This window comes from Pogoniulus pusillus, chromosome 36 (genome assembly GCF_015220805.1).
Source record: "Pogoniulus pusillus isolate bPogPus1 chromosome 36, bPogPus1.pri, whole genome shotgun sequence".
In the NCBI taxonomy this organism is placed as follows: Eukaryota; Metazoa; Chordata; class Aves; order Piciformes; family Lybiidae; genus Pogoniulus; species Pogoniulus pusillus.
This window is the reverse complement of record NC_087299.1, coordinates 830,180-899,006: the sequence shown is the minus strand read 5'-3', so window position 1 is coordinate 899,006 and position 68,827 is coordinate 830,180. Positions and strand designations below refer to the sequence as shown.

Sequence of the window (68,827 nt, the reverse complement as noted above, 5' to 3'; positions counted from 1 at the left end):
TGCTGCTTGTCCTGTGGCAGGGCACAAGTGAGCAGAGGCTGCCCCTGTCCCTTCCTGACTCCCAGCCCTCAGCTGTTTAGATCACCCAGTAGATCCCTGTCCCACTTGAACTGGGGAGCCCAGAACTGGATGCAGTATTCCAGGTGGGGCCTCAGCAGGGCAGAGCAGAGAGGGAGGACCTCTCTGCATCAGTGTCAGCATTAACCTTCGCTCCATAATGCATCAAAGAACAAAACCCCAAACCCCCAAACAACAGAACAACAAATAAACCAAGAAGTTTAAATTCAGTGAAGCTCCTGAGGTGCCATCAAGCCCAACGGTTCAGCTCCTTTGTGTGGAGTGCTGAGCATTGTGACAGTGACACTGGCAGCTCTGCCACTCGCCTGCTGCGCTCCCATCCCAGCTGCTGCCTGGCTGACACTGTACAGCAGCACAGGGATAGTGAGGAGGAAAGGGTGGGGAAGCAGGCACCTGACAAAGCCCCAACCCAGCTGTTAGGGAAGGAGCTCTCCTGTGGCACTGTCAGGAGAAAGCTCTTCCTCCTGCTGCAGCTCTGTGCTGCAGCCTTGGGCCCAGATGTGAGCATGGTGAGGTCTCTGCCAGCGCTGCCTGAAGGCCGGAGGGAGGTCTCCAGCCAAGAGCAGCTGCAAGGTCTCCAACCACTCACACCACATGTCTCTGGCTTGCTTTTCAAGCAAAGAGGCTGAACCTGGCTTGCAGAAGGGAAGGCACATTGGCAGAGTTGGGTCTGACTCCAGGGAGGTTTGTGAGATCACTACCAAGATGCTGGGTACTGAAGTGGGGACCAGTCAGGAACTCTTTGCCATGCTGTGAGATGAGGAGCATTGTTCAGATCTACTGCAGGGCTCTCCCTTCCGCACAAAGAAGTCCTTGTGCAGCATGAAAGACAAGCCCCAGGTTAGTGGAAGAGTCCTCACCTACCTGTAGCTCCTGTACCTGTCGTGCACGTTCAAGCCCCAGTGTTTCAGGAACCCTCCTACTGGTTCTAGGCTGGGCTGATCCTACCTGCCCCCTGGAGTGACAGAAACCCCTGTGTGTGGAGAGATCCCTGCTAGCAGGACATGGACTGATAAACATGAGCACCCGTGCTGGGAGGTGTCCTTGAGTCCCTCTTGGACTTAAGACACCCCGCAGTGGGTGGCACCCCCCACATGCAGCTGCAGGGGGTGGAGTGCCAGCTGCAAGGGGGCAGGGTCAGCCAGCCACAGGCAGCTGATGCTGCAGGACTGTAACCTATCTGTACCACATGCAATACCCTGGGCCCAGCTGCACTTCCCACGTGTACCGACCCTGCCCTGGGCTAGCTGTGGTGCCTCTTCCGAGGGCGCGGCTGCAGCAGGGGCTGAGGGGCAGAGCATCCCTCTGACCGCACTGCTGACCCAGGAGCCGCTCACCGCGGGCGCAGCGCCGGCACCTGCGGCCGGCAACCTCCCACCCGTGCACTGCAGCGTTCCCTGCACTAGGGCAGGGTGGTTGATGCTTTGTAAATCCAGATCTTGGAGAGGAGCCCTCGAAGGGCAGCAGTGCCTCACCTCCTTGGTGAGCTGGCCCAGGGCTGCAGAGGTCTGCTCCTAAAAGCCACCCTGAGCCTCCCGTGGTGCAGTCTGCAGCTGTTGTCCTTTCTCCTACTCCAGACACTTAATTTTCCTCTCTCCTCCTCACAGCTGTCCACCAAGCAGCCTCAGATGCCAGTAAATCAGTCCTTCTGCTCTATCCTCACCTGATTTGGTAGCCTATGGCTGGGGCAGGGGCACTCTGTGCTGAGTTAAGAGCACTCTGTGCTGAGTTAAGAGCTGGCTGGAGGGCAGGGCCCAGAGAGTGGTGGTGAACGGTGCCACATCCAGCTGGCAGCTGGCACCAGTGGTGTGCCCCAGGGAGCAGTGCTGGGCACAGTTGTCTTGGTTCTAATTTAAGTTTCCCAGACTGAAGTAGAGTTGCTGGCAGCAATTGCCCAATCGGGCAGGTAGCCAAGGGGAGTGTTAGCCGCAGCTGGACACGCCAGGCGCATCTCGGAGTCCTTCCATCCGGCTCCCTCTTGTGCTCATTTCGGCCTCCTGCTGCCTTCTCTCTCCCCTGTTCTTTGCCATTAGCCTTTGCTCGCAGGGTGCTGCCGCAGCAGGCCATCAGATCCAGGAGCTGATGTGGAGCTGGCAGGGAATGGAATGTGCCTGCCCATCTCCAGCAGGAGGTCCCCTCCTTGGAGGAGAAACTGTCAGCTAAATGGAAGCAGACAGAGCAGCTCCCGGGAAGAGCTGGCAGCAAACCTGATAATTGGGCTCTGGAAAGGAAGGGCTGCCAGGGAGGTCTGGCATCTGCCTGAGAGCAATTACTGCCACACCAGGAGTGAGCAGGATGGGGACAGTCCCCTCCCTGCCTCCCTCATGCTTCTGTGGCACTCTGCAATGCAGAACCTGTGACACAGAGAACAGCAAGGGGAAGAGAGAGCAGTGCAGAAGCTGGGAGGGGTGGACCCTCTGAGGAGGACTGTGAGGCTGAGGGCAAAGGGAGGCTGTGTGAGAACCCTGGAGATGCACAGCTTCCCTTCTGAGGTGGACAGTAGCTCCCTCAGGGGTCAGTGCTGGCACCAGTGCTGTTGGACATCTTTGTCAGTGCCATGGGCAGAGGAATCGCCTGCAGCCTCAGCAAGTCTGCAGGTGGCACCAAGCTGTGTGGCACAGGTGACTTGCTAGAGGGCAGGGATCCATCCAGAGCAACCTGCACAGGCTGCAGAGCTGTGCCCAGGCCAACCTCATGGCATTCAACAAGGCCAAGGGTAAGGTCCTGCACCTGGGTGGGTGCAGTCCCAAGCACAGCTCCAGGCTGGGTGGGGAATGGCTGAGAGCAGCCCTGAGGGTCTGGGGTGGTGAAAACCTCAGCCTGAGCTTGCAGTGTGAGTGCAGCCCAGACACAACCCTGTGCTGGGCTACAGCAAGAGCAGTGTGGGCACAGGGCAAGGGAGGGGATTCTGCCCCTTGGCTCTGCTCTCCTCAGACCCCACCTGCAGTCCTGGGGGCAGCTCTGCAGCCCCCAGCACAAGCAGCACATGGAAGTATTGGAGCCAGTGCAGAGGAGGCCACCAAGATGCTGAGAGGGCTGCAGCAGCTCTGCTCTGAGCACAGGCTGAGAGAGTTGGGGCTGTGCAGCCTGGAGAGGAGAAGGCTTGGAGGAGAGCTTGGAGTGGCCTTGCAGGATCTGCAGGGGGCTGCAGGAGGGCTGGGGAGGGACTATTGAGAAGGTCTGGGAATGGCAGGAGGAGGAGGAGGAATGGGTTGGAAGTGGCAGAGGGGAAACTGGAACTGGATGTTAGGTTTGCAGGGAGGGTGGTGAGAGACTGGCACAGGTTTCCCAGGGAGGTTGTGAAGCTCAGAAGCACAGGATGGGATCTTAGATCTTTGATCACATTGGATCAAAAGAACCTCCCTGGAGGTGTTCAGCTCCAGTCTGGATGAGGCCTTGAGTGACCCGTTCTAGTGGGAGGTGTCCCTGCCTATGGCAGGGGTTGGAGCTGGCTGAGCTGTGAGCTCCCTTCCAACCTAAACCCTTCTGTGACTCTAGGAATTCCTTCCTGGGTTCCTTCCATCGCAGCAGCAGCAGGCAGCAGAACTGTGCTGTGCAAATCTGTCTCTCTCTGGCTGGCTGTGGGATGCATGCTCAGAGCAATCAGTGGCCAAACACTCTGAAGACAGCTGGCAGGTGTCCAGTTTTGTACCCCTCTGTTCAAGTGGGACAGGAATCTACTGGAGAGTCTAAAGGGGATGACAGTGACTTGGGCATCTCTGCTGTGAGGAGAGGCTGAGAGCCCTGCGGCTGCTTAGTCTGGAGAGGAGAAGGCTGAGCAGGGACCTGGTCTATGTCTATAAATATCTGAGGGGTGGGGGGCAAAGGAAGGTGCCCTCTTTATGGTGGTGCCCTGTGCCAGGACAAGGAACAATGGGTACAGGCTGCAACCCAGGAAGTTCCACCCCAATATGAGGAGAAACTTCTTTGGTGTAAGTGCTACAGAGCCTGGAGCAGGCTGCCCAGAGAGGCTGTGGAGTCTCCTGCTCTGGAGACTTTCAATCCCCACCTGGATGTGTTCCTGTGTGGCCTGCCCTGGGTGCCCCTGCTCTGGCTGGGGATTGGACTGGATGAGCTCTGGAGGTGCCTGCCAACCCCTGACACCCTGTGAGTCTGTGACTTTGTGTTTGTGGTAGGCTTCTCCTTAGAGCAGCCTTAGAGCACCTGGAGGCAGCTCCAGGAGAGCTGGGGAGGGACTTCTGACAAGGGCTGGGAGTGCCAGGAAGAGGAACAATGGCTTAGAGCTGGGAGAGGGGAGACTGAGGGTGGAGATGAGGAAGAAACTGTTGAGAGTGAGGGTGGGGAGAGACTGGCACAGGCTGCCCAGGGAGGCTGGGGATGTGCCCAACCTGGAGGTGTTCAAGGCCAGGCTGGGTGAGGCCTTGAGCAAGCTGCACTGGTGGGAGGTGTCCCTGCCCATGGCAGGGAGGTGGAACTGGAGGAGCTTTGAGGTCCCTTCCAACCCAACCCAGTCTATGGATGGATGAAGTTGAGAGAAAATGAGTGGCTAATGTGAGCTTTGGAGACAGGCTCCAGTGCAGGCTCTGGGAGCACAGAAGGGCAGGGGAGTGCTGTGTGTGCAGCAGCAGCAGCAGACAGCCCAGCCTGAGAAGTGAGTGCTGGGCATGGATGGGACAGGAGCTGCCCGAGAGCAGCAGTGGCAGCTGTGCAGAGGAGCTGAAGAACTGCACTGAACCTGGGAAGGACTGAGAAATGTGAGAGGAAATGCAGGGCAGGGAGCAGGCAAACAGCTGGGGAGGTGAGCAAGCTGCTTGCTCCCAGCTGGGCCACGTTAGATGGGCACTGGATGAAAGACTAAGCACCTGAGCTTGCCTTGTTCTGCTCTCTGGGTGTGCTGCTGCTTGCTCAGCCAGCACGAGCCAGCTGCTCAGCTCTGCTGCTCTGCACATCCCAGCACCTCCAGCCCTTCTGGATCAGAGCCTTCTTTGCTTCTTCTTGCTCACGACCCTCAAACAGAACAGGATTGGTTTATTTGTCTCTGCTTAGGGGGAATCCCTTCCTGCTCAGAAGTGTCAGGTGGTGAAGCTCCCTGAGAAGTGCTTCCCTCCTCTCCTCCATGAATGCAGTTTTGCCAGCTGGAGCTAGTGACAGGGTCTGAAGCTAGAGGCATCTTCCACTCGCTGTCAGCCTGAGCAGCTCCTCCTTCCCGAGGCTAACCCAGGCTCTTCTACTGCAGCTGCACTGCGTCCTTCCCAGGACGAAGCCACTGCCAGCCTGGTTCAGTGCTGGGGACAGAGCAACGCATCAGTGCCAACAGCAGCTGGTCCATTCCTGCACTTTGGTGGCCACATGGAGTGCTGCCACCCCCAGCACTTCTCTCCAGGGCGTTCCTTACCTCTGCCTGCCTCTGGGGAAGAGAGAAGAACCTGTCCCCAGCACGGTGCTGAGAGCTGCATTGATCCCAGGCTGCTCACTCACAGCCATGCCACTGCTTTGTCCTCCCCACGGTTATCACAGTGCTCTGACAGCTGCCTCCTCTGTCTCTCAGGGGCACCTGCCTCTGAAGAAGCCAAACAGAGGAGGGTATGAAGATACCCAGCTCAGTGCAGACATCACAGGAACAGTGGAAGGTAAAAATGATACATAAAATGTGTAAGGAAGCAAGAGAGGAGAGAGGAATCTGCAGTGGCTCTTGAGGATGGGGAGATCCTGCATGGCAGTGACAGCAGCTTGGAGAGGGACCTGGGGCTGCTGCTTGGCACTCACTGCACAGAGGCAGCAGTGCCCAGCTGGCCAAGCAGGCCCCTGGCATGGTGGCTTGGGCCAGAAGCAGGGTGGGCAGCAGGGCCAGGAGGTGCCCATCCCCTGTGCTCAGCACTGGGCAGGCCACAGCTCGAGTGCTGTGCTCAGCTCTGGCCCTCACTGCAGGAAGGACACTGAGGGGCTGCAGCCTGTGCAGAGCAGGGCAGCGAGGCTGGAGCAGGGCCTGGAGCAGCTGGGGCTGAGGAGGGGCTGAGGGGGATGGGGGGGTGCAGGTGCAGCAGAGGAGGCTGAGGGAGACCTCCTTGCTCTCTGCAGCTGCCTGCAGGGAGGTTGGGGCGAGGAGGGGGCAGCCTCTGCTGCTTGGTGCCAAGGGGCAGGAGCAGAGGGAATGGTTCCAGGCTGCCCCAGGGGAGGCTCAGGCTGGATGCCAGGAAATATTTCTGCCCTGGGAGGGTTCTCAGACACTGGAATGGGCTGCCCAGGGCAGTGCTGCAGTCCCCACCCCTGGGGGTGTTCAGCACTGTGTGGGCCTGGGGCTTAGGGCCATGGCTGAATGGGGACCCTGCAGTGCTGGGTGGGCCTGGGGGAGCTTGGGGCTCTCTGCCAGCCAGGTCTGGGCTGGGCTGCTCTAAAGCCCTGGCTCTCAGCACTGTGCAGGTGACAGGTCTCTCTCCAAGCTGCAGCTTCCCAAGCACACATGCCCAGGTCTGGAGCTCCCCATGGGGTTGCTGTCACCCAGGGGCAGGACCTGGCCCTTGGCCTTGCTGAGCCTCACCCAATGAGTCTTGGCCCATGGCTCTGCCCTGTCCAGACCCCACTGCAAAGCTTCCCTAGCCCCTGGCAGATGGGCACAGCCACCCAGCTCGGTGCCACCTGCAGACTCACTGTGTGACCTACCTGGTGAGCTAAGGCAGGAGCTGTCCTTGCTGGTACTGTTCTGCTGTGATGTCTGCAAGGGTGAACCCCGCAGGGCCCCTCCCAGGTCAGCCCCATAGCTCTGACAGCTGTGCTCAGCTGGGCTGCACAGGTGCCTGATGGAGATCTTCTCATCTGGGCACAGTGGCAAAGAGTTTCTGGCATCTGTTTCCCTTGTGACTGCTGATCTGCAGCTCAAAGCCAAGTCAAGAGGCCTCAGGTGCTTTTCAGGCAGAAGTGAAGGGAGAAGAAAGGATTCTGCTTGCAAACTCCTGGCCTCTGCATTTGGAACCACACAGAACCTATCCAGAGTGGGAGTCTTGCCCAGAGATGTGTTGAAGCTTCTCTGCTAACTGTGAAGGACTTAAGCATGTGTTGGTGTTCAATTCATGTGTGAAAAGGAGACAGAGATTGACTTTGTCTTCCCTCTCTTAAAGGGACACATACTGGAACAGCTCTTAGGAGCCCCTGCAGAACTGCAAAGGCCTAAGCACAGGCTGGGTGACAAGGACCTCAGTGCCTGTCTGAGGAGAAAAACAGAGAGCCTGGAGCCAGTGCTTAGTGACCTTCCAGATTCTGACCCCAAGACCCAGCCCTTGCCAGCCTGGCTTCAGCCCTGCTCTCTGAGTCCTCCTCCAGGGGTGGCTGCAGCAGCCAGGCACAGCAGCGCCCAGGAGGAGGCTCTGCAACAGAGGCACCCAGCAGAGAGCAGAGCCACACGGCCCGGGGCGAGGAGGGGAGGAAGAAATGGAGCACGTTGGGGTTAGGGTTAGCTGCTGTAACCGGGGGTCAGTGCTGCTCCCTGGGGTCACTGCTGCTCTCTGGGGTCAGTGCTGTTCCCTGGGGTCAATGCTGTTCTTTGGGGTCAGTGCTGCTCCCTGGGGTCAGTGCTGCTCCCTGGGGTCACTGCTGCTCCCTGGGGTCAGTGCTGCTCCCTGGGGTCAGTGCTGCTCTCTGGGGTCAGTGCTGCTCCCTGGGGTCACTGCTGCTCCCTGGGGTCAGTGCTGCTCCCTGGGGTCAGTGCTGCTCCCTGGGGTCACTGCTGCTCCCTGGGGTCAGTGCTGCTCCCTGGGGTCAGTGCTGCTCTCTGGGGTCACTGCTGCTCTCTGGGGTCAGTGCTGCTCCCTGGGGTCAGTGCTGCTCTCTGGGGTCACTGCTGCTCTCTGGGGTCAGTGCTGCTCCCTGGGGTCAGTGCTGCTCCCTGGGGTCAGTGCTGCTCCCTGGGGTCACTGCTGCTCTCTGGGGTCAGTGCTGCTCCCTGGGGTCAGTGCTGTTCTTTGGGGTCAGTGCTGCTCCCTGGGGTCACTGCTGCTCCCTGGGGTCACTGCTGCTCCCTGGGGTTAGTGCTGCTCCCTGGGGCCAGTGCTGTTCCCTGGGGTCACTGCTGCTCTCTGGGGTCACTGCTGCTCCCTGGGGTCACTGCTGCTCTCTGGGGTCACTGCTGCTCCCTAGGGTCAGTGCTGCTCCCTGGGGTCAGTGCTGCTCCCTGGGGTCACTGCTGCTCCCTAGGGTCAGTGCTGCTCCCTGGGGTCAGTGCTGCTCCCTGGGGTCAGTGCTGCTCCCTGGGGTCAGTGCTGCTCCCTAGGGTCAGTGCTGCTCCCTGGGGTCAGTGCTGCTCCCTGGGGTCAGTGCTGCTCTCTGGGGTCACTGCTGCTCCCTGGGGTCAGTGCTGCTCCCTGGGGTCAGTGCTGCTCCCTGGGGTCAGTGCTGCTCCCTGGGGTCAATGCTGTTCCCTAGGGCCAGTGCTGCTCCCTGGGGTCACTGCTGCTCCCTGGGGTCAGTGCTGCTCCCTGGGGTCACTGCTGCTCCCTGGGGTCACTGCTGCTCCCTGGGGTCAGTGCTGCTCCCTGGGGTCACTGCTGCTCCCTGGGGTCACTGCTGCTCCCTGGGGTCAGTGCTGTTCCCTAGGGTCAGTGCTGCTCCCTGGGGTCAATGCTGTTCCCTAGGGCCAGTGCTGCTCCCTGGGGTCACTGCTGCTCCCTGGGGTCACTGCTGCTCCCTGGGGTCACTGCTGCTCTCTGGGGTTAGTGCTGCTCCCTGGGGCCAGTGCTGCTCCCTGGGGTCACTGCTGCTCCCTGGGGTCACTGCTGCTCCCTGGGGTCAGTGCTGCTCCCTGGGGTCAGTGCTGCTCCCTGGGGTCAGTGCTGCTCCCTAGGGTCAGTGCTGCTCCCTGGGGTCAGTGCTGCTCCCTGGGGTCAGTGCTGCTCCCTGGGGTCAGTGCTGCTCCCTAGGGTCAGTGCTGCTCCCTGGGGTCAGTGCTGCTCTCTGGGGTCACTGCTGCTCCCTGGGGTCAGTGCTGCTCCCTGGGGTCAGTGCTGTTCCCTGGGGTCAGTGCTGCTCCCTGGGGTCAGTGCTGCTCCCTGGGGTCAGTGCTGTTCCCTGGGGTCAGTGCTGCTCCCTGGGGTCAGTGCTGTTCCCTGGGGTCAGTGCTGTTGTCAAAACATAGGCTGAAGGTTGAAACTTGATGTCCTCCTCTCTGGAGCTCCTATTCCAGAAGGTGGAGTTCTAAAAGGGAAGGAGTCTTAACCAATGTTCTCTTCCCATGGGACCAGGACAAACATCACCGTGTTGGGCTGTGGGCCTGCTAAGCAGGGAGCTGCAGGTCTGCAGGGGGTGTGGATGCAACAAGCAGGGATTGTATCCTCACCTGGCAGGCAGACTGAGAAGAGATTTCTCTTGTGCCTGGAGAGCTGCTGGGATAGGAAGGATTGGGTCTGCCTCAGCCAGGCAGAGGATGGGGATTCATCGAATGTGATTAGGGACTGGAGGGCACCTCCAGGGGTCACAGAGCCCAAGCTCCCTGCCAAAGCAGGACCACCCAGGGCAGGTCACACAGGAACACATCCAGATGAGTCTTGAAACCTCCAGAGAGAGAGACTCCACCACTCTGGCAGAAGTGTCTCCTCATGTTGAGGCAGAACCTCCTGTGTTCTAGCTCCTCCCCACTGCTCCCTGTCCTAACTCTGGGCACCACCAAAGGGCCTGGCACCTTCCTCTTGGCACCCCCCCCTGCAGAGTCATCAACCTGTTCTAGCTATCTGCTTTACAGCTGAGGTGAATCCCCTGCAGTGGTGGAGTGTGGAACCTCTCAGAGCAGAAAAGAGCTGCAAGGGGCTGGCTCAGACCTGGCTGGCTGTGTTTGCCAGGCTGATGCCATTCTCAGCAGCCCAGAGCCCCTGGACTTGCAGATAAAATCCAGCTTCCAGGGACACCATATCCTGGGGTGCATCAGGAGGAGTGCAGCCAGCAGATGAGAGGGGAATCACAGAACCATTTCAGTTGGAAAGCATCCTCAAGTTCAGCTGTTGACCTGAGAGCACCATGGCCACTAAAGCATGTCCCAGAGTACCATGGCCACCTGTTTCCTGAAACATCTCCAGGGATGGGCTCTCCACCACCTCCCTGGGCAGCCTGTACCAGTCCTTGACCACTCTGGCAGCAAAGAATTTTTTCCTAATCTCCAACCTAGGCCTCCCATGGCACAGTTTCAGGTCATTTCCTCTCCTTCTACCACCTGAGACTAGGCAGCAGAGCCCAACCCCCATCTGGCTCCAGCCTCCTGGCAGGGAGCTCTAGAGAGCAATGAACTCTGCCCTCAGCCTCCTCTTCTCCAGACCAGATACCTCCAGCTCCCTCAGCTGCCCCTCCCCAGCCCTGTTCTCCAGACCCTTCCCCAGCTTCCTTGCCCTTCTCTGGACCAGCTCCAGCTCCTCAATGTCCTTCCTGGAGCGAGGGCCCCAAAACTGAACCCAGTATCTGAGATGTGTCCTCACCAGTGCCCAGTACCAGGGCATGATCACTACCCTGGTCCTGCTGGTCACACTATTCCTGCTCCAAGCAAGGATGTTGGTGCCCTTCTTGGCCAGCTGGGCACACACTGGCTCCCCTTCAGCTGCCTGTCAGTCAACACCCCCAGGTCCTTTTTGCCGAGCAACTTTCCAGCCTCTCTGCCTCCAGCCTGGGGTTTGCTTTGGGTCATTGTGGCCCAAGTGCAGCACCCAGCAGTCAGGGTAGCTAAACCTCACAGAACTGACCTTGGCACATTGCTCCAGCCTGGCCAAGTGCAGAGCCCTTCTACCTTCAACACTTTGGTGTCGCCTGCAAACTTACTGAGGGTGCTCAACCCCCACATCCACAACCAACCACTGATGAAGGTGTTGAAGAGAACTGGCCCCAGCACTGAGCCCTGGGGCACACCACTGGTGAGCAGCTGCCAGCTGGAGCTATCTCCATTCCCCACCTCTCTGGGCCCTGCCATCAGGCAGTGTTTCACCCAGTGGAGCACCCACCCAAGCTATGAGCAGCCAGTTCCTCAGCAGGGTGCTGTGGGGGTGTGCTGGTTTGAGGCCAATTGGACTATTTTAATGAGAGCAATTAGATGACAGGCTGTGAGAAGGAAACAAAGCTGATGTCTGCTTCACTCACAGGCTTGCTGAGATGTACAAGAGCAAGGACACTGATGCAGATAAGACAGTTCTGGCTGTAGGAGTTGGTGTCTGTGGTTTCTCCCTGGGCTTCTGCTGCTCTGCTTGGATCTGTCTATCCCAACCAATCCTTCTGCTTCTAGCCCCCCTTGCCCATCCTTCCAGCTCACCTTGCACTTAAGGCAGACTCTGGGATAAGGGTGGGGGGTGGAAAGAAGTTGGAAGGGCTGTTGGGAGCCCCTCCTGGGGGCTCTGGTTTCTGGGAGGGGAGCTGTGTTTCTGTGTTACCTTTAACCTGTCCATTTCTGCCAGCAGCTGTAAATGTTTGTGTCTGTTGTGTGTACATCTGCTTGTAAGTTGTTCTAGGCTGTAAATGTAGCTTCATTCTGCACCTCCAGCCAGCTGAGCCTAGGCTGGGTGTTTCCATAGGATGGGTAACTCCCAAAGCATCACAGGGGAGGCAGTGTCAAATGATGTACTGAAGTCCAGATGGCACCCTCAGCCTTTGTGTGACCACTGCTGGCAGAGAAATCCCTGGGGTCAAGACACAATCATATTTCTGTCTACCCTTTCCACCCACACTTTCCTTGCTGTGACCCAGGAAGGGAAGGGGTCCCCAGCCCCTGGTACCAGCCCCAGCAGGGCCTGGTACCAGGCTGGTGTTAGCACACAATGCTTTTGGCAGACCTAGGTGAAAAATCTTCTTCATGGCAGATGGCTCCCTAAGAGCCTTGCAAACACTCCTAGACTAAAGAAGGACACAGGGAATCCTCAGTTCTTTGGTGATCATCAGACAGACAATGCAGAGTGAAGGCTTCAATCAGTGGCACCCAAACACCATTCCCCCAGCACATTCCCACCTCTTTCCTCTTCCCTCTGCAGGCACCTGCAGTTCCTGGCTGGCCTGTTCTGCACCACCAGGGACTGCAAGCCCTAAAATTCATTTCAGAGTCATAGAATCAACCAGGTTGGAAGAGAGCTCCAAGTTCAGCCAGCCCAACCTAGCACCCAGCCCTGGCCAACCAACCAGACCATGGCACTAAGTGCCCCAGCCAGGCTTGGCTGCAACACCTCCAGGCACGGCCACTCCACCACCTCCCTGGGCAGCCCATTCCAGTGCCAATCACTCTCTCTGACAACAACTTCCTCCTAACATCCAGTCTCAACCTGCCCTGCCACAGCTTCAGGCTGTGTCCCCTTCTTCTGTTGCTGGCTGCCTGGCAGCAGAGCCCAACCCCATCTGGCTGCAGCCTCCCTGCAGGCAGCTGCAGGCAGCAACGAACTCTGCCCTGAGCCTCCTCTGCTGCAGGCTGCACCCCCCCAGCTCCCTCAGCCTCTCCTCACAGGGCTGTGCTCCAGGCCCCTCCCCAGCCTTGCTGCCCTTCTCCAAACACCTTCCAGCACCTCAACATCTCTCCTGAATTGAGTGGTCCAGAACTGGACACAGTAACTTGACCCACACGAAGTGGGATGTGGTGGAGTTATCGGGCAAAGGAGTCATCTGCCACCATCTTTCCCTCTCAGACGGTGTTCACAAAGCCAGGCAGACAGGAGGGTGTGGTAGGGCAGAGGTCTGGAGCCAGCAGGGCGGCAGGGTGGCAGGAGCAGGGGGCACAGCTAGGTGTAGAAGACAGGCTTGCGGAGCACCCGCACCACGCTGTAGGTGTTCAGCCCTGGCGCGTCGAAGCCGGGAGACAAACCCTTGCGGTCGAAGGGGTAGAAGTTGAAGAGTTGCCCGTTCTGGGTCTCCAGGGAGATGGAGGCAGAGCCCAGGTGCAGGACGCAGGGGAACTCCTTGTCGAAAACCACTTGGAACACACGGTCCTCCAGGTGGTGCAGCTTGATCGTCCGGAACTTCTCAGGGATCAGCTCCTCCACGTGAGGCCCAAACTGCTGCATGATCAGCACCCCCCTGGGGCCAACCTTGATCTCGTAGAAGGTCAGGTTGGAGTAGGTGTAGTAGCCAACATAGGGGCTGGGGCTCGGAGGAGGAAGCAAGCTCTTCTCTGCCTCTCTGAACGCCGTCTCCATGGCAGGGATGAGATACTCGTAGGTCTGAGCCACAATATCTGCCCCCTGGGGCCTGGGCCCTGCCATCAGCACGATGAAGCTGAGGCGGAGCTTGGGGATGAGAGAGAAGGTAGCTGCGTAGCCGTCGAGGTCCCCGTCCTTCCTGACGACGTCGTAGCCCCGCTGCTCGTTGACCTCCCAGGGCGTGCCGGTCTTGTTGGCGAAGTACTCGGTGGAGCACTTGAGCAGTGGGGTCAGCATCGTCTTCACCGTGTCGGGCTCCAGCAGGCGCCGGTGGTAGGTGCCCAGGAGCACCATGGCGAGCTTGGCGAGGTCAGCAGCTGTGGAGTACATCTGGCCAGAAGGCCTGTACCAGCCCAGGTCATAGAGGGGCGCCGGCTGCTGGCTGCCGTAGAAGCCCACAGCCATCTGGGCACGGATGGGGGGGCTGATGTCAAAGCCTGTGTCCTCCATGCCCAGGCGGTCCAGGATGTTCTCTGAGACCCAGCGCTGGTACTGCCCCTCGGCTGCATGCTCAGCCAGGACGTGTGCCAGCAGGGAGAAGGCCAAGTTGCTGTAGTGGCATCTGAAAAGGAGGAGGAGCACACCTGGGTCAGCTTTACTCAGTGGGGGCAGGACTGTGCAAAAGAAGGGGCTGGGGTCCCTGCTGTGGGGAGGGGGAATTAGCAGTCTCTGTCAGGAGGCTAAAGAGAGAGGAGAGAGGGAGGAGGGACAGGGAGAAAAAGAAGCATTGCTGCTTGGGGTTTGTTAAGTCAAGAAAGAGAATCATGAATTCATGCACTGCTGGGGGCAGCTCTGCAGCCCCCAGCACAAGCAGCACATGGAAGTGTTGGAGCCAGCCCAGAGGAGGCCACCAAGATGCTGAGAGGGCTGCAGCAGCTCTGCTCTGAGCACAGGCTGAGAGAGTTGGGGCTGTGCAGCCTGGAGAGGAGAAGGCTTGGAGGAGAGCTTGGAGTGGCCTTGCAGGATCTGCAGGGGGCTGCAGGAGGGCTGGGGAGGGACTATTGAGAAGGTCTGGGAATGGCAGGAGGAGGAGGAATGGGTTTGGAGTGGCAGAGGGGAGATTGAAAGTGGATGTGAGGAAGAAGTTGTTTGCAGGGAGGGTGGTGAGAGACTGGCACAGGTTGCCAGGGAGGTTGTGGAGCACAGAATCACAGAATGGGATCTTAGATCTTCAATCACATTCTTCAGTTCTGTCATCTACAACCTCCCTGGACGTGTTCAGGACCAGGCTGGGTGAGGCCTTGAGTAACCTGCTCTAGAGGGAGGTGTCCCTGCCTATGGCAGGGGTTGGAGCTGGCTGAACTTTGAGCTCACTTCCAACCTAAACCCTTCTGTGATTCTATGATTCTAAAGAATTGTCTGGGCTGGAAGGGAGCTCCAAAGCTCATCCACTCCAACCCCTGCACTCAGCAGGCACATCCTGCACTAGAGCAGGTTGCCCACAGCCCTGTCCAGCCTCACCTTGAACATCTCCAGGGATGGCCCCAGCCACCTCCCTGGGCACTCTGCTGCAGTGTTCCAGCAGCCTCCTGCTGCAGAACTTGTTCCTCACATCCAATCTCAATCTGCTCTGCTCCACTTTGCAGCCATTGTCCCTGCTGCTGTCCCTGCAGCCCTTTGCACACAGTCCCTCTGCAGCCTGCTTGTAGCCCCTGCAGGTCCTGGCAGGCTGCTGTTAGGTCTCCCTGGAGCCTTCTCTTCTCCAGGCTGAACACCCCCAGCCCCCTCAGCCTGTCCTCACAGTAGAGCTGCTCCAAGCCCTGATTTGTTTCATGGCCTCCTTTGGATCCTCTCCCATCAGGTCCAGATCCTTCCTGTGTTGAGGGCTCCAGAGCTGGCCCCAGCCCTGCAGGGGAGGTCTCCCAGAGCAGAGCAGAGCAGAGGGGCAGGATCCCCTCTCTCCATCTCTGGCCCAAGCTGCCCTTGGCCTTGTATGCTGCAAGTTCACGCAGCCTGCTCCTGTCCAGCTTCTCCCCCACCAGCACCCCAAGCCCTCTGCTAAAGTTTCTTCTTACAGCAGCATTAGTAGAGCTGTTGAACTCCAGGTAGAGCACGAGAGATGGAGATGGAAAACTGAGCTGCCAAAGCCATTCAAAGCCTGCATCTCCTGACTGATTGTTATGGTTCACCAGAGAACAGATCCACTCCTTTCAGGAGCTGAGTCACAGGTGCTTACCTCAAAGGTCTCCAAATCCCAGGTAAGCTGCTTTGGAGATCTAATGTGGGATAATCACTTCAACACTTAAGCTACCTTAGGGCACTAAAAGCTCTTAAACAGCACTGAGAGGGCTACAGAGCAGCACCCAGCAACCTTCAACCAGCAAAGATCCCTGAGTGCTTCAGTCCTGCATATCCATCAGGTGGTTTTCAAGTCTCTCTGCTTGAAGGAAGTTCAAAGCCATGAATGGGGAAGTGCTTCTCAAAGGCATTTCCAGCCTGCCTGCTCTGGGTGTTTGGTGCTTGTGTGCAGCCACTCAATTCTCTAGGGCCTGTTGACATCAGTTTAGTGTCACTTCGACCCTTTCCAGCCCATTCAGCTGAATGAGATCATGGTCAGAGAGTCATGGAATGGGTTGGCTTGGAAAGGGGCTTAAAGATGATCCAGAAGGGCTGGAGGTGCTGGGATGTGCAGAGCAGCAGAGCTGAGCAGCTGGCTCGTGCTGGCTGAGCAAGCAGCAGCACACCCAGAGAGCAGAACAAGGCAAGCTCAGGTGCTTAGTCTTTCATCCAGTGCCCATCTAACGTGGCCCAGCTGGGAGCAAGCAGCTTGCTCACCTCCCCAGCTGTTTGCCTGCTCCCTGCCCTGCATTTCCTCTCACATTTCTCAGTCCTTCCCAGGTTCAGTGCAGTTCTTCAGCTCCTCTGCACAGCTGCCACTGCTGCTCTCGGGCAGCTCCTGTCCCATCCATGCCCAGCACTCACTTCTCAGGCTGGGCTGTCTGCTGCTGCTGCTGCACACACAGCACTCCCCTGCCCTTCTGTGCTCCCAGAGCCTGCACTGGAGCCTGTCTCCAAAGCTCACATTAGCCACTCATTTTCTCTCAACTTCATCCATCCATAGACTGGGTTGGGTTGGAAGGGACCTCAAAGCTCCTCCAGTTCCACCTCCCTGCCATGGGCAGGGACACCTCCCACCAGTGCAGCTTGCTCAAGGCCTCACCCAGCCTGGCCTTGAACACCTCCAGGTTGGGCACATCCCCAGCCTCCCTGGGCAGCCTGTGCCAGTCTCTCCCCACCCTCACTCTCAACAGTTTCTTCCTCATCTCCACCCTCAGTCTCCCCTCTCCCAGCTCTAAGCCATTGTTCCTCATCCTATCACTACCAGCCCTAATCAAAAGTCTCTTCCCAGCTTTCTTGCAGCCCATTACAGGCATTGGAAGGTCTCCCCAGAGCCTTCTCTTCTCCAGATGTGGTTTCCATATATATTTCTCTCCCAAGAATATATTCTGCATCTATTTTTTTAGCCTGCAAGGGAGCTGAATTTCAACATGCCCAGAGCAATGAGTTAGAAATGAATAATGATGTATCAGTGAAGAGGAATTTCCTTTAGGCAGAAACATCTGTTAGCTGTGAAGTGTAGCCAAGGACCACAGGACCACAGAAGGTTAACAGTGGGAAGTGTCCTCCAGAGATCACCCAGTCCCCCCTTGCTGCCAGAGCAGGGGCACCCAGGGCAGGGCACACAGGGACACAGCCTGGTTGGCTTTCAAAGTCTCCAGAGCAGGAAGCTCCACAGCCTCTCTGGGCCCTGCTCCAGGGCTCTGCCACCCTCACAGCACAGAAGTTTCTCCTCATGTTGAGGCAGAACCTGCTCCTTGTCCTGTCACCAGTGCCACTGAACAGAGCCTGGCCCCTGCCTCTGCCCCCCAGCCCTCAGCTATTGGTAGGCATTGCTCAGATCTCTCTCAGCCTTCTCCTCTTCAGACTAACCAGTCCCAGACCTCTCAGCTTTTCTTCACAGCAGAGATGTTCATCCTCATAGCTCTCTGCTGGACTCTCTGTATCAGATCTCTGTCTCTTGAACTCTGAGAGCCCAAAACTGGCCACAGCATTCCAGGCATGGCCTCAGCAGGGCAGTCTGGAGACAGATTTAAACTCAAGTGTAAGGAGCTGATGCACTCTGGGTGGATGTCTGATGGAGTCTCCATCCCTGGAAGGCTATGGCACTTTGGGACATGGTTTCACAGCCATGGTGGTCTCAGTTTGGCAGCTGGATGTGATGGTCTTAGAGTGCTTTTCCAACCAGAACCACCCCAGGATCTCAGTGGTAAGCATAATACAAACACCAGTGAAGGTGGATGCATTAAATTCTGAAGATCCTCTAGGGAAGATCTACTTGAAACTCTTGCAGGACGTGGGACAAGGCCAAAGCAAGGCTGCCATGAGCAGAGCACTGAGCAGAGTTTAAGCCATGGGGAACCATCAGCACTCAAGGGCAAACTAATTTTAAAGGCAATTTTGTTCTTTAAAACCTTCACAGGCTGAGGTCTGCCTGAGTGCTTCCCCTCCCCTGCTGCCTGCTGCTGAGCATTTGCAGCTCAGCCAAGGGAGTTTTTAGCAGGCTCTGGAGGCTGGCTTGGAGCTGTGGCAATCACAACAGACAGAGCACCATCAGCCTGAGGGACTTAAACCACCTTAAACCAACAGGGCCACAAGAGTGGTCTGGGGGCTGGAGAACCTCCTCTGTGGGGACAGGCTGGGAGAGTTGGGGCTGTTCAGCCTGCAGAAGGCAAGGCTGCAGGGAGGCCTTAGAGCAGTCTCCTGTGCCTGAAGGGAGCTGGGGAGGGACTTCTTGCAAGGGCCTGTGGTGACAGGGCAAGGGGTGATGGTTTGAAACTCAAGCAGGACAGATTTAAGTTGTACATCAGGAGGAGGCTCTGCACAGTGAGGGTTGTGCAGAGAGGCAGTGGTGGAAGCTGAGGCAGAGGAAGTTTCATTGAAACATGAGGAGGAATTTTTGCCCTGTGAGGGTGCCAGAGCCTGGCACAGGCTGCCCAGGGGGGCTGTGGAGCCTCCCTCTCTGGCGATATTAAACAGCCATCTGGATGTGTTCCTGTGTGCTCTGCTCTGGGTGATCCTGCTCTGGCAGGGGTTGGACTGGAGGAGCTTTGGAGGTCCCTTCCAGCCCCTGGCACTCTGTGGTCCTGTGTGAAGTGCTGGAACAGGTTATGCAGAGGTGTGGCTGAGGCCCCATCCCTGCAGACATTCATGATCAAACTTGATGTGACCCTGAGCAACCTGATCTAGTCGAGGATGTCCCTGCTTACTGCAGGAGGGTTGGACAAGATGACCTTTGAGGGACCCTTCCAACCTGATGCACTCTGTGATTCCTTTCACTTCTGAAAGTCTTTCACAGTTTAAGGCTCACTGGACCAAGCTACAGCAGAGGAATTTGCCTCATCTGTGCCTCTCATTCAGGCTTCAGACACATGAGAACCTTCTCACAGCTCTAGCAGTCAGTCTTTCCAGCCTGGGACAAGTGCACAGACAGAGGCATGAAGCTCCCTCAGGAAAGGCTCTCTTCTTTCCATTGGCCATGGAGCTGGAGCTGGTGTGACTGCAGGACACAAGCCCAGTGCCTAGAGCTGTGTGCATCACAGGGATAGCAGAGTGTACCATATCTGCCCTGGTCACTCATGGAAACATATCACAGCTGACCTGGTTCCTGGGTCAGCAACCAAGACATCATCTTTCAGGAGAGCCAAAGCATCCTGTGTGCTGCCCTTCCACAGCAAGGTTGTAGATCGCAGCCTCCTGGGCAGACCTGCGCCAGAGAGAAGAGAAGTTAACCACCTGAGACAGGTCATGGTCCTGAGCAAGAGGCCAGAGCCAGTGCCAAAATGGGGGGAGGGAGGGGAAGATTCAGCCATGTGCTGTAGACACGCAGCAGATGTGCTGCAAGGCTGATCTGCTCCAGGTGATGCTGCTCTAGGAGGGGGTTGGACCAGATCACAGAACCATAGAATGGGTTAGGTTGGAAGGGAGCTCAAAGCTCAGCCAGCTCCAACCCCCAGCCATAGGCAGGGACACCTCCCACGAGAACAGGTTGCTCAGGGCCTTATCCAACCTGGCCTTGAACAGCCTCCAGGGAGGCTGTGGATGACAGAATTACCAAATGTGATTGAAGATCAAAGATCCCATCCTGTGCTTCTGTGCTCCACAGCCTCCCTGGGCAGCCTGTGCCAGTCTCTCCCCACCCTCACTCGCAAGGATTTCTTCCTCATCTCCACTCTCACTCTCCCCTCTCCCAGCCCATAGCCTTTGTCCCTCATCCTGTCACTCCCAGCCCGTGTCAGAAGTCTCTCCCCAGCTCTCCTGCAGCACCCTTCAGGCACTGGCAGGCTGCTGTTAGGTCTCCCTGGAGCCTTCTCTTCTCCAGCCTGAACACCCTCAGCTCCCTCAGCCAGTCCTGGTAGCAGAGCTGCTCCAACCCCTGATCATTGTTGTGGCTTCCTCAGGACCCTCTCCAACAGATCTTTTATGATCCTCACAGGTCCCTTCTAACCTCTATCATTTTGCCATCCTCTGATTCTGTGACCTCTTCATTCTGTGCTGCAGGACTCAGTATCATAGAATCACAAACACATACACTAAACCAGGTTGGCAGAGAGCTCCAAGCTCATCCAGCCCAACCTAGCACCCAGCCCTGCCCAACCAACCAGACCATGGCACTCAGTGCCCCAGCCAGGCTTGGCTGCAACACCTCCAGGCACACAGACTCCACCACCTCCCTGGGCAGCCCATTCCAGTGCCAATCACTCTCTCTGACAACAACTTCCTAACAACATCCAGCCTGAACCTGCCCTGCCACAGCCTCAGGCTGTGTCCCCTTGTTCTATCCCTGGCAGCAGAGCCCAACCCCACCTGGCTACAGCCTCCCTGCAGGCAGCTGCAGACAGCAATGAGCTCTGCCCTGAGCCTCCTCTGCTGCAGGCTGCACCCCCCCAGCTCCCTCAGCCTCTCCTCACAGGGCTGTGCTCCAGGCCCCTCCCCAGCCTTGCTGCCCTTCTCTCAACACCTTCCAGCACCTCAACATCTCTCTTGAATTGAGGAGCCCAGAACTGGACACAGCACTGCAGGGGTGGCCTGAGCAGTGCTGAGCACAGGGGCACAAGAACCTCCCTTGTCCTGCTGCCCACACTGCTCCTGAGCCAGCCCAGGATGCCATTGGCCTTCTTGGCCACCTGGGCACTGCTGCCTCCTCTGCAGCTCCTCTCTCCCAGCACCCCCAGCTCCCTCTCAGCCTCTCTGTCCCCAGCCTGTAGTGCTTCATGGACTCCTGAATCGAGGCAGTGTAAGCCCTGCTCTGGGACCAGTTCCACATTGCAGTAGAAATACCTTAATTAAATTAATGATTAAAAATACCTCACCTCCTCAGGTGCCTTTTGGAAGAGAAGGACACAGAGGATCTGTGTTTCCATGCCACTGTGTGCCCTTGGCCACAAATGAGTGCATCAGCCTCTTTGAGCAGCATTTTGTTCTCCACTCCTCCCTGCAGAGGGCTTCAACTTCCCTGAACCATTCCAGGCTTGGCCTAAAGTGTATCTACCTCCCCAGCCCCTCTCCCCTCTCTTCCTTTCCTTTCCTTTCCTTTCCTTTCCTTTCCTTTCCTTTCCTTTCCTTTCCTTTCCTTTCCTTTCCTTTCCTTTCCTTTCCTTTCCTTTCCTTTCCTTTCCTTTCCTTTCCTTTCCTTTCCTTTCCTTTCCTTTCCTTTCCTTTCCTTTCCTTTCCTTTCCTTTCCTTTCCTTTCCTTTCCTTTCCTTTCCTTTCCTTTCCTTTCCTTTCCTTTCCTTTCCTTTCCTTTCCTTTCCTTTCCTTTCCTTTCCTTTCCTTTCCTTTCCTTTCCTTTCCTTTCCTTTCCTTTCCTTTCCTTTCCTTTCCTTTCCTTTCCTTTCCTTTCCTTTCCTTTCCTTTCCTTTCCTTTCCTTTCCTTTCCTTTCCTTTCCTTTCCTTTCCTTTCCTTTCCTTTCCTTTCCTTTCCTTTCCTTTCCTTTCCTTTCCTTTCCTTTCCTTTCCTTTCCTTTCCTTTCCTTTCCTTTCCTTTCCTTTCCTTTCCTTTCCTTTCCTTTCCTTTCCTTTCCTTTCCTTTCCTTTCCTTTCCTTTCCTTTCCTTTCCTTTCCTTTCCTCTCCTTTCCTCTCCTCTCCTCTCCTCTCCTCTCCTCTCCTCTCCTCTCCTCTCCTCTCCTCTCCTCTCCTCTCCTCTCCTCTCCTCTCCTCTCCTCTCCTCTCCTCTCCTCTCCTCTCCTCTCCTCTCCTCTCCTCTCCTCTCCTCTCCTCTCCTCTCCTCTCCTCTCCTCTCCTCTCCTCTCCTCTCCTCTCCTCTCCTCTCCTCTCCTCTCCTCTCCTCTCCTCTCCTCTCCTCTCCTCTCCTCTCCTCTCCTCTCCTCTCCTCTCCTCTCCTCTCCTCTCCTCTCCTCTCCTCTCCTCTCCTCTCCTCTCCTCTCCTCTCCTCTCCTCTCCTCTCCTCTCCCCTCTCCTCTCCTCTCCTCTCCTCTCCTCTCCTCTCCTCTCCTCTCCTCTCCTCTCCTCTCCTCTCCTCTCCTCTCCTCTCCTCTCCTCTCCTCTCCTCTCCTCTCCTCTCCTCTCCTCTCCTCTCCTCTCCTCTCCTCTCCTCTCCTCTCCTCTCCTCTCCTCTCCTCTCCAGCAGCACTGATTCAGGCTTTCTGTGCTGATTTGAGGCTAATTGGAATATTTTAATGAGAAAACTTAGGTTATAGGCTGTGAAAAGAAAGCAGTGCTGCTGTCTGCTTCACTCATGGGCTCGCTGAGAAGTACCAAACCAAGAACACAAACATTTAAGCCACTGTGAGCCTCTGTCTGTCAGTGTCTGTGCTTTTGCCCCTGTGTAACCCAACTAATTCTCTTTCTAACCTCCCTTGCTGATCCTGCAAACTCACCTGGCACACAAGACAAACCCTGGGATAAGGTAGAGGGGTGGAAAGAAGGTGGCAGAGTGTTTGGGACCCCATCCTGGGGATGCTGGTTTCTGGGAGGGGAGTTGTGTTTCTGTACTGCCTTTAGCCTGTGTCTGCCTGTGTGAAGCTGTCAATGTTGTAGCTATCTGCTCGTGCTGAGCTGTGGCTGCAAAGCCTCATGCCCTAACTTCCAGCCAGCTGAGTCTAGTCTGGGTGAGTTCACAAGAGCAGGGGCTGGGGAACTCCCAAACCTTCACACGAGTGTAGGAAGATGGAAGTTAGTTCTGGGACCCTAGGGAGGTTGACCTTCATTGCATTTCTAATCCCACACCTCAGAATATGCATTCCCTAAAATCTCCTCACAGGACCACAGAGTTGTTTAGTTGGAAGAGACCTTTAGGCTGACTGAGTCCAGCTCTTAGCTCACCACTGCCTGTGTCCCTCACACCACATCCCCGTGGCTTTCAGCCAGGAGCTCCTTTGCACAGATCTGTGGCTTGCCAAGGCCAGAACCTGGACTACATCTGGAATGAAAACCTCATTGCTGTCTACAGCTGGCCTTGATTTAGAGGCTGGAAGGAAATCAGGGAGGGGCCATGCCAGGAAATGTTCTCCAACCATCTGCTTGGTGAGCCTGTGCCTCACCACGGCAGGCTCTGCTGGGGCAGCAGCACCTGCTTGGCTCAGCTGGCCTGACCTGGGGGCTTGGACCTGAACAGAAGCCCTTTCCCTGCTGCCAGTCCGTGGTGATCTGTGCAGCTGAGTGACCAGGTAAGAGGAGCCCTGAGCACCTTGAGCAGACAAAAGGCTCCTTCATCACACCAGAGGAAGCACTGCGCTGCTGGGAGCCTCCCAGCAGCACCACAGCAGCTGTGCAGCCTCCTGAGGGTCATTAGAAATGAGAGCCCCGAGGCTGTGTGAGCACAGCAGAAGCTCCACAGCCATTGATTCCTACCTCGTGGGCTGCTAATTGATGTGACAAGCATGCTGTTAATAATTTACAGGAGCCTCTCATGCTGTCAGTCACAGGGATTTGGAAATCAGAGCCTTAACAAGCTGGAGCTTCCCTCCAGCAATGTCCCCATCGAGTGCTGAGGAGGAAAATCTTTGGAGCCCCTTTTGTAACAGCGAGGAAGAGCACAGCTAATGAGAGGAGCTCAGAGAGCAGCTTCCCCTGGGGGCACTGAGCTGAAAACCCTCTACAGAACGTCAGGCAGTGGCTTTGGTCCTGGCGCTAAAGCAGAGCCTCTTCCCCTTTGGCAGCCAGGGAAGGTAAGGCCACCTCAGCAGGCATTTCATCTCCAGCAGGGCTTGAAACTGTGCTTGTCCTGCTGCTAGACTGTCCGGGGGCAGGTCTGTTGGTGTGCCCTGGCAGTGTGGGGTTCTGGGCCCCCTCCTAGAGCAGTAAAGACACAGGAGTGTGAAAGGTGCAAACCTCACAGCAGCAGCAGATGGCTGCACACAGAACTGGCTGGGCTGGAAGGGACCTGTGCTGGTCACTGGCACAGTCCAGCTGGGGGCCTGTAACCACCACAGGCCCTCAGGGGTCGGTACTGGGCCCAGTATTATTCAGTGTAATCATTAATGACCTGGAGGGGGGCACAGAGAGCACTGTCAGCAAGTTTGCTGACCACAGCTGGCTGCAGTGGCTGCCACAGCAGGAGCCTGTGCTGCTCTCCAGAGAGACTTGGGCAGGCAGAGCTGGGCAGGGAGAAATGGAGTTCAGCAGGGGTGAGGGTAGAGTCTGGCACCTGGGAAAGAACAGCCCCAGGCATCAGGACAGGCTGGGGACTGAGCTGCTGGAGAGCAGTGAAGGGGAGAAGGACTTGGGAGTGCTGGTGGCTGGCAGGATGGCCAGGAGCCAGCAGTGTGCTCTGGTGGCCAGGAGGGCCAATGCCATCCTGGGGTGGATTGGAAGGGCTGTGGTGAGTAGGTCGAGAGAGGTTCTCCTGCTCCTCTACTCTGCCCTGGTGAGGCCACATCTGGAGTACTGTGTCCAGTTCTGGGCCCCCAGCTCAAGAAGCACAGGGAGCTGCTTGAGAGAGTCCAGCACAGAGCCACAAAGATGATGAAGGAAGTTGAACATCTTCCCTGTGAGGACAGCCTGAGGGAGCCAGGGCTGGGAGCTTGGAGAGGAGACTGAGAGGTGACCTCAGCAATGGTTATCAATATGTGCAGCTGAGTGCCAGGAGGCTGGGGCCAGGCTCTGCTGGGTGGTGCCCAGCACCAGCACAAGGGGCAGGGGTGGAAGCTGAGGCACAGGAGGTTCCATGTGAACCTGAGGAAGAATTCTTTCCCTGTGAGGGTGACAGAGCCCTGGCACAGGCTGCCCAGAGGGGTTGTGGAGTCTCCCTCTCTGGACATATTGCAGACCTGCCTGGATCTGTTCCTGTGTGCTCTGCTCTGGGTGATCCTGCTCTGGCAGGGGTTGGACCAGATGAGCTTTCAAGGTCCCTTCCAGCCCCTGACATTCTATGATTCCATGACCTCCAGAGGTCTAACTCCCCTGCACTCAGCAGGGACATTCTCCACTAGATCAGGTTGCCCAGAGCCCTGTCCAGCCTCACTTAGAATATCTCCAGGGATGGGGCCTCAGCCAACTGTAGGGGCAACCTATTCCACTTGCTCTATGACCTGGCACCCTCTTGAGGAGTGCTTCCTCCAGGTGTTTCTAAGGGCACACCTCACAGGGCTGCAGGGAACTGCAGCAGGGCTGGGAGCTGCAGCTCCAGCACACACTGCTCCTGCAAGGAGCTAAGAGGGCAGCTTTATCTGCTCCTGAGAGGCAGAGGGGACCACTCTAGTGCCTCTGGGGACATCATCAAGTTGGCTGAAACAAGACCTTGCCTGCAGGGAGAGAGGCTGGGCAGGGTTGTGCACACACAGCTTTGTCTCTGCCTCCTGCTGCCTCTGGCCTTTTCTGGTTGGCTGTTTGCTTCCAGATTTCAGCTACATCATCCTTGTGGGGATCCCTTTGTCTGATTTTGGCTTGCCTGGGGAGATGCTGCACTCTCTGCTGAGCTGCTGCAGCCTGCCTAGGTGCTGCTCTGACCTCAGGTCCTAGTTTTAGGGCATCTATTCCAGCCTGGAGCAATGCAGGTGATGCAGAGTTTGATCAAATGCCTCAGCAGTTTCCCTGGCCATGAAGTTCTGCTGGAATCCCAGAGTCAAGCATTAGGAGCTTTCTTTCTGAGAAAGGTTCAAGTTCTCCTGAGTCCTGGGAGCACCTAGGGGCTTAGTGACAGAGTTACTCAATGAGGAAGGTAGCAGCAGATTAGTAGTCCTCTGCCAGCAAGTCCAAAGCTATTCATAGCTCAGGAATCCCAGATCAGGAGCTGCACTGGCAGCTAACTTTAGCTCAGTGACCAAGGTCTATCTGTTCAAAGCAGTTTGGTGCCACTCTGACCCTCAGAGCTGCATCCTGGAAAAACTGGAGTGTTTAGGGCTGGAGGACAAAAGCCTCTTGTGCCCTTGGGGCCATGCTGCTGTGTTCAGAGAAATGGACATTTCCCTACTGGGAATAACAGGAGGAGGAAGTTTTGCCCTGTGAGGGTGACAGAGCCTGGCACAGGCTGCCCAGGGGGGCTGTGGAATCTCCCTCTCTGCAGATAGTCACAACCTGCCTGGATGCATTCCTCTGTGATCTGGTATAGGAGATCCTGCTCTGGCAGGGGTTGGAATGGATGAGCTTTGGAGGTCCCTTCCAGCCCCTGGCATTCTGTGAGTCAGTGATAATGATGCCCCAGTGCAGCCTGGGGCCTTCCCTAGCAGCTGGCCTGGACAAGAGCTTCCTTTTAGAATCATAGACTCATAGAATCAAGCAGGTTGGAAGAGAGCTTCAAGTTTCTCCAGCCCAGCCTAGCACCCAGCCCTGCCCAACCAGACCATGGCACTAAGTGCCCCAGACAGGCTTGGCTTCAACACCTCCAGGCACACAGACTCCACCATCTCCCTGGGCAGCCCATTCCAATGCCAATCACTCTCTCTGACAACAACTTCCTAACAACATCCAGCCTCAGCCTGCCCTGGCACAGCTTGAGGCTGTGTCCCCTTCTTCTGTCCCTGGCTGCCTGGCAGCAGAGCCCAACCCCACCTGGCTACAGCCTCCCTGCAGGCAGCTGCAGGCAGCAGTGAGCTCTGCCCTGAGCCTCCTCTGCTGCAGGCTGCACCCCCCCAGCTCCCTCAGCCTCTCCTCACAGGGCTGTGCTCCAGGCCCCTCCCCAGCCTTGCTGCCCTGCTCTGGGCACCTTCCAGCACCTCAACATCTCTCTGCAATGGAGGAGCCCAGAACTGGACACAGCACTGCAGGGGTGTCCTGAGCAGTGCTGAGCACAGGGGCAGAAGAACCTCCCTTGTCCTGCTGCCCACACTGCTCCTGAGCCAGCCCAGGATGCCATTGGCTCTCTCTTCACTAGCACTCCATCAGGCTGCTGACAGTTTGCTTCCAAGGATCCTGACTGCCCTCTGTGAAGCTTAAGAGTCCATCCTAGGAAAAAGCCTGAACAGCATCACTTTTATTCCTGGCAATCCTGACAGCCAACTGTGTGCTGGGCTGCAGCCAGAGCAGTATGGGCAGCAGGGCAAGGAAGAGGATTCTCCCACTTTGCTCTCCTCAGACCCCACCTGCAGTCCTGGGGGCAGTTCTGCAGCCCTCAGCACAAGCAGGACATGGAAATGTTGGAGCCAGGCCAGAGGAGGCCACGAAGATGCTGAGAGGGCTGCAGCAGCTCTGCTCTGAGCACAGGCTGAGAGAGTTGGGGCTGTGCAGGCTGGAGAGGAGAAGGCTTGGAGGAGAGCTTGGAGTGGCCTTGCAGGATGTGCAGGGGGCTGCAGGAGGGCTGGGGAGGGACTATTGAGAAGGTCTGGGAATGGCAGGAGGAGGAGGAGGAGGAGGAATGGGTTTGAAGTGGCAGTGGTGAGACTGAAGCTGGATGTTACGGAAGGTTTTTTCCCACAGAGGATGGTGAGACTCTGGCACAGGCTGAAGGTGGTGAGACACTGGCACAGGTTGAAGGTGGTGAGACACTGGCACAGGTTTCCCAGGGAGGTTGTGGAGCACAGAAGCACCCAACGTGATCAAAGATCACGTTGGGTGCTTCTGTGCTCCACAACCTCCCTGGAGGTGTTCAGGACCAGCTTGGATGAGGCTTTGAGCGATCTGCTCTAGTGGGAGGTGTCCCTGCCTATGGCTGGGGGTTGGAGCTGGCTGAGCTTTGAGGTCCCTTCCAACCCCATCTCTTCTGTGAGTCCATGCAGTGGCAGGGCCGAGGGCAGAGCAGTCTCACCCGAGAGCTGGCTGGCCATCCTGCGCAGCGTGACGGGCGACGGCTTGGGCGGCTGCGAGCCCTTCTCCAGGAACACCGAACCCTCTGCTGAGTACCTCTGCTCTGGCTCCTTCAGCCTCCCCAGAGGGTTCTTGATGGCGAAGCTCTGGGCGTAACGCTCCAAGGGGTCGTCGAGAGAGGTGACTTTCCCTTCCTCCCAGAGCTTGTACAGCATGATGGTGGGGAAGATCTTGGAGACGCTGGCGATCCTAGCGGGCAGCCAACGCCATGGCACAGGGAGAGAAATGAAGCAGTGAGAAGCAGCTGTAGGGTGGGGGAATGCAAGAGCCAATGGCATCCTGGGCTGGCTCAGGAGCAGTGTGGGCAGCAGGACAAGGGAGGTTCTTCTGCCCCTGTACTCAGCACTGCTCAGGACACCCCTGCAGTGCTGTGTCCAGTTCTGGGCTCCTCCATTGCAGAGAGATGTTGAGGTGCTGGAAGGTGTTTGGAGAAGGGCAGCAAGGCTGGGGAGGGGCCTGGAGCAGAGCCCTGTGAGGAGAGGCTGAGGGAGCTGGGGGGGTGCAGCCTGCAGCAGAGGAGGCTCAGGGCAGAGCTCATTGCTGCCTGCAGCTGCCTGCAGGGAGGCTGTAGCCAGGTGGGGTTGGGCTCTGCTGCCAGGGCCAGAACAAGGGGACAAAGCCTCAGGCTATGCCAGGGCAGGTCTAGGCCGGATGTTAGGAGGAAGTTGTTGTCAGAGAGAGTGATTGGCACTGGAATGGGCTGCACAGGGAGGTGGTGGAGTGGCCGTGGCTGGAGGTGTTGAAGCCAAGCCCAGCTGGGGCATTGTGTGCCTGGTGGCCAGGAGGAGGTTGCTCTCTTCTCTCAGGTGGCCAGCACCAGAACGAGAGGACACAGCCTCAGGCTGCACCAGGGGAGATTTAGGCTGGAGGTGAGGAGAAAGTTCTTCCCTCATTGGACACTGGAATGGGCTGCCCGGGGAGGTGGTGGAGTCGCCGTCCCTGGGGCACTTCAAGGCAGGACTGGACGTGGCACTTGGTGCCATGGTCTGGCCTTGAGCTCTGTGGTAAAGGGTTGGACTTGATGATCTGTGAGGTCTCTTCCAATCCAAATAATACTGTGATACTGTGATGCTGTGATGATCTGGTTGGTTGGGCAGGGCTGGGTGCTAGGTTGGACTGGAGGAGCTTGGAGCTCTCTTTTAACCTGGCTGATTCTATTCTATGATTCAGAAGGGAATGGCTAAAATGGAAGTAAAGTTTGAATTAATGTCCTCAATTCTGGCCCCCAAGGACTGCCACACAACCCTCAGTTGTGTTCCCCAGGCTGCTGTGGGCTACAGAAACTTTCCTGTTCCCATTCATAAAATGCCACTCCCCTGTAAATGCCTGCTTAGGGAATGTCCTAACCACTTCTGTCATTTGCTGGTATTTGAAGCTTAAAATGTGTCAAGTTACAAATTGTGCATTTCATGTTCTGAGTTGATATGTGACAGGTGGGAGAGCTGGAGCTGCTCAGCCTGGAGAAGAGAAGGCTCCAGGGAGGCCTTCCAGTACCTGAAGGGGCTGCTAAGGAGGGACTTTTGATTAGGGCTTGTTAGGATGAGGAGCAACAGCTTAGTGCTGGAAGAGGGGAGAGTGAGAGTGGAGATGAGGGAGAAACTGTTGAGAGTGAGGGCAGGGAGAGACTGGCACAGATTGCCCAGGGAGGCTGGGGATGCTCCCTGCCTGGAGGTGTTCAAGGCCAGGCTGGATGAGGCCTTGAGCAACCTGTGATGCAGGGAGGTGTCCCTGTTGATGGCAGGGGTCAGGACTGGGTGGCCTTTGATGTTCCTTCCAACCCATTCTGTGCTCTCTGATTTTGTGTGACTTGAGCAGAGTGGTATTTACAGAGGTCTCCTGCGTGAGGACTGCAGCTCTGTTGTGCTGCTTACCTGCGTGCCAAGGCAGGGGGTGGACCCAGATGACCTTCCAGGTCCCTTACAACCCAAATCTGTCGATTGTTCTGGAAGAACCAGCACGAGGGCTTCCCTGCAGGGATTTTACCATGATAGTGGTGGGGGAGGGGGGAGAAATCAGCCAGGCACAGATGCTGAAACGTCCCAGAATTGTTCATTCTGAGGACAACCTTTGGGAGGCAGAGTGCAGCCCAAATGTTCCACATGTGGCAAAGTTACCAACCACTGCAGATAGACCTTTGAAGGAAGCAAACACCCTGGGGTTGGTTTGGGCTTGGGGTTTTTGCACACACTGAGAGCTTGATTCTATCCTCAGCTGAAAAGAACTCATCACAGAACCAGAGCTGCTGAGGCTGGCAGAGACCTTGGAGCTCACCCAGCCCAGCTGCTCGCCCAGGGCTCACAGCCCCACTGCTGCTGAGCCACTGCCACTGCACCACAGCCCCCACACCACAGCCAGGAGGCTCTGAGACACTTCCAGGGATGGGCACTCCGCCTCCTGCCTGGGCAGCCTGGGCCTGGGAACCCTTACTGGGAAGAAATTGCTCCTCATGTCCAACCTGAACCTGCCCTGGCACAGCTTGAGGCTGTTTCCTCTTGTCCTGTCACCTGTTGCATGTGAGAGGAGAGCAAACCCCACTTAGCTCCAGTCTCTTTTGAGAGCAATGAGGTCTGCCCTCAGCCTCCTCTTCGCCAGACTGAGCACCCCCAGTTCCCTCAGCTGTGCTTTTCCCCAGCTTGGTTCACCTTCTTTTGGACATGCTCCAGCCCCTCAGTGGCCTTCTTGTAGCGAGGAGGATCTGTCCAATATGGCTCTGCCTTCACTGGGGGATGAAGAAATACACAGATCTGCTGTGTGTGCAGCAGGTATTCTTCCCAACCTCCTTTTTCACCCTAGACTTTTTTTTTTCCCTTTATCCTATGCCACTGCTTCCATCTGCTCACAAGATCTGTGCTAGCCTCCAATCCTCAGCTTTATGCCCTAGTCCTCCTCTAAGCATGGAGACAGCCCTGTGCAAGGGACAGTGTGCTCCAGGGTGGTCACTGCTGGTCCCATTTCAACTGCTGGCAGAAAGAAATGAAATACTCCAAAGTAAAGGACTCAGCAAGGCACAAGCAGGAGAGCATCTCATAGAGTCACAGAATGCAGCAGGTGGTTAACCCTCCTGGGGGTGGTCTGAACCTGGCCCCAGGTGCAGAGGTTTGCTCACTCCCACCTCCTGGCTAGGGCCCCTCTAAAACCAGAGGAGCTTCCTATTTCCCTCTCTCTTTGTCCCCCCTGCCTGCCAGCACCACCCTGGCTCCTGCTGCTCCTCTTTTGCCATGTGGCCACCCTACTTCATGGTGGGCAACCCCCACCTGAACCTGCCTCCACCTATGCCCATCCATCTGGTTGTAGATACATTTTGCACCTTCTTCCCTACACCTTCTGTAACTCCCCTACCTTAATTACCTTTTATTTACTGTTGAAGTTCCCCATGGAGCCAGACTCTTCTCTGGGTGTTTTGCCCTTTTTGCTTTCTAAATCCAATTCCTTCCTTTCCACAGGGGGAGAGGGGAAGGCATCCTGTTACTATGCTGTTCTGTTAGCTATTTTGAGTCTCTGGAAAGCTTAAATCAGACCAATACAGTCCCTCAAAGGCCATCTTGCCCAGCCCTCTTGCTGGGGACGAGAGGGACATCTTCAGCTTGATTGGGTTGCTCAGGGCCCCATCAAGTTTCATAGAATCATAGAATCCACCAGGTTGGAAGAGACCTCGAGGATCATCCAGTCCAACCTATCCCCCAGCCCTATCCAGTCAACCAGACCAAGAGTGTCTCCAGGGAGGGGCCTCCAGCAGCAACCTGGGCAACCTGTTCCAGTGTTTCACTGCCCCCACTGTGAAGAGCTTCCTCCCCCTGCCCAGCGTGGGCAGCCTGTGCCGTGAGGGACCACTGCCCTGTGACCCCACACTTGTGCCCCTGCTGGTGCAGCAGGAGCAGCTGAGGAGCTGTCTGGCAGAGGCTCAGTGTAACCCAGAGGAGGCTTCTGCACCAGAGCTGGGGCAGCAGAAGGGTCATGTGCCAGTGGCTCTCCTGCACACAGGCTCCCCGTGTCTGGGCCCCCCCCCCCCGCTCCTTTGCTAGCACCCAGCCCCCACAGCTCTGCCTCACCTGTAGACTGTGTACTCGTTGGGTGCCACCGAGGCAGGGTCTGAGGCATTCCTCCTCCCGAAGTTGCCGGTCCAGAGCACGGTGTCGTTGTAGATGGCGATGGCAGACAGGGCAGGCAGGGCGGAGCTGTGCAGCTGCTGCCGCAGCATCAGATCTACCTGCAGAGCCACGGCAGAGGATCAGTTTGCCTCTGGGCTGTGCCAGGCAGAAGGAGCCCCAGGCCTCGAGAGTGCTGTTCTCCCAATGGGTTTTGGCAGAAGGAGCTGTTTTAGCTGCTCTGTTGCTTTGAACTCCTCACACTGCATCTTTCTGCCTGCCTGCATGTCCACTCTGCAGGGGAATGTGATGCTCATCCTCCATGATGCTTACAGGGTTAAAGCCCAAAGCTTAAACCTTACAGGATCACAGATCACAGGCTCAAAGGATGCTAGGGGTTGGCAGGCACCTCTGGAGATGTCCCAGCCCAACTCCCTGCCAGAGCAGGACCATAACCTAGTGCAGGTGGCACAGAAACACATCCAGACAGGGCTGGAAAGGCTCCAGAGAAGGAGACTCCACAGCCTCTCTGGGCAGCCTGTGCCAGGGCTCTGGGACCCCTCCAGCCAAGAAGTTCTTCCTCCTGTTCCCTGGAACCAATTTAGACCAGCCAGCCTCGCCTCCATCCCTGGAAAAACGATGGAGCAGCTTGTTCTGGAGGTCATCTCTAGGTGCATGGGAGAGAAGAAGGTTATCAGGAGCAGTCAGGCTGCATTTCCCAAGGGGAGATCAGGCTTGACTAACCTGATAGCATTCCACGATGTCCTGAGTGGGTAGCTGCAGGCAGAGCAGTGGCTGTAGTCTGCCTGGACCTTAGCAAGGCTTTGGACACTGTCACACATAACACCTCTGTCACCTCCTCCTGTGGAGTGCTGCTGTGTGTACCTGCTCTTTGCTCCACTAGCTGAGGCTCTGAACTCTAGCAGAAGCTGCAGCCACCTCAGCTAACACATGGCACTGTCCATGCCATGGAGCCTGCTGGAGCCTTTGTTCCTGTTGCAGCTGCACTCTGAGAGGCAGCCCTGAGCCACCAGAGAGCTGTGCTTGCTCTTTTCTCCCTGCAGTGCCAGGGCTGTGCAGACCCAACCAGGCAGCTGTGCTCCACACAGCCCTGCCAGCAGGCTGCTTTGCTCTTGCTTTGTCTGACTCTGCCAATGCCAGGCCATGCTCCCACAGCAGCCCTCTCACTTGCACAGGAAGATGGAGGCAGAAGAAGAGACCTTCCAAGCCCAGCAACAGCATCTGAGACCAAGCTGAGTCACGTCCTCATGGCTGGCGAGGGAGCCGACAGCCAGCAGTGCAGACACTTCACTTGTGCTTGTTGTCTTCCCCTCCCCGGGTGCCAGTGGCCCAGCTGGTGTGGTCAGGTTCATCAGCACTTCAGAGCACAGCCTGAGCTCATGGCAGCAAGCAGGAGCCTCCTGAAGTTTTCTCAGAGAGAGAATCACAAAATATTTCAAGCTGCCACAGCCTGGAGCTGCTGAGGCTGGCAGAGACCTTGGAGCTCACCCAGGCCTCACAGCCCCACTGCTGCCGAGCCACTGCCACTGCACCACCTCCCTCAGCACCACAGGCAGGGGACTCTGAGACACCTCCAGGGATGGGGACTCCACCTCCAGCCTGGGCAGCCTGGGCCAGTGTCTGGGAACCCTTGCTGGGAAGAAACTGTTCCTGAAATCCAACCTGAACCTGCCCTGGCACAAGCTGAGGCTGTGGAAAGGAAAAGTTTGTCTCAGGTAGTTCAGGATCCTTGCTGTGGGTTTCAGTCTTCACAGATAAGCAGAATCCAAGGGCAGACTTCTGAGGTGCTGTTGCCTCAACCCTCTTCAAACACCTCTGTCTTCCTATGCATCTGATGTTCAGCTTCAGGTGGAGTCTCCATCTCTGGAGGCATTCAAAACCCACCTGGGGGGCATTCAGCAGAGTGTATCCAGCAGATCAAGGGAGGTTCTCCTCCCCCTTCCTCTGCCGTGGTGAGACCTCATCTCTAGTACTGCAGCAGCACAGGCAGGAGGTGACTGCTGGAGAGCAGCCCCAAGGAGAGGGAGCTGTGAGTGCTGGTGGAGAGCATCCCTGGCACAGCAAAGTGCCCTGGGGGCCAAGAGGGCCAATGGGATCCTGGGGGGCATTCAGCAGAGGGTGTCCAGCAGATGCAGGGAGGTTCTCCTCCCCCTCTGCTCTGCCCTGCTGAGGGCCCTGGGGCTGCTTAGTCTGGAGAAGAGAAGACTGAGAGGGGATTGAATCAATGTCTGTAACTCTCTGAGGGCTGGGGGTCAGGAGGGGAGGACAGGCTCTGCTCACTGCTGCCTGGCACAGGACAAGCAGCAGTGGATGGAAGCTGCAGCACAGGAGCTTCCACCTCAACACCAGCAAGAACTCATTGACTGGAAGGGTCCCAGAGCCCTGGCACAGGCTGCCCGGAGAGGCTGTGGAGTCTCCTTCTCTGGAGCCTTTCCAGCCCTGTCTGGATGTGTTCCTGTGTGCCCTGAGCTAGACTGGATGGTCCTGCTCTGGCAGGGGTTGGACTGGATGATCTTCAGAGGTCACTTCTAACCCTGTCCCTGTGTGCTGTTCCCTCTGCCACGCAGGGAGAGTTTCACCAGCACACTCCACAGAAGTGCTCATTTCTGAGGAGCACAAAGAGGGGAGATGTCCCTGATGTTCTGCACCTTCCCCCACCTAATCCTGACTGAGTCACACCACAGCTCTCTGCAGGAGCCCTGAGGCAGCAGCAGGGACTTCACAGCAGAGAGTATGAGGTGAGAGGAATTCAAATTCCTGTGGACCAAGCCCTGTGCATGCAGGAACAGAGCCCTCACCTCACGTGCACACAGGTGGGCAGGGGGATGGAAGTCAGCACTCAGGAACAACACAAACCTCTGCTCAGTGCCCCATGACAGGGAAAAAAGTGAACCACAGGGGAAAGATTCTTAGAGAACTAAGAGCAAATCATCCACTTGGTCACTGGAGAGCAGTGCAGGGGAGAGGGCCTGGGGCTCCTGGTGGACAGAAGGATGCCCATGAGCCAGCAGTGTGTCCTGCTGGCAAGAAATCATCCTGGGCTGGATCTGAAGGGATGTAGTGAGTTGGTTAAGAGAGGTTCTCCTGCCTCTCTACTCTGCCCTGCTGAGGCCTGCAGGGATATTGTGTCCAGTTCTGGGCTCCTTAGGTCAAGAAGGACCTCAGGGAATGGCTTGAGAGAGCCCAGCCCAGAGCCCCCAGGCTGCTGCCGGCAGTGAACAGCTCCTGTGAGGCCAGGCTGAGGGAGCTGGGGCTGGGAGCTGGCAGCAGAGCAGCCTGAGGGCTGCCCTCAGTGCTATGCTAAAGCTGTGCAGGGCAGTGTCAGGAGGATGCAGCCAGGATCTGCTCAGGGGTGGCCAAGGGCAGCAGAAGGGGCACTGGGTGCCAGCTGGGGCAGAGGAGGTGCTATGGGAGCAGGAGGGGAACCTTTGTGAGGGTGCTGGAGCCTGGAGCAGGCTGCCCAGAGAGGCTGTGGAGTCTCCTGCTCTGGAGACTTTCAAACCCTCCTGGCTGTGTTCCTGGGTGCCCTGCCCTGGGTGCCCCTGCTCTGGCAGGGGCTTGGACTGGATGAGCTCTGGAGGTCCCTTCCAGTGTTCTGGCTTGCTGTGATAAACCTCTGATCTGCTTGCACTTTAAATGCTGCTCACAAGTAGTGATCCCAACATCTCCACAGGACCATGGACCATGCTTGAGCTGGGAAAGATGCAGAGGGCAAAAGGAACACTCAGAGCTGTGGGGCAGCCTCTGGTGTGACCAAGTAAGCTACTCACGAGAATAGAAGCCCACGTTAGGAGACCCCTGTCACATGTGGCTACCCATGTGGTTCATAGAGTCAAGGCCATGCTGCAGTACCTCCTCTCTGCAAGCAGAGCCTCCCAGAGCTCCAGACAGTGCTAACACTTCAGAGACAGCAAACCACCCTGAGGACAGGCTGGTGTCACTCGTCCAGATCATGGAATCACAGAATGGTCTGGGTTGGGAGGCACCTCCAAAGCTCATCCACTCCAACCCCTGCACTCAGCAGGCACATCCTGCACTAGAGCAGGTTGCCCACAGCCCTGTCCAGCCTCATCTTGAATATCTCCTGGAATGGCCCAACCACCTCCCTGGGCACTCTGCTGCAGTGTTCCAGCAGCCTCCTGGTGCAGAACTTGTTCCTCACATCCAATCTCAATCTGCTCTGCTCCACTCTGCAGCCATTGTCCCTGCTGCTGTCCCTGCAGCCCTTTGCACACAGTCCTTCTGCAGCCTGCTTGTAGCCCGAGATGCAGATCCCCTTCCCCTTTCCCTTCCCCTCTGTCTCCTTCCTTGAAGTAGCATTTTCATTTTCAAATGGTGGCCTGGGGAAGGCAGCAACACAGTGACTGAAGAACCAGCCACAAGTCACCTACTTGCCAGGCCATGAGGGCTGCCATGTAGAAGAGCAGATGCCACAAGGCAGCACTTTCTGCTGAAGCATGCTCAGCACAGCTTGCAGAGGACCACTGCCAGTGTCTGCACCACAGCTCACCCTTTGGGGGGGCTGATTGCTGCCTGACCTGTGCTGCGTGGTCAGAGAGGGAGTTGGCATCCTCCACCTCCTCCTTCCCTACCTGCGTACTCAGAGGTCTTCAGGGGTAAAATGAATGTTCTGCCCTCTACCTTTGAGGAAAGCAGTCAGGAGCTCTGCTTCCCCTTGTTTGCTTCCCCTCACAGACCTTCTCCAAGGCATCCTTCAGGATGGGGATGGGGTGGTCCAGCGGCACCGGCTCCGGGTAGCGAGGACACATCTGCACGGCCTCGGAGCGCGCTTCCGACACGGATGGGGCTGGAAAGGGTTGCAGAGAGCAGGCATGACCTCAGCAGGCACACTGGCAGGCTTCAGCCCCACCCAGCACCCAGCTCCTGCTGTCCAAGGGCACAGCCTCCATTTGTTTCTGCCTCACAGACTTCTGCAAGGCCTTTGACACAGTGCCCCACGGCATCCTGCTGGCCTGGCCGCAGAGATGTGCACCTGGTGGGTGTCCAGAGGATAAGGAATTGGCTGCAGGGGCCCATCCAGAGGGTGGTGCTCAATGGCCTGAAGTCCAGGTGGAGAGAGGTGACAAGTGGTAGACCCTTCAGGGGTCCATACAGGGACCTGAGCTGTTCAATACTTCAATCAGTGCTACAGGCAGCAGGATCAAGGCTCCATCAGCAGTGTGCAGATGGCACCAAGCTGAGTGGTGCTGTTGAGGTGCCAGAGGGACAGGAGGGCATCCAGAGGCACCTGGGCAAGCTGCAGAGCTGGGCACAGATGAACCTCATGAGGTTCAACAGGAGCAAGAGCAGAGTCCTGCAGCTGGGCAGGAGAAGCCCTGACTGTCAGTCCAGGCTGGGGGAGGAGTGATGGGGAGCAGCCCTGAGGAGGAGGACTTGGGGGTGCTGGTGGGGGAGAAGCTGGACAGGAGCAGGCAGTGTGAGCTTGCAGCATACAAGGCCAAGGGCAGCCTGGGCCAGAGATGGAGAGAGGGGATCCTGCTCCTCTGCTCTGCTCTGCTCTGGGAGACCTCCCCTGCAGGGCTGGGGCCAGCTCTGGAGCCCTCAACACAGGAAGGATCTGGACCTGATGGAGAGGGTCCAGAGGAGGCCACGAAGATGATCAGGAGCCTGGAGCAGCCCTGCTGTGGGGACAGGCTGTGCTGCTATGGCTTGTTTCAGCCTGAGATGGACAAGGAATGGCCAGGAGCAGCCAAAGGCTTCAAGTGACTGCAGTCTGGAGGAATAAGGAGCTGGGACTGCAGAAGACTCTGCAGGGTTTAGACCCCGGGAATGTGCCCTGCCCATGTCTAAGGGACACTCTAAGTTCAGGAGGACAGAGCTGTCCCATGGATGCTGCAACCTCAGCAGATGGGTGTAGAGGTGTGAGTGCCACCTGGCAGCTGGCACTGGGCCAGCAGTGGATGCCAGCTGCCTTCTGACTCAGCTCTGCCCTGCACATGCCAGAGATGCATCCTACATTTCTGTGGCAAGCAAAGATGTCTGAACTCAGTGAGGCCTGGGAGCTCTCGTCTGGGGGAACTGCCTGCCCAGCTGCTGCCAAGATGTTTGTAAGCACAGCTGGTGAGCTGTGAGCAAAACTCTGCTCTACCTTCTCACTCACCAGCTGAGCACGCAGCACTGGAAGCAGAGATGAGAGAAGTCATTGTCCCTCCTCCTGGCACTCCCAGCCCTCGTCAGAAGTCACTCCCCAGCTCTCCTGGAGCCCCTTCAGGTACTGGAAAGCTGCTCTGAGGTCTCCCTGCAGCCTCCTCTTCCCCAGGCTGAACAGCCTCAACTCTTTCAGCCACAGGGGAGGTTCTCCAGCCCTCTGAGCACCTTTGTGGCCAGTGAAGATCACAGACCAGCATTTGGAAAGATTTCAGATCCTTTATCACAGAGAATCAGAGGCTGCCTGCAGGCTTTTGTGTATCCACCCCCATTCCTCTCAAGGTTTTCACAGTGCCACTTCAGAGGGTCACAGGGAGGGACCTTTGACAAGGGCTGGGAGTGCCAGGATGAGAGCCAATAGCTTTGGGCTGGAAGAGGGGAGAGTGAGAAGTTATTTCCAGTGAGAGTGGGGAGACATTGGCACAGGCTGCCCAGGGAGGCTGTGGATGCTCCCTGCATGGAGGTGTTCAAGCCAAGCTGGATGAGGCCTTGAGCAACTTGGGCTGGCGGGAGGTGCCCTGCCCATGGCAGGGGGCTGGAACTGGATGAGCTTTGAAGTCCCTTCCAACCCAGCCCAGTCTCTCATTCCATGCCAAGAAGCACAGTGAGGTGTGAAACAAATCCCATTTGAAGCTGGAGTGACTGTGGCAGGAAATATCTCCTCAGCATGCCAAGTAACCCAGGTCAGGGCCAGAAGCAATGGAGCTTGTCTAGACAGCAGCCGAGTTGCAGGGTCCTCCCTCCACCCAGTGTTCATCTGCTCTGTATCCTTGCAGCAACAAGGAGGCAATTGTGTGAGCTCTGGGAGGGGGAAATGCCCACCCTGGGAGCAGGGCAGCTGCTGCTGCCAGAGGTTCTGTGCCAAACCGTGACCAAGCTTCGCGCTGGCTACTCACAGGGCTTCAGCTTGGGCAGGCTGTACTGCCACAGGAAGCAGCCTGTCATTGCCACAGACAGCAGGAAGAGGAAGGTGACCAACACATGGATCCACTTCACCTCCATAGCAGCGAGCTTGAGCAGGTTGCGGCTGCTGGGCGCTTGCTGTGGGCAGGAAGGACAGACAGGAGGTCAGGGGGACAGAGGCACACTACAGCAGACACTAAAGCTTCTGCAGGGACATGGACTAATGCCACAGGTCCACAGACTGGGAGGGGTTGGAAGGGACCTCCAGAGATCACTGGGTCCAACCCCCCCTGCCAGAGCAGGGTGGCCCAGGAAGATGTCCAGGTTGGCTTTGAAGGTTCCCAGAGAAGGGGACTGCTGCAGCACCAGAGCTGGCAGAGCAGGAACCCCCTGAAAGAGCTGGAACCAGAGGTGACTTCCCGACTTGCAGTGAGGGTTGCAGGACACTGGCTCGTCCCCTTGCTGGCCCTGGGGCACAAGAGCAGCCTGCACTCCTTTCTCCTGTTGCCCAGCCCAGGCAGGACTCTCTCTTCCAGCCCTCATTTCCTCCCTTCTCAACCACTAGGACTTAGCCCTGGCTCTCTGGCTCGGTTCTGATGTAAATTCCCAGAGACTCCAATCAAAGTTGATAGAACCAAGAACAATTTGTAGAGTGCCCTTCCCTCTCCTGCCTCCCTTGCCAACAGAAAGGAGTCAGAAGCAGAGAGGAGAGGTTAAGCACACCCAAAGAAATCAATCTCACTCGACTGGGAAGTTAGAAAAGAGAACAGTTTAACAATAACTCAGCAGAGGTATCTGAGGGAGGGAAGTTTACAAAGGACAGGGAAGGAAGCATAGCAAGATACAAGCAGTGCAAATACAGCCAGAGCCTGTGGTGGTGCCTTTGTCCCCCTCGTGGGTGATGGGCACATGGTAGAGGAACCAGGAACAGATGGCATGCAGGGAGCAGAGTGATGCAGAGAGAGAGAGAAGAGGAAGCCCCCCTGCTTTCATGGGACAGGGAGGGGCAGTGAGCTAACCACCACCTGGTGGTGCTCAGACCCACCCCTGGGGAGGGGTCAGACCCCCAGGGTCAGGTTCAGGGTTACTCCCCTGGAGTGTTAACCCTGTACATTATCTTTCCAAGTCCTTTCTCCAGAGTCCAGCATCTGCTCATGGCTGCCACCAGCCAGGCCATCTGAGCAGCTCCAGCCCTCACAGATGGAAGTTTTCCCTGTGTACTGCTCTTACCCTGCTGGTTTGTGCCTGTAATTCCCCCTCCATCCCCTCCCATCTGCAAGCCTGGCATTTCCAGAAGCCATGTGTTGGGAACTGGCTAAGATTTTGGGGCTGTGCAGCTCTCACAACACTGGAGAACACCCAGGCTGGGGATACTACCCCATGGCTGTTGCAGGAAAACAAGGAGCAGGTGACAGAGGCTGAGGTGCCTGAGCAAGAGCTGTGCTCCCCCTGCCTGGGAGGTGTGGCCAGCAGTGGTGCACGCACAGGGTCTGCCACTCGCATCCCGAGTGCTCCGTGGGCCAGAGCTCTTTCAGCTTGCCTGCAGTCACTCGTGGGGCAGGCAGACTGAAACCCTCCCCTCAGATTTCCACAGGGTCCCCTTCCCCTTTTTTGAGACATGGGACAGTCGATGCAAAACCTTCTGCAAGGCAGCTGAGCCTTGACCCTGCCAGCTGAGGAAGCCACAGAGCACAGAAGCACAGGTCACAGATGCTAGGGGTCAGAAGGGACCTCTGGAGGTCCCCCAGTCCAACCCCCAGAGAGCAGGACCATAACCTAGTGCAGGTGGCACAGGAACACAACCAGGCAGGGCTGGAAAAGCTCCAGAGGAGACTCCACAGCCTCTCTGGGCAGCCTGTGCCAGGGCTCTGGGACCCTTCCAGAACACAGTTGAGGTGGAAGCTCCTGTGCTGCAGCTTCCATCTATCGCCCCTTGTCCTGTGCCAGGGCACAAGTGGGCAGAGGCTGTCCCTGTCCCTTCCTGACCCCCAGCCCTCAGCTATTGATAGACATTGCTCAGATCCCCTCTCAGCCTTCTCCTCTCCAGACTAAGCAGCCCCAGGGCTCTCAGCCTCTGCTCATCAGCAGTGCTCCAGTCCCTGCAGCATCCTTGTACCCTCCCCTGGACTCTCTCCAGCAGATCCCTGTCCCTCTGGAACTGGATGCAATATTCCAGGTGAGGTCTCACTAGGGCAGAGTAGAGCAGGAGGAGAACTCCCTGGATCTGCTGCCCATACTCTCCTGAATGCCCCCCAGGACCCCACTTCCAGACTTACACAGGGCTCTGCAAATCCAGCAGCTCAGGCTGCAGCTCCACTTGCTGCACAATAACATAAACACACCAGAATTCTTTCTGAAGCCCTTTCTGCCTGTTTGGGACCCTCCCCCTAGATATCTGAAGGCAGCTTTCTTCAGATGACCAAAGCCTCCAAGCTGAATTAAGACCATGCAGGCACCTGCAGAGCCTCTCAGCCCTGCAGCTGCCAGAGCACACACAGAGTCTGTGCTCCAGCCTCAGTGATGTGTGTCTGTAAAGAGGGGAATATCATCTGGACACCAGCATAGCTCGGTTTAGAGGTCCCCATCTCATACAGTGCCTTAGAGGACAGGAGGTGGAATCCACACGAGGAGAAGCCTCTGCTCTGAGATCTCTAATCAGCCTCATGCTGTCAGGATTCCGTTCATGAGGGGTGCTGCCTCCAGCTGCAGTGAGCTGCTGGTGCTGATTTCCTGCAGCAAGGAGTGGGACAGGGCCCTCCTTGCCCTGGAGTGGGCATGGGATGACTTTCTTGAGTTTGGTTTCACCCAGCTGACTCTCACCAACCTGCAACTCCCCTGATTGTCTTTCTGCCTGCATCCTTGCTTCACTCTGAAACCCTCACTTCTGCCTTGCTGGGATGTGGCTGATAGGAAAACGCTTCTGGTAGATGCTTCATCTGCTGAGCTCCAGATGCTCTGCACAGCCAGCTGAGGAGCCAAAGACACCAACACTGCACCCTCAGCCTTAGCCCAAACTCCTCTTTGTCTTCTGTGGGCAGCAGTTGCCCTGAAGGTCTCTTCCATTCTCTGACTCCTCCTCTAGTGGCACTGCACAGTGATGGAACCAGAGGCATGGATCTGTTCTCTTGCCAGGGCACCAAACGTGCAGGAGTCTGAGGAACATTCATGACCCTAAGGAGATGCTCTACCTTGCAGGAAAATGCCTCCTGTACTCTGCCTGTGAGAGGCTGGGAAGAGCAGAAGGGTAGGTATCTACAGACGAGGCTCCACTGACTTCCCACTCCAGAACCTGTCTGCTCTCACCTCCCTTCCAGCTGCTTTCTCCATCTCCCATGCATGGCTCCACAATCCTTCATTCTGAGCCCATGAGCACAGCAAGGCAGGGGGATGGAGGCCACCACTCAGACACAGGCACACAGGTTGCAGGTGAAGTGCACCCACCCTGGGGGCAGCTTAGCTCTCTGCTGTGGCTTCTTTTCCTTCAACCTTTGAGCAATTAGGAGGAAGAGGAAACGGAGACTTCACACAGAGCTCTCTCCCCTACCCTGCTCACCCAGGCTAATCATCACACACCCTGCCAGTGACCAGGCAAAAACACATCTCAGCACCACGTAGGGAGAGCTAGAAAGAGCCCCAGGGCCCCACACATACCATCACCAGGAGCTGTCTTGGTCCCAGAGGCTGCTGTCAGGCATCCCAGCACGTGTGCAAGGTAACCAAACCACACCAACTGAGCCCAGCCCCAGCAAGGGGGGCACAGAGCACCTTGCCATGCTCCTGAATGCAGCTGGGTGCCACGGGCAGCTGCTGCTCTGTCACTCAGGTTGAAGTGGCCAGCCTTAGCTCACTGGAGGTCCTGCTCCGGGTTTCCTCGTCCACTGGGCTGGTTCAGCCCCTCCAGAACACGCTGCTGACCTCCCCTGGCTGAGGAGATTAAGCAGCAGGGCTGGAACAGCTTTTGTGCCCAGGAAAGTGCCTGAGGGATTGGACGTTAATGCTCCCTAATGCCTCTCTGCCATGTGTGTGAGGCACAGCTGAGAGCAGGAGGGCTTCACCAGCTATTTATAGCAGCTTCATCTCCTCCTAGCATGGAGCAGGAGGAGATTAACTCTGAGATGGGCAGTCCCCTTGTGCCGGGCTGGGGAGGGGGCAGGCTGGGCTGCTCACGGCAAGGGGAGCTGGAGCAGCTTAAACTGGGAGCTCAGGCACTCTCTGGGCTTAATCCTGAGCTGCCTGCTGGAGTTGCCCCACAATGATAGGCAAGGGAGTCGTTCAGTGCCAGCAGGCTCACTGGACCTGGCTGGAGCTGGTGTTTTCTTTGTGCCCAGCTGCTGGGGAGCCTGAGGGATGGGGAGAAGTGGTGACCTGCAGGAGCTGAGCCTTACCCGCAGCTGTAACCCCTCCATGGCTGCTCAGAAGTCTCCACTCATCCCCTGTGCTGCTTGTCCCCACGGACAAAAGGCTGTGATGCAAGGAAACAAAGAGTCAGAGCAGGAAAACCGAGTTAGAGCAAGGAGACAACAAAGGCCAGAGCACCAAAGCTCAGAGCACCAAAGCTCAGCTCAGAGGAGACCAGCAGGGAGGGACTGGCTTTGGACAGGGGGATGAACTGCAGCAACCAGGTGGGGTGAGTCCTCAGGAGCACCTTCCCACTCTCTGCCTCGGCTTTGGCAGCTGCTTGTGTTTGCTGCAAGAGCTGGGACTTGCCAGGGACCACAGCCACCCTCACACCACCTCCCAGACACAGGGAACTGGAACTTAGAGACCTTCAGGGCTGACACAAATCCCTTGTACCTGGTGTGCGAGGTCCTTCCAGCCCTCCTCCTGGCTTTTCAGCCTTGCTGCCTCTACACAGCCATCAACATCCTCCTCAGGCTCAGGAGCCACAGGCACAGCCAACAAAACCTAGGATAGGTTTGGAGTCACAGATTGATTGAATGGGTTGGGTTGGAAGGGACCCTAAAGATCATCCAGTGGCACCCCCCTGCCATAGGCAGGGACACCTCTCACCAGCCCAGCTTGCTCAAGGCCTCATCCAGCCTGGCCTTGAACACCTCCAGGGAGGTTGTGGAGCACAGAAGCACTCAATGTGATCAAAGATCAAAGATCACATTGGATGCTTCTGTGCTCCACATCCTCCCTGGGAAACCTGTGCCAGTGTCTCACCACCCTCAACCTGTGCCAGTCTCTCACCACCCTCCCTGCAAACAATTTCTACCTAACATCCAGTTCCAGTTTCCCCTCTGCCACTTCAAACCCATTCCTCCTCCTCCTCCTCCTCCTCCTCCTCCTCCTCCTCATTCTGCCATTCCCAGACCTTCTCAATAGTCCCTCCCCAGCCCTCCTGCAGCCCCCTGCACATCCTGCAAGGCCACTCCAAGCTCTCCTCCAAGCCTTCTCCTCTCCAGCCTGCACAGCCCCAACTCTCTCAGCCTGTGCTCAGAGCAGAGCTGCTGCAGCCCTCTCAGCATCTTGGTGGCCTCCTCTGGGCTGGCTCCAACATTTCCATGTGCTGCTTGTGCTGGGGGCTGCAGAACTGCCCCCAGGACTGCAGGTGGGGTCTGAGGAGAGCAGAGCCAAGGGGCAGAATCTCCTCCCTTGCCCTGTGCCCACACTGCTCTGGCTGCAGCCCAGCACAGGGTTGTGTCTTTGATCACCTTGGGTGCTTCTCTGCTCCACAACCTCCCTGGGCAACCTGTGCCAGTGCCTCCTCACCCTTCACGCTCAAGAATTCCATCCTCATCTCCATTCTCAGTCTCCCTCTTCCTGCTCAAAGCCAAGATAATGGCACCACTGCCACCTTTCCCATAACAACTCCTTCCTGTCCTGCTACCTGACAGTGGCAATTCAGTGGGTCCCCCACCCCAACACACCCTCACCCTCCCATGAAGCTCTTACCAGCCTTGCTGCAACTCTCTGGCTTCCAGTGCTGCTGAATTTGGGGCTGCTGTGGTGCTGCAGATGTTCAGAGCCTCGCAGCACTAATCCCAGCAGGCAGCTCTCTGAGCACAGATTAATCAGCCATGCCTCCCCCCTCCTCCAGCGCTGCAGCAGCTGCAGGGACCCAGCCCCAAGGGGGTGTTGCTGCTGACTTCAGGGCTCAAACAGAGCAGCAGAGTGGAGCCCAGGGGGGTGTCCTTAGCAGCTTGGGAGCTGAGGTGTCAGTAGCCAGCTGCTGTCTTGCTGTCCTGCTGTGGAGCACATGGTAGATGCTCTGTGAAGAGGAGGCCATGGTCATACCCCCCGTGAGGCACCACATCTGGGGGGACTGTGCAGCTCAGGGGTCCTGCCACCCATTGCTCACTTCATGCACTCACAGAATCAGAGTCCCACACTACTTGGGGAGGGAAGGGAGCTCTAAAGCTCGTCTAAGTCAGCAGGAAAGGTTCCTCAGTGTCCCATCTCACCTGAGCAGGGATGGGACATCTCCCAGCTTGCTGGGCAGCCTGGGTTAGTGCTTCATCATCCTCACCTTAACTCCTTACCTATATCTGCTCTGAACCCACCCTCTTGTAGTTTAAAACCATCATCCCTTGTCCCCATCTTACAAACCCCCTCCAGGCACTGAAAAGCCACAGGAAGGTCTCCCTGGAGCCTTCTCTTCTGCAGGAACCAGGGAGGTGCTGGCAGGCAGGAGGGGCAAAGACAGAGAAATAGGAAGTTCCTCTGGTGTTATGGGGGCCATAGCCAGGAAGTGGGAGTGAGCAAACCTCTGCCCCTGGGGCGAGGTTCAGACCACCCCCAGGGAGCAGTCAGGAGGACCTGGGGTCAGGTTCAGATCCACCCAAAGAGAGCAGTCAGGAGGACCTGGGGTCAGGTCCAGACCACCCCCAGGAGGATTATCCCCTTACAGGAGTGAGTTAGAAGCCTTTCAGCGCTGACTCTCCACTGTGAGGAGCACTCCATTCAGGGCTGGTTTGGCTGAGAACCACAGCAGCCACCTGTCTGCAGCTTGCACCAGCAGCTGAGCAGCCACCCAGCCCCCTCTCTGCCTGGGGACTCTGCCTTCCCCCTGCCTGGGGACTCTGCCTTCCTCTGCCTGGGGACTCTGCCTTCCTCTGCCTGGGGACTCTGCCTTCCCCCTGCCTGGGCACTCTGCCTTCCCCCTGCCTGGGCACTCTGCCTTCCCCCTGCCTGGGGACTCTGCCTTCCTCTGCCTGGGGACTCTGCCTTCCTCTGCCTGGGGACTCTGCCTTCCCCCTGCCTGGGCACTCTGCCTCCTCTCTGCCTGGGCACTCTGCCTTCCCCCTGCCTGGGGACTCTGCCTTCCCCTGCCTGGGGACTCTGCCTCCCCTCTGCCTGGGGACTCTGCCTCCCCTCTGCCTGGGGACTCTGCCTTCCTCTGCCTGGGGACTCTGCCTTCCCCCTGCCTGGGGATTCTGCCTTCCCCCTGCCTGGGCACTCTGCCTTCCCCCTGCCTGGGCACTCTGCCTCCCCTCTGCCTGGGGACTCTGCCTTCCCCCTGCCTGGGGACTCTGCCTTCCCCCTGCCTGGGGACTCTGCCTCCCTCTGCCTGGGGACTCTGCCTCCCCTCTGCCTGGGGACTCTGCCTTCCCCCTGCCTGGGAACTCTGCCTCCCCTCTGCCTGGGGACTCTGCCTCCCCTCTGCCTGGGGACTCTGCCTCCCTCTGCCTGGGGACTCTGCCTTCCTCTGCCTGGGGACTCTGCCTTCCCCCTGCCTGGGGACTCTGCCTTCCCCTGCCTGGGGATTCTGCCTTCCCCCTGCCTGGGGACTCTGCCTTCCCCCTGCCTGGGGATTCTGCCTCCCCTCTGCCTGGGGACTCTGCCTCCCCTCTGCCTGGGGACTCTGCCTCCCCTCTGCCTGGGGACTCTGCCTCCCCTCTGCCTGGGGACTCTGCCTCCCTCTGCCTGGGGACTCTGCCTTCCCCCTGCCTTCCAGAGGGGATGGCAGTGGAGGGATGGCTGTGTCGTGTGCTGGAGTTAATGCTAAGGCTCCATAAGTGTAGCTGGAATTTGTCCTGCTTTGCTTCCCCATTTTCCAGGTTCTGGCTGCTCAGACTGATTCACTCCATGTTTACCAATACCTTTTGTGCAACTATTTCCTGATGACCAAAAATCCAAACGATTTTGGGGGAATTTTCCCTGAACTTTTGAATATTAATAATAAAAATTAATATTCATGGTAAAATAATTAATAATTCATATTATAGTGTTAATTGAGAGAAGGGTTTGGGTTGGAAGGCAGCTCAAAGCTCAGCCAGCTCCAAACCCCTGCCATAGGTAGGGAAACCTCCCACTAGAACAGGTCACTCATGGCCTCATCTAGCCTGGTCCTGAACACCTCCCTGGGAAACCTGTGCCAGTGTCTCACCACCCTCAACCTGTGCCAGTCTCTCACCACCCTCCCTGCAAACAATTTCTACCTAACATCCAGTTCCAGTTTCCCCTCTGCCACTTCCAACCCATTCCTCCTCCTCCTCATTCTGCCATTCCCAGACCTTCTCAATAGTCCCTCCCCAGCCCTCCTGCAGCCCCCTGCAGATCCTGCAAGGCCACTCCAAGCTCTCCTCCAAGCCTTCTCCTCTCCAGCCTGCACAGCCCCAACTCTCTCAGCCTGTGCTCAGAGCAGAGCTGCTGCAGCCCTCTCAGCATCTTGGTGGCTCCTCTGGCCTGGCTCCAACACTTCCATGTCCTGCTTGTGCTGGGGGCTGCAGAACTGCCCCCAGGACTGCAGGTGGGGTCTGAGGAGAGCCAAGGGGCAGAATCCCCTCCCTTGCCCTGTGCCCACACTGCTCTGGCTGCAGCCCAGCACAGGGTTGTGTCTGGGCTGCACTCACACTGCAGGCTCCTGTTGAGCTTTTCCTCACCCCAGACCCCCAGGGCCTGTTCCTCAGGGCTGCTCTCAGCCATTCTTCACCCACCCTGGAGCTGTGCTTGGGATTGCACCCACCCAGGTGCAGGACCTTACCCTTGGCCTTGTTGAATATCATGAGGTTGGCCTGGGCACAGCTCTGCAGCCTGTGCAGGTCCCTCTGTAACACTCAGTCACAGAATCTCCTGCTTGGAAAAGACCTTAAGATGACTGAGTCCAACTGAAACCTAATGTCTGCCTGTACACAGCTGCTAGACCATTGCCCTAAGCTCCTCATCCAAATGCCTCTTAAGCACCTCCATGGATCTCTGAAAGGGAAAGGCAAACCTGAAGTCCCTTCAGTGCTCTCACAGCACAGGCAGGAAGGGAAAAAAGCAGCAAAGCTGAAAGTGTGAGAGTTGCCTCATGGCATCCAGGCACCTTGGGCCCTGGAGAAACAACATTTCCCTAAGGATTAGGCCCAACCACATCTCTCTGTGCAAGGACCTTTGCTGCATCTCCTCCAGCAGAGAGAGACAGGAGGACCATGGTGTTTGCCTCCTTCCCATTTCTCTGGTGAGAGGCTTTTGTGAGGCCAAGAGGCTCTGGGTCAGTCTGCAGTTCCTCCGTCCCAGCAGAAGCTGTGTCTGGGCAGATGCTCTGCTCTCCAGCTCCTACCTGCAACTGGGAAGACACAATCAAGAGACCAAAACCCAGCACAATTAGAATCATAGAAGAGAACTGGAAGTTCATTGTACTCAGCTCTAAATCTCACACAGTGCACCAGAGAGTGATTGGCACTGGAATGGGCTGCCCAGGGAGGTGGTGGAGTCTGTGTGCCTGGAGGTGTTGCAGCCAAGGCTGGCTGGGGCACTGAGTGCCATGGTCTGGTTGGTTGGGCAGGGCTGGGTGCTAGGTTGGGCTGGAGGAGCTTGGAGCTCTCTTCCAACCTAGCTGGTTGTGTAAGTCTATGATTCAAAGTGTGCCCCAGAGTGCCATATCTCCATGCCCTTTACACACCTCCAGGGGTGATGACTTAACCACTTCCCCAGGAAGCCTGTTCCAGGGCTTGGCCACTGCCTCAGTGAAGAATTTTTGCCTAATCACAGAATCACAGCCAGGGCTGGAAGAGAACTCAAAGATCATCTGGTCCCAACCCACCTGTCATGGGCAGGGACTAGATCAGGTTGCTCATAGCCACATCCAGCTTGGCCCTAAAAACCTCCAGGGATGAGGCTTCCACCACCTCCCTGGGCAACCTGTGCCAGGCTCTCGCCAGCCTCATGGTGAAGAGCTTCTTCCTAACATCCAATCTGATTCTACCCACTTCTAGTTTTGCTCCATGCCCCCCAGCCCTCTCACTGCCTGACAAGCTAAGAAGTCCCTGCCCAGCTCCATTCTCTCCATTCTCACCCAACAGTCTAATCCAAAGTCCTCTCTGGGAGGACTCTGATGGCAGACTGCCTGCAGACCTCGCAGCCCAGCTCTCAAGCTTGTGCTCATTATCAGATGAGTTTTCATTTTACTTTCTGTTCTCCCCAGGAAGCCAGCACTGGCTTGGGATGCAGAGGAGGTCTGGATGTGGGGCAGAGAGCCCTGACCTGCCACAGACCAATAGAGGCTCTTCTGTCCTGGGCCTGAGCAGGGCTTCCCTCTGCCCGCAGAGCAGCAGTGAGGCCACCGCTGCCCCAGGGCTGTGTGGATCACAGCTGGATGCAGCTTCCACTCCCTCCTCTCTTCCAGGCACATCTCAGAAGGGTGCAGGGAAGCTGGATTTTCCCTGAGCCATTTCAGAGCTCTCTCAGTAGCTGCTTGCCAGCAGCCAGCTCTCTGATAATGGGTATGGCCTCTGGAAGTCACAGCCCCATAGCAACAGGGAACCTAATGGCCACTATGGCTAAATGGAGGACACAGCTCTGCTGATCCCCCCCCCTCCCTCCAGCAGCACCTCTCAGGGATGGTGGCTTCCCTTCACAGGCAAGGCAGACAAATGAACACCAGCACAAAGGTGGTAACAAGAGCCAGTCTGGCCTGCAAGCATGATTTGAGCATCTCCAGATGCTGGTTTGCTTTTGGTTTGTTTCTGTATGCAGCCAGGTGGGGCAGGGAGGATTGTGGAGATGGAAACTTTCTCAGTGCCTTGCAAGAGACAAGAGGAAGCCTGGATTGAAGGGTGGGATTCATGTCATAGAATCAGAGAATGGGTTGGGTTGGGAGAGACCTTGGAGATCATCTTGGTCTGGGTCCCTGCTCCAGTGTCCACTTCCAAGTTGAAGAAATTGCCATGGTGGCCCCAGCAGGTGCCAGCAGCTGCCCACTGCCACTTCCTTTGTGCACCTAAGTCTGGCCCTGAGCCTTCTCTGGCCTCTCCAGGCAGCAGGAGATGCTGTTAGCTCCCATTCAGCCTCCTCTCCTTCTTCAGACCAAACCCAGCTCCCCTCACTAGCCCTGTGCTCCAGCTCCAACCATCCCAGCAATCTTCCTCTGGGACCACTGTGGTTCACCAACCTCTCTGCCCTAGTGCTGGACATAGCATGCCCAGAGTGGACATGGCACTGCAGTGTGCCCTCAGCAGTGCCAACTGACTGGCTTGCATCACTTCCTGTGACTCACCAGCTCTGCTTGCGTTCACAGAGCCCAGTCTGAAGTCAACCTTTGATGCCAGCAGGGCCTGTTGAAGGCAAGGGCAGGGAAAGCCCTGGAGGTCATGCATGGGGTCTCTTGTGCCACCCTCAGCAGGCAGACAGCGATGGGCAAGCAGCATGCATGACAGTGGCCAAGCTGCTTCGAGGCACCCTGGGGGGCTCTGGGCACCATCAGGCACTCAGGATGTTTTTCTGTACCCAGTGAGGCCACACTGACATCCTCCCTATCCCAACACACACTCAGACCATCCTGCCCTGCTGTAGGAGGCTCTGGTGCAGTCTCACTCAGCCTGGTCTCTGTGCCACCAGCTCTTAGAGGAGAGTTCCCTTCCCCATCAATTCCTGCCCAGTGCAGCAGCTCTGTCACCCCTTGCATGGCTGGTAGGGAAGTTTTAGCTTCCCTGGACAAAATAAAGAGGGAGCTTGGCAAGAAGAAAAGCCTGAGTGGCTCCAGCCAGGGTGACTCAAAACTAAAGGTGGTCCCAGATGTTCCTGTGCAAGGTAGGAGCCTCACATGCCAGGGACCACTTCTTACTCTCCTCCCCTGCCTCCCATGTGCCACCTCCCCACATCCAACGGGGAGAAGAGTCAGAACTGGCTGAGCTGTGGTGAAATTGGGATGTCAGCTCCCTTGCTGGAGAGAAAGCGTTTAGAGGGGGGAGGAGAGTTGGCAGCCTGAAGGTGTGTGGGTGAGCAGCAAGCTGGAGAAGGCTGAGAGCAGCCTGGAGGCAGCACCCAGCCCATGCTCTCCAGCCAGCCTGCTTCACCACCAGGGAGCTCACAGCACTGCAGGCTTGGCCTTTTTCCCCGGTGCAGCTCCAGCTGGTGAGGGCCCTGGGGCTGGCCTGGGGGGGACCTTGCCCTCACGGCTGTGTCTGTGACACCGTGGGCACAGCTGGGGGAGCAGCTGGCTGGGGGTCCTGGGCTGTGCCAGCTCTGGCAGAGAGGGCAGGAGGGACAGCAGCAGTGCCTGGCCCCTGGGACTGCCTGCACTCACCAAGATGGTGTCACTTTGTGTGCTGGGGGACAGCCTGGAGGGTCGTGGCTGCCTGGGAAGTGTGGTGCTGCTGGGAGTGCTTCCCTCTGCTGCTGCCCTTTGGCTCTCTCGAGGCTGCATCCCCTCCTTTCCCCCGGGCCAGCAGGGCTGCAAAAGCCATCTCTGGAGGTGTTTCCAGGTTGCAGAGGAGTGGTGCTGAGGGCCAGCACCAGGCTTGGCAGAGGCTGGAGTGGATGATCAAGGGCGACGAGGCTGGGGAGAGGTCTTGAGCACAGCCCTACGAGGAGAGGCTGAGGGAGCTGGGATTGGTTAGCCTGGAGAAGAGGAGGCTCAGGGCAGACCTTATTGCTGTCTGCAACTACCTGAGGGGAGGTTGTGGCCAGGAGGAGGTTGCTCTCTTCTCTCAGGTGGCCAGCACCAGAACGAGAGGACACAGCCTCAGGCTGTGCCAGGGGAAATTTAGGCTGGAGGTGAGGAGAAAGTTCTTCACTGAGAGAGTCATTGGACACTGGAATGGGCTGCCCGGGGAGGTGGTGGAGTCGCCGTCCCTGGAGCTGTTCAAGGCAGGACTGGACGTGGCACTTGGTGCCATGGTCTGGCCTTGAGCTCTGTGCTAAAGGGTTGGACTTGGTGATCTGTGAGGTCTCTTCCAACCCTGATGATACTGTGACACTGTGATACTGTGATCTCCAAGGGCTTTTCCAGACCAAACCATTCTTCTCCCACAGTCACCACAGGACTTCAGGAGCTGGGCAGGACTGAGTGCTGTAAAACCACAGTGGCCTTTGGATCTGCTTTGTCCATTCCTGCAGAGTGGACAGAAGGCTCCTTGAAGAGCAGCCTGACCTTCCAGGCTGTTCCTTCCAGGCACCAGCTTCATCCCAGGGAGAGATTTCACATCAGCTGTGCACCTCTTCTCCACACAGCAGGCTCCTGGTGGCTCATTCCAGGGTGCTGGAGCTGGTGTCTGAGCGCCTCCAAGGCTGACTTTCAGAGCAGCCAGGCACCAGCAGGCAGGCAACCACCAGCTGCCAGGGTCCTGCAAGCCCACACACTGCCAGGCTGGAGATGTTATGCAAGGCTTAAAAGCCCAACTGGAAAAGCAGTGTGGGAGGGTTTGGGGAGGTAAGCACAGAGCTGACCAAAGCCTGGCTGTGCCAGCTGGGCTCTGGGTGCTGGGCAGTGACCTTCCCAACCCTGGGTCCAGCTGCTGGTGGCCCCATCACAGAATCACAGAACCACAACATGGGCTGGGTTGGAAGGGACTTCAAAGCTCATCCAGCTCCAACCTCCTGCCATGGGCAGGGACACCTCCCACCAGCACAGGCCTCACCCAGCCTGGCCTTGAACACCTCCAGGCAGGGCACATCCACAGTCTCCCTGGGCAGCCTGTGCCAGCCTCTCCCTACCCTCACCCTCAACAATTTCTTCCTTGTCTCCACTCTCAGTCTCCTCTCTCCCAGTCCAAAGCCATTCTCCCTCATCCTGCCACTCCCAGCCCTTGTCAGAAGTCCCTCCCCAGCTCTCCTGGAGCCCTTTCAGCTCCTGGAAGGCTGCTCTGAGGTCTCCCTGGAGCCTTCTGTTCTCCAGGCTCAACAGCTCCAACTCTCTCTGTCTGTCCCCACAGGGGAGCTTCTCCAGCCCTCTCATCATCTTGGTGGCCTCCTCTGGACCCTCTCCAGCAGCTCCAGATCCTTCTTGTGCTGGGGCCTCAGAACAGGAGGCAGTGCTGCAGATGAGGTCTGAGCAGAGCAGAGGGGCACAATCTGTGCTGCTGCTCTCCCTGCCCTGGCTGCAGCCAGCACACAGCTGGCTCTGGGCTGCCAGCAACCAGTGCTGGCTCCTGGGGAGTCTGGCACCAGCTGACACCTCCAAGGCCTTCTCAAGGCCACTGTCACTCCCAGGCATCCCAGCCTCTGCCATGCAGTACAGCCAGGGCACAGAGTGCTGCTGCCAGGCTGAGAGGAAGGTGTGGGACCCAGAGAGGATGCTCCACCTGCGGCAGGACCCTGGCTGCGGGGGCTGGCACAGCAGCGACCTGCTCTGCCTTGCCTGTGCTCTCTTTAAGTAGGTCAGCAGCAGGCAGCAGGCTGAAATTACCTCTTGTGAGGCACTGAGAGGGAGCTGCAGAGCAGGGCCTCCCCCCTGGCTATCAGCAGGGATTTGCAGGCACAATGTAGTGATTTTAATCCAGCAGTTTTTGTTAACTGCTCAGATGCCTCCTGCCTGTGCCAGCTCAGCCTTGCCCTGAAGCACCTCCAGATGTGTCAGCAGGATGCTGTCACTGCTCAGAACTGTGCACAGGGATGGCTCCCACACATCACTGTGGGCACAATGGCACAAGCTCAGGGCTGGGCAGCTGGTGGAAAGCCTTTCTAGGTGCTCCCCTGACTCACTGCAGTGATCAGCAGCTGGCATGGAGGCCCTGTAAAGGTGAAGCAGAGCTTGAAGATCAAACTGTCTCCATTTCTGGAGGTAAACAGAGAACAAGGTTGGGCTTCACACATCACTGGGTGCCAGTGGTCATTTGTCTTGGCAAAGAACAAGGGGAGTGATGGTAAAGGGCACAGACCATGCAGGGGCAGCAGCACACCATGGGAAGGAGGGGTGAGGATCAACTGGTAGACTAAGCTGCTCTGCTGGGGAATGAACATGAGGACAGGGAGTCCCACTGGGGAAAAAGTGCAGGGTGAGGGCTGGGAATGGTCCTTGAGCTGGAGCAGGCCTGCAGTGTCAGGGGCCCAGGCAGCTCCATGGGGCAGAAAGAGTCAATCAGGACAGTGTGGGTCAAGGAGGACTCCTCCTTGCCCATGTGTTTGATGTTAAATTTGCCACCCTATTTTCCCAGTTTCCAGCAGGCCTCTAGGAAAAGCAGGACTGACAAATCAGCTGAGCTGAGCTGGCCCTGAACAGTGCTGCTGGGACCCATCTCCATCTGACTGTGGTCTTGGCTGTGGTGACTTCTGCTCCTGCCTTCAGTGGTGCCTCCTCTTTCTCTTGCTGTGCCAACAGGCCAGGTGGTGGTGATGGCTGAGAAGGATGGGATCAGCAGTGAAGACTCCATGTGTGCACTCAGATGTGTGCACCCAGGTGTGTGCACCCAGATGTGTGCATCCAGATGTGTGCACCCAGGTGTGTGCGCCCAGATGTGTGCATCCAGATGTGAACACCCAGGTGTGTGCGCCCAGATGTGTGCATCCAGATGTGTGCACCCAATTGTTTCCACAGATCCCTGTCACTTAAAGGTCCTTTAGCAGCCTGCAGAGAGTGGTGGTCAGGGGTGCCAAGTGCAGCTGGAGAGCTGTCACCAGTGCAGTGCCCCAGGGATCAGTGCTGGGCACAGTCCTGTTCAGCATCTTCAGTGCCACTGCTGAAGGCACAGACAGAGTCTGCTCAGCAGCTTTGCTGCTGATACCAAACTGGGAGGCTTGGCTGAGAGCCCTGGGGGCTGGGAGGCCATGCAGAGAGACTTGGGGAGAGTGGAGAGCAGGGCAGAGAGGAACCTGATGAGGCTCAACAGAGATCAGTGCAGAGTCCTGCACCTGGGAAGGAGTAAACTGCACCAGTACAGGGCAGGAGGTGATCTGCTGGAGAGCAGCCCTGGGGAGAAGGACCTGAGAGTGCTGCTGGGCACCAAGTTCTGCATGGGTAGCAATGTGCCCTGGTGGGCAAGAAGCCAATGGGGTCCTGGGGGGCATTCAGCAGAGGGGGCATTCTCTGCTCTGCCCTGGTGAGATCTCACCTGGAATATTGCATCCAGTTCTGGGCTCCCCAGTTCCAGAGGGACAGGGATCTGCTGGACAGAGTCCAGGGGAGGGTACAAGGATGCTGCAGGGACTGGAGCACTGCTGATGAGCAGAGGCTGAGAGCCCTGGGGCTGCTTAGTCTGGAGAGGAGAAGGCTGAGAGGGGATCTGAGCAATGTCTATCAACAGCTGAGGGCTGGGGGTCAGGAAGGGACAGGGACAGGGACAGCCTCTGCCCACTTGTGCCCTGGCACAGGACAAGAGGCAATGGATGGAAGCTGCAGCACAGGAGCTTCCACCTCAACTGTGTTCTGGAAGGGTCCCAGAGCCCTGGCACAGGCTGCCCAGAGAGGCTGTGGAGTCTCCTCTGGAACCTTTCCAGCCCTGCCTGGATGTGTTCCTGTGCCACCTGCACTAGGTTATGGTCCTGCTCTCAGGGGGTTGGACTGGGAGACCTCCAGAGGCCCCTCCCAACCCCTAGGATCCTTTGAGCCTGTGACTGAATAAGCAATCCCAGGGAGCAGGGGGCACCATTGCCAAGGTTTAAGGTTGGCATTCAGGAGGTCTGAGTGGCTCCCCATGGCCTTAGCACTTCATGGCTCAAGCACTGACTAAGGAAAAACAGTGAAACACTGCAGAAGGAGGACAGTGTGAACGTGCACAGCATCAGTGCTTGAAGTCTCAGGCTCCACAGCTGCTGCCAGGGGTCCAAGGAAGAGGGTCCTGTGGTGCTGCATCCCCCACAGTGCCTGCCAGGAAGGGTGACAGCTCTCCCTGAGGACACCACTAGCAAGGCCTTGAGCATCCAGCACCAGTTGTCACCATGGGTTTCGCCAGCCCAAAAGCAAGGTAAGGGAAGCTCCCAAGCAGGGGCTTCAGCCCCTCCTGCTGCCTGCTGCTGGGCACTGCTGAGGCTGGGGCCCACGCAGCTCTCCTGCATTTCCCCGTGTCAGCAGCTGACTGGGCTGCAGAAACCTGACCACTGAGTGCCTGAGCTCAGGGCTGCAGTCCACAGCTGCTGACCCCCCCTCTCTGCAGGGAGCACCCAGGGTCCCCAGCACAGGCAGCAGCATGAAGGACTCTGCTTTAGCAAGCTTGGGTGGCCAAGAGGCAGGAGGCAGCCTCAGAGATGAGCTGGTCTGGAGAGGAAGCTTGTTCACAGAACCCTGGCATGGGTTGGCTTGGAAGGGACCTCAAAACTCACCCAGTGTCAAAGCCCTGCCATGGGCAGGACACCTCCCACCAGCACAGGTGCTCAAGGCCCCATCCAGCCTGGCCTGGAACACCTCCAGGGAGGTTGTGGAGCACAGTCACAGAATGAGATCTTCGACCTTGGATCACATCCTGTGCTCCACAGCCTCCCTGGCAGCCTGTGCCAGGCTCCCCCCACCCTCACTCTCAACAATCTCTTCCTCGTCTCCACTCTCCCTCTCCCCTCTCCCAGGTCAAAGCCATTGTCCCTCATCCTGGCACCCCCAGCCCTAGTCCAAAGTCCCTCCCCAGCTCTCTTGGAGCCCCTTCAGGTACTGGCAGGCTGCCCTGAGGGCTCCCCAAAGCCTTGTTGGTGGTGAAGGTAGACAAACAAGCTGGCAGGAGGTGCCCCTGTGGGTGGGCCTGGCGATGTGTGGGGCAGCAGCTGGCAGCCAGGAAGGTTAATGGATGCTTTTGTCACTCCTTGTGTGCAGCGCTGGGCTGTCCCTCTGCCGGGCTGAGGACTGCCTGTGCTCCTCCAGAGAAGTGTGGGAGCACCTTCAGCCCTCGGAGCTGGTTTCAGCCTGGGAGCCAGGCTGGGCCCCTCCATTCAAGAGAGATGTTGAGGTGCTGGAAGGTGTTGAGAGAAGGGCAGCAAGGCTGGGAAGGGGCCTGGAGCACAGCCCTGTGAGGAGAGGCTGAGGGAGCTGGGGGGGTGCAGCCTGCAGCAGAGGAGGCTCAGGGCAGAGCTCATTGCTGCCTGCAGCTGCCTGCAGGGAGGCTGTAGCCAGGTGGGGTTGGGCTCTGCTGCCAGGCAGCCAGGGACAGAAGAAGGGGACACAGCCTCAAGCTGTGGCAGGGCAGGCTCAGGCTGGATGTTGTTAGGAAGCTGTTGTCAGAGAGAGTGATTGGTATTGGAATGGGCTGCCCAGGGAGGTGGTGGAGTCACTGCCTGGAGGTGTTGAGGCAAAGCCTGGCTGGGGCACTGAGTGCCATGGTCTGGGTGATTGGATAGGGCTGGAGGATAGGCTGGGCTGGATGATCTTGGAGCTCTCTTCCAACCTGGTTGATTCTATGATGTGATTCTATGATTATAAAGTCTCTGAGCATGTAACTTGGGCCCAGGGCATCTGCTCTGGACCTCACCTTGTGTCTTGGCTCCCTGAGTGCCACCAGTGCATGTCTGTGCCACAGGAGTTTGCAGAGGAGCTGCAGTCGCTCCTGTTCCCCTCCTGCTCCTCCACCTCCTCGGCCCCAGGCCTGTCCCCTCTCCTGCAGCCTCTGCTCTGCTTGCAACTGCTGCCAGGGGGCTCAGCATGCACAGCCCCTGCGGCACAGCACAGCACCACCGCAGCGCACACAGCCCCTGCGGCACAGCACAGCACCACCGCAGCGCACACAGCCCCTGCGGCACAGCACAGCACCACCGCAGCGCACACAGCCCCTGCGGCACAGCACAGCACCACCGCAGCGCACACAGCCCCTGCGGCACAGCACAGCACCACCGCGCCTGTGCCGGGCACCTGCGGAGCGCTGGAAGGCAGAGCAAGACCTCCCTCTTGTGCTGAGCTGCCACAGCTCCCCAACCTCCAAACAGCTCACCAGCCTCCACACACACCCCAGCCTCCAAACAGATCCCCAGCCTCCACACAGCTCCCCTGCCTCCACACAGCTCCCCTGCCTCCACACAGATCCCCTGCCTCCAAACAGCTCCCCAGCCTCCAAACAGCTCCCTAGCCTCCACACAGCTCCCCAGCCTCCAAACAGCTCCCCAGCCTCCACACAGCTCCCCAACTTCCACACAGCTCCCCAGCCTCCACACAGATCCCCAGCCTCCACACAGCTCCCCTGCCTCCACACAGCTCCCCAGCCTCCACACAGCTCCCCTGCCTCCACACAGCTCCCCTGCCTCCACACACACCCCAGCCTCCACACAGCTCCCCTGCCTCCACACAGCTCCCCTGCCTCCACACAGATCCCCTGCCTCCAAACAGCTCCCCAGCCTCCAAACAGCTCCCCAGCCTCCACACAGCTCCCCAGCCTCCAAACAGCTCCCCAGCCTCCACACAGCTCCCCAACCTCCAAACAGCTCCCCAGCCTCCACACAGCTCCCCAACTTCCACACAGCTCCCCTGCCTCCACACAGCTCCCCAGCCTCCACACAGCTCCCCTGCCTCCACACAGCTCCCCTGCCTCCACACAGCTCCCCAGCCTCCACACAGCTCCCCTGCCTCCACACACACCCCAGCCTCCACACACACCCCAGCCTCCACGCGCCTCCACAGGCTCCACACGCCTCCCCTGCCTCCACACACGCTGCAGAGGTGCAAGAGTCCTGCAGACCCCAGAGGAGAACCTTCCTTTTCCTTCAGCAGTCAGGACACAAGGAACAGACCCCCAGAGCTGTGCTCCTCCTGTGCCACCTGTGCAGACCCAGTGCAGCCCAGACCGTTGGCCACAAGGTGTCTGAGGTGGTGGCACAGTGCTTGTGCTCCGCTACCACTGCCCAGAGGCTACGCTGACAGCTCTGGCATCTGCTTGCACCTTAGCAGGGAGCTTCTCCTCCACAAGGACAGCCACGGTGCAGATAGCACAGCCAGGCCTGGAGTGCTGGGTTTGGGCTTAGAGAGACTTGGACTCATTTCATAGGATCATAGACTCACAGAATCAGACAGGTGGGAAGAGAGCTCCAAGCTCAGACAGCCCAACCTAGCACCCAGTCCTGCCCAACCAACCAGACCATGGCACTCAGTGCCCCAGCCAGTCTCTTCTTGAACACCTCCAGGCACACAGACTCCACCACCTCCCTGGGCAGCCCATTCCAATGCCAATCACTCTCTCTGACAACAACTTCCTAACAACATCCAGCCTCAACCTGCCCTGCCACAGCCTCAGGCTGTGTCCCCTTCTTCTGTTGCTGGCTGCCTGGCAGCAGAGCCCAACCCCACCTGGCTACAGCCTCCCTGCAGGCAGCTGCAGGCAGCAATGAGCTCTGCCCTGAGCCTCCTCTGCTGCAGGCTGCACCCCCCCAGCTCCCTCAGCCTCTCCTCACAGGGCTCTGCTCCAGGCCCTTCCCCAGCCTTACTGCCCTTTCTTGACACCTTCCAAGACTCAACATCTAGGGCTGAAATTGTGTCAGGGAAGCATTAGGATGGAGATTAGGACAAAGGTGGTGGAGTCCCCATCCCTGGAGGTGTTGAGGAAAAGTGTGGCCCTGGCATCTGGGGCTGGTTTACTGGCCGTGGTGGGGCTGGGTTGATGATTGGACTGGAAGAACTCTCAGCTGTGAGGAGACAAACTGTTCTGAGCTTTTGAATCACCTACATCTGAGATAGCCAGAATGAAGTGTGAGCTGAACTTGTGATATTCATTAGTGTAAATACTGTTTCAGGTTAGACTGGATAGTTCTCAGCAACACTCTGAGTGAAGTAGACAGGGGTGGGTTGTGCTAGTTTGAAGCAGGCTAGAATGTTTTGGTGAGAAGAACTAGATTACAGGCTGTAAAAGGAAAACAATGGTGATATCTACTTCACTCATAGGCTTGCTGGGATGTATAGTAAGAAGGAATAAAAACATTAGAAAATCATTTGGGCTGCTGGCTGAGCTGCATCTTACTCTCTAACCTCACCCTCTATTTTGGACTAATGCACTTTGCTTCCTAACCCCCTGGTGGAACCTCCACTCTTCCTTGGGACTGGGGTAAGGTTGAGAGGGGTAGGGGGAAGGTGCAGGGGTGGTTGGGAGTCCCTCCTGGGGATTCAGGATTCTGGCAGTGCTGTTGTGTTTCTGTATTACCTTTTACCTTGTACATTTCTGTCTATAGCTACATATACTGCAACTATCTGTTTGTACATGGTGCCAGCTGTAAATATAAGCTTCATTCAATTTCCAGAGCCAGCTGAGTCCAGTCTGGGTGATTTCTAAAGTGGGGGGGGGGGGGGGGCAGGGAACACCCAAGCCATCACACCAGCTGCCGTGTGCTGCAACATGCACACTGTGGCTCCTTCTAACCTCCTGCTTAGCCACATGCAGTCACCAAGGAGAGACCTGAGCTAAGCTGCCAAGAGGCTGATGCTCTCTGCAGCTTTTCATATCAATTTACACGAATTTGCACATCTCTCCCTTCCTGTTTGCATTCCTTGCCTGTGATGTCTTTAAGAACAAGTGAAATGTTGCCTAGGTTGCACCAGCCAACATCTCCTGCTTCTCCTATGACTGTTGGCATCAAGGCACAACAGTGAGTCTGCAGATGGCACCAAGCTGGGTGGCTGTGCCCATCTGCCAGGGGCTAGGGAAGCTTTGCAGTGGGGTCTGGACAGGGCAGAGCCATGGGCCAAGGCTCATTGGGTGAGGCTCAGCAAGGCCAAGGGCCAGATCCTGCCCCTGGGTCACAGTAACCCCATGGGGAGCTCCAGACCTGGGCATGTGTGCTTGGGAAGCTGCAGCTTGGAGAGGGACCTGGGGCTGCTGCTTGGCACTCACTGCACAGAGGCAGCAGTGCCCAGCTGGCCAAGCAGGCCCCTGGCATGGTGGCTTGGGCCAGAAGCAGGGTGGGCAGCAGGGCCAGGAGGTGCCCATCCCCTGTGCTCAGCACTGGGCAGGCCACAGCTCGAGTGCTGTGCTCAGCTCTGGCCCTCACTGCAGGAAGGACACTGAGGGGCTGCAGCCTGTGCAGAGCAGGGCAGCGAGGCTGGAGCAGGGCCTGGAGCAGCTGGGGCTGAGGAGGGGCTGAGGGGGCTGGGGGGGTGCAGGTGGAGCAGAGGAGGCTGAGGGAGACCTCCTTGCTCTCTGCAGCTGCCTGCAGGGAGGTTGGGGCGAGGAGGGGGCAGCCTCTGCTGCTTGGTGCCAAGGGGCAGGAGCAGAGGGAATGGTTCCAGGCTGCCCCAGGGGAGGCTCAGGCTGGATGCCAGGAAATATTTCTGCCCTGGGAGGGTTCTCAGACATTGGAATGGGCTGCCCAGGGCAGTGCTGCAGGCCCCACCCCTGGGGGTGTTGAGCACTGTGTGGGCCTGGGACTTAGGGCCATGGCTGAATGGGGACCCTGCAGTGCTGGGTGGGCCTGGGGGAGCTTGGGGCTCTCTGCCAGCCAGCTCTGTGCTGGGACTCTGTGACTTCTCTTTTGCTGATATTAATTTTTCATCTGGGACTTAATTACTTTTCTTGCTTTTCTACTCCAATTTCCACTTCCCTTCCACCCTTTCCTACCATCCTGACCTCTTCTTGGTTTACACTGAGCAAATGTTTTAATCAAGCTTGGTTCTGTCAGTTGGTCACAAAGCAGTGAGTGTCCCAGGCTGTGCCACTGCTTGTCCAGTTCACACTGCACTTTACTACCCTGCTTCAGCTTTCAGTTCCTTTCCTGTATGAAGAGGTCTCAGGTATGTGTCTGGAACTTGCTTGGTGAAAAGCTTCAGGTCAGAATTCCACAGACACACTACAGGAAATATTACAACTCTAAATGAAAAGTGATCCAAGTCAGTGTCTGCTGTGCAGAGGAGAGGGCTGAGTGTGAGATGGTAGCCTCGGGGTGCAGCTGCTCTGCACAGAGCAGTGTGGGGGAAAGCAGATCAGAGAGCCACAGAATCACAGAATGTAAGGGGCTGGAAGGGACCTCCAGAGATCACCCAGTCCCCCCCTGCCAGAGCAGGGGCACCCAAGGCAGGGCACAGAGGAAGACAACCAGGCTCCAGAGAAGGAGACTCCACAGCCTCCCTGGGCAGCCTGTGCCAGGGCTCTGGGACCCTTCCAGGCAAGAAGTTCCCCCTTGTGCTGAGCTGCAACCTCCTGTGCTGCAGCTTCCATCCATTGCTGCTTATCCTGTGCCAGGGAGCAGTGAGCAGAGCCTGTCCCCCCCTCCTGACCCCCAGCCCTCAGAGAGTTACAGACATTGATTCAATCCCCTCTCAGTCTTCTCTTCTCCAGACTAAGCAGCCCCAGGGCCTTCAGCCTCTCCTCACCAGGCACTGCTCCAGTCCCCTCCTCATCCTCATAGACCTCCACTGGACCCTCTCCAGCAGATCCCTGTCCCTCTTCACCTGGGGAGCCCCAAACTGAAGGCAGTGCTCAAGATGAGGTCTCAGCAGGGCAGAGCAGAGGGGGAGGAGAACCTCCCTGCATCTGCTGGACACCCTCTGCTGAATGCCCCCCAGGACCCCATTGGCCTCTTGGCCCCCAGGGCACTTTGCTGTGCCAGGGATGCTCTCCCCCAGCACCCCCAGCTCCCTCTCCTTGGGGCTGCTCTCCAGCAGTCACCTCCTGCCTGTGCTGCTGCAGTTTATTCTTCTTCCCCAGGTGCAGGACTCTGCCCTTGGCCTTGTTGAGCCTCATTTGGTTCCTCTGTGCCCAGCTCTGTGCCCAGGGCTCTCTGGATGGCAGCACAGCCTGCAGCTGTCTCAGCCAAGCCTCCCAGTTTGGTGCCATCAGCAAACTTGCTGAGCAGACTCTGCCTGTCTGTGCCCTCATCACTGTCACTGATGCAGATGTTGAGCAGCACCGGAGGCAGCACTGGTCCCTGGGGGATGGCCACAGAGTGTTCAGGATACAGCCGCAGAGGCAGGGAGCAGGCAGCTGCGCTGGGTGGCCGCAGCCCAGGCTGTGGTTTCCCTGAGTGCCATCAGAGTGCACTGTTGGCTCATCTTCACTCTGTCCCCAGCCTGGTCCTCCGCAGGGCCCAGTACTGCCTTCCCAGGCTGCACTGATGCCCAGGGTTGTCCTGCCCTGGAGGCAGAGCCTGCCCCTCCTAGCAGCTGAACTTTGTGCGGTTGCTGTTGGCCCAGCCTGAAGCTTGTAGAGATCCCTCTGGACTTTTACCTGCTCAGAAGGCTTTCAGTGCACTCATTACAGAGCAAGGGCTTGAGCTGACCCTGCCTGAGCAATGTTCCACCACTTTTGTCAGCTCAAGCTGATGCTGTGCTGCTGCCAGAGGCAGGAGGTGTGAACACAGCTCAGCTCCTTCCTTCCTATGAGTCATTGGCATTAACTCTGCAGCAATTAGAATGTGATTTGCTAACTGAACACCAGTTCAGGAGAGAGATGGGAGCTGAATGAATGGCCACAGGGGCATCAAAATCATCTGCAGGGGAAGGGGCAGGTCTGGTTTTGGTCCACCTTAGTCCAAAAGAAGGAAACAAAACATTCTGTCCAGACTGATGTGACAACAGGTCAAGGAACAATGGACACAAGCTGGAACCCAGGAGGTTCCACCTCAGTCCGAGGAGAAACTTTGATGTGAGGATGCTGGAACGTTGGAGCAGGGCCCAGAGGGGCTGTGGAGTCTCCTGCTCTGGAGACTTTCAAAGCCAACCTGGCTGTGTTCCTGTGTGACCTGCTCTGGGTGCCCCTGCTCTGGCAGTGGGGTTGGACTGGGTGATCTCTGGAGAACCCTTCCAGCCCCTACCATTCTGTGAGTGAAGCTCTGCCCTATGGGCACCAGCTGTGTGCTCACCACAGGAACAGCCACTGAAAGAGGCTGGAGAAGGGCATTGGGCATCATCCAGTCCAACCAATAACCCTGCTCTATAAAGTTCACCCCTAAAGCATGTCCCCAAGCACCACATCCAAATGACTTTTAAACACCTCCAGGGTTGGTGACTCCACCACATCCCCAGGCAGCCCATTCCAATGCCAATCACTCTTTCCATGTAGAACTTCCTCCTAACATCCAGCCCAAACCTGCCCTAGCACAGCCTGAGGCTGTGTCCTTTTGTTCTGTCCCTGGGTGCATAGGAGAAGAGACCAACCCCAGCTGGCCACAACCTCCCTTCAGGTAGATCTTCACAGAAAGAGTGATAGGCATTGGAATGGGCTGCCCAGGGAGGTGATGGAGTCCCTGGAGGTGTTTAGGAGGAGGCTGCATGAGGCACTCAGTGCCATGGGTTAGTTAATTAAGGGTTAAGTGATAGTTTGGACTCGATCCCAGAGGCCTTTTCCAACCTGGTTAGTTCTGTGGTTCTGTGAGGCTGCTGCTGGTCACTTCTCACAGGTAATCAGTGACAGAACCTGAGGAAATGGCCTCAGGCTGCAGCAGGGCAGGTTCAGGATGGACATGAGGAAGAATCTTTCCCCAGCAAGAGTGGTCAGGCAATGGAATGAGCTGCCCAGGGAGGTGGTGCAGTCACCAACCCTGGATGTGTTTCAAAGTCACTCAAAGTCATTCAGAGGGATGTGGTGCTTGGGTGTATGGTTTAGGGGGGAACTTTGTAGAGCAGTGTTGTTGGTTGGAGCTGATGATCCCCAAGGATCTTCTCCAGCCTGAGTAGGTGTGGAGAGCCACGAGCTGTCCCCTCAGACTCCTCTGTTTCAGACTGAATAGCCTCAGCTCCTTCAGATTCATTCTCCAGGACCTTCCACAGCTTTCTTGCCCTCCTCTGCACTCACTCCAACACCTCCATGTCTCTCTTGTATAGAGGTGCCCAAAACTGGACACAGCACTCAAGGTGTGGCCTCACCAGAACTGAGCCCAAGGGGGCAATCACCTCCTACTGGACACAGCATTTCTGATCCAATCCAAGTCATGTCTCTTGTTGTGTGCAGCTTGGTGAGGGTGCAGCTGAACAACCACTGAGAGCACAAATGAAGATACTGAGCTGTATCAGAGCACTGCCTAAGCCTGGGGGATTTTGACTGCTACACTTCAGTCTGAGCCATCTCTTGCCCAGCCATGTTCTGGGCTGCACAGCTGAAGAGTGAGACACTGGGATGTATTCCCATGTAGGGCAGGAAGAAGGGGCCAGGCTCTATTCAGTGCTGCTCTCTGATAGGAGGAGAGGCAATGGACACAAACTGGGACACAGCAGGTTCCACCTCACCATGAGAAACTCCTTTGGTGTGAGGGTGGCAGAGCCCCGGAGCAGGCTGCCCAGAGAGGCTGTGGAGTCTCCTCCTCTGCAGACCTTCAAAACCCAGCCGGATGCATCCCTCTGCAAACAGCCCTGCTGAGCCTGCTCTGCCCCGGGGCTGGGCTGGATGCCCTCTGGAGGTCCCTTCCAGCCCCTGCCACTCCGTGATTCTGTGACAGTAGAGGAACAGAGGCAGCACAGAACAGCCTCATTGGAGAACCACAGGGTGAAGCAGGCAGACTTCAGGCACAAGGGATCACACTGATGCAGATGTTGGCTGCCAGGTCAAAACCACTCTCCAAACCCCTCTTTTCCTCAGCACTCAATAGCACTCAACAGCTACCATCAACCACGGGAAGGACACAGCAGTTGCCACTCCTTGCCCTCCCTCCACGCTGCACAGGAGACCTCACTGAGACCACCCAGCCCCATGGGTGCTGGTGCCTGCGGGTGTGAGGATGCAGCTGGGCAGAAGCAGCTTCCTTGGACAGTTAAATTCAATCCAGTTCCACTTTGTCACAATCTCTGGCTGAGTTTTTGTGCCCTCCCAGCACAGGCAGCCTGCTCTGCTCCTTTCCAGGCTCTCTGTTAGCTCGCAGCACAGAGCCTCTCTCCTGCGTTCCCGCAGAGGTGTGCTGCTGCCCGGGGCTGATTTGCATGGCTGCACGGAGGCATTTTCTCCACAGAGGGCCCTGTCCCTCTTCCCTGCGCCACAGGAGCTCGCCCCAGCTTGCCTGCAAGTCCGAAGGCAGATGTACTTCTGCAGGTGTTTGCTGGGAGCAGCTGAGCTGGGAGCAGCCCCAGTGCCTCCCCAGGGGTTAGGAAGAGGCCAGGCTGTCTGCTCTGAAGACACCTGACAGCACACTTTGAAGTACGAAGTCTCCAGGGAAAAAAGAAAGCCTCCTGCTCCCAACTCCCTTTTGTCTTCCTCTGCCTGCTGCCAGCCAGCATCTGACGGGAGAGACGAGAGACAAGGACCTGGAGAGCAGGGCGAGAGGCAGGGGGCTTGGGAGGGCTGGAATCTGTGCAGGCAGCAGGAAGGGAGAGGTCTGGGCCCGAGCAGGGCACCTCTTTCTCCACGACAGGGCAGCAGACTGTCAGCAGGGCAAGAACCAGAAGCCCAGAGGCATTTCCTGGCACTTCCCAAGCACCTGCAGTGCTCACCACATCCTCACCAGCCTGCCCTGCTCACCCCACGTCGCCCCTGCCCCTGGGTGAGCTGCACACACAGTGCCCATCACTGCTTGGCATCCTCACCAGCCTGCCCTGCTCACCCCACGTCGCCCCTGCCCCTGGGTGAGCTGCACACACAGTGCCCATCACTGCTTGGCATCCTCACCAGCCTGCCCTGCTCACCCCACGTCGCCCCTGCCCCTGGGTGAGCTGCACACACAGTGCCCATCACTGCTTGGCATCCCGTGGTGAGCACAGAGGGCTGTGAGGATCCTCACCACACTCCCCCTGCACCCTTCAGCACATCCCTTTGGATATTTGGACTCCTGCCATGTTCTGCCTTTGTTCACTCCGCAGGAGGGGGCATGAGAAGGGCAGCAGCAGTGCTGTGGTCAGACCCAGGCTGGATTCCTGCTCTCCTCTGCCTTCCTCCAGACCACCTCATGCTCCAGAGCTGGATGGAACCGAGGAGTCAGCATGGTCCAGCTTTGTACAGACCACTGCCCTTCACTCTAGTGCCATGGCCAGAGGCTGCAGCTGTGCCTGATCTCCTCCAGAGAGCACACCACAGGTGCTGAGGGACACAGACCAGAGTGTCACCAACAGACAGGTGTATAAGAGAGGCACTCCAGGTTGACCCCAGTGGCTGCATGGCAGGAGGTAGACCACAAGAACCTGGCAGTGATAAGAAGGAACTCACCTTGCTGTGGGATTGCTGCTTCATGAGCAGCCCAGGAGCCAGAGCAATGTCCACAGTGCTCTGTGGAGAAGGAAGCTGCAGCCCAAAGCCCCACACACAGCTCTGGTTGGGAATGGCTGTCATGAAAGCATCTCAGCCCCAGCTGCCCCTTCAGGCCCTCTGCCACTAAAGGCTCACAGACGTCAGGGGTTGGAAGGGACACAAAGAGCTCATCCAGTCCAACCCCTGCCAGAGCAGGACCATCCAGTCTAGCTCAGGGCACACAGGAACACATCCAGACAGGCCTTGAGAGGCTCCAGAGAAGGAGACTCCACAACCTCCCTGGGCAGCCTGTGCCAGGGCTCTGGGACCCTTCCAGGCAAGAAGTTCTCCCTTGTGTTGAGCTGCAACCTCCTGTGCTGCAGCTTCCATCCATTGCTGCTTGTCCTGTGCCAGGGAGCAGTGAGCAGAGCCTGTCCTCCCCTCCTGACCCCCAGCCCTCAGAGAGTTACAGACATTGATTCAATCCCCTCTCAGTCTTCTCTTCTCCAGACTAAGCAGCCCCAGGGCCCTCAGCCTCTCCTCACCAGGCACTGCTCCAGTCCCCTCCTCATCCTCATAGCCTCCACTGGACCCTCTCCAGCAGATCCCTGTCCCTCTGGAACTGGGGAGCCCCAAACTGAAGGCAGCACTCAAGATGAGGTCTCAGCAGGGCAGAGCAGAGGGGGAGGAGAACCTCCCTGCATCTGCTGGACACCCTCTGCTGAATGCCCCCCAGGACCCCACTGGCCCTCTTGGCCCCCAGGGCACTTTGCTGTGCCAAGGATGCTCTCCACCAGCACTACCAGGTCCCTCTGCACAGGGCTGCTCTCCAGCAGTCACCTCCTGCCTGTCCCCTCTGATGCTGAGTCCTTGCAGGGTGATGTTGCCTTGGGCATGCAGTGGTGGTTGGCCAGAGCTGGTCTCCAGCTGCCGCCGCCGTTTGCAGGGAGCTGACACTGGCATTTGTCTCTGTGCTGAGCTTCACCCTTGACACAGGGAAATGCCAGCCTTGCCCGGGCATGTGGAGCCTGCTGCTGCTCTCATCTTGGCCTGGGGGAACTGGGACTGGTCAGAGCACTCTGATAAAGGCCACCTCAGCCTTTGCCATTGACACAGGTGCTCTTTATAGTGACAGTGCAGCCCCAGCCAAGATGATCCTGCAGGAGACAGGGGAAGAAAAAGGCAAAAATCCAAGGAGGAAAATGGGGTAAGGGAGGTGGTCTGAACTAGTGCCCACCATGGAGTCCTGAGCCCTCAGCCAGGCACCAGAGATAGAGTTCATAGAGCCAGCAACCTGCCTGGTTGGATCCTCGAGTCCAGCCACAGCCCAACAGCTCCCTGCACACAGCTGTCAGACTCTGGCCCTGAGCTGCCTGGAACACCTGCAGGGATGGGGACTCCCCCACCTCCCTGGGCAGCTTGGGACAGTGCCCCATGGCCCTTTCAGTGAAGAAATAGTTCCTAATGTGCAACCTGCACCATCCCTGGCACAACCTGAGACCATTTCCTCTCATCCTATCCCTTGTTACCTGGGAGAAGAGGCCAGCTCCACCTGGCTACATCCTCTTTTCTAGCATTGTAGAGAGCCAGAAGGTCTCCCCTCAGCCTCCTCCTCTCCAAGCCCATCTGCAGAGCTAAAGCTGGCTTGGTGAGCTGCTGCAGCAGGGGGAACAAAGCCTTGAAGGTGGAAGGAGAGATGGAAGTTCCTAGCAAAGAAAGGGGGCACAGAACAGGGACCTGCACTTTGGACCAGAGGTGCAGCTCACTGCTCTGTACTCACTGCTGCCAGGGAGGTCTCAGCAGCTCTCCCCTCCCAGAGAAGAATCATTCTCATGTAGAGCAAGGAAGAGCTCTGCTGAGGAAGGAGCTGCCTTCATCCATACCATAGGCTCACCACAAGTGCTCCCCTTGGCCCAGCCACTGGCTCAGGTGCAGGCTGTTTGCTTCCTCTGCAGCCCAGGGAAGCTGCTCAGAAAGATTTGGATGTGCTCCAAATGACTCTGCAAGCAGGTGAGTGCTTGATGGCCCCAGGTCAGCTCGAACCCTGCGTGGATGTGAACTGATGGAAGGGAGGGGTGGAGCTGCAGGGATGTG

The 68,827-nt window shown here is 57.4% G+C and overlaps 1 protein-coding gene across 1 annotated transcript; it reads right to left on the bottom strand.

The window, feature by feature from the left end:
* Positions 1-12,758: 12,758 nt before the first annotated feature.
* LACTBL1 (lactamase beta like 1) lies at positions 12,759-42,334 on the bottom strand. Its single transcript, XM_064172029.1, has 7 exons — positions 42,264-42,334; positions 38,606-38,750; positions 36,239-36,348; positions 31,485-31,642; positions 27,377-27,624; positions 18,834-18,939; positions 12,759-13,737 (listed from the first exon to the last, which is right to left on the bottom strand). Exons 1-7 carry the CDS (start codon positions 42,264-42,266, stop codon positions 12,759-12,761), a joined length of 1,749 nt encoding a protein of 582 aa, XP_064028099.1. The 5' UTR covers positions 42,267-42,334.
* Positions 42,335-68,827: the final 26,493 nt, after the last annotated feature.

Coding starts and splice junctions, on each gene's coding strand:
- LACTBL1 (XM_064172029.1), bottom strand. Junction 36,349..38,605: donor CCTGCCCAAGCTGAAGCCCT/GTGAGTAGCCAG, acceptor AACCCTTTCCAG/CCCCATCCGTGTCGGAAGCG. Junction 27,625..31,484: donor AACGAGTACACAGTCTACAG/GTGAGGCAGAGC, acceptor GCTGCCCGCTAG/GATCGCCAGCGTCTCCAAGA.